Here is a 72,089-nt window from a genome sequence, read left to right as displayed (position 1 = left end):
AATACACTGAGAGAGTGGGGTCTCATCTCTACCAGTCCAATACACTGAGAGAGTGGGGTCTCTACACTGAGAGAGTGGGGTCTCTCTCTACCAGTCCAATACACTGAGAGAGTGGGGTCTCATCTCTACCAGTCCAATACACTGAGAGAGTGGGGTCTCATCCCTAGTCCAGACCAATACACTGAGAGAGTGGGGTCTCATCTCTACCAGTCCAATACACTGAGAGAGTGGGGTCTCATCCCTACCAGTCCAATACACTGAGAGAGTGGGGTCTCATCTCTACCAGTCCAATACACTGAGAGAGTGGGGACTCATCTCTACCAGTCCAATACACTGAGTGGGGTCTCAATACACTGAGAGAGTGGGGTCTCATCTCTACCAGTCCAATACACTGAGAGAGTGGGGTCTCATCTCCAATACACAGTCCAATACACTGAGAGAGTGGGGTCTCATCTCTACCAGTCCAATACACTGAGAGAGTGGGGTCTCATCTCTACCAGTCCAATACACTGAGAGAGTGGGGTCTCATCTCTACCAGTCCAATACACTGAGAGAGTGGGGTCTCATCTCTACCAGTCCAATACACTGAGAGAGTGGGGTCTCATCTCTACCAGTCCAATACACTGAGAGAGTGGGGTCTCATCTCTACCAGTCCAATACACTGAGAGAGTGGGGTCTCATCTCTACCAGTCCAATACACTGAGAGAGTGGGGACTCATCTCTCTCTACCAGTCCAATACACTGAGAGAGTGGGGTCATCCAATCTACCAGTCCAATACACTGAGAGAGTGGGGTCTCATCTCTACCAGTCCAATACACTGAGAGAGTGGGGTCTCTACCAGTCCAATACACTGAGAGAGTGGGGTCTCATCTCTACCAGTCCAATACACTGAGAGAGTGGGGTCTCATCTCTACCAGTCCAATACACTGAGAGAGTGGGGTCTCATCTCTACCAGTCCAATACACTGAGAGAGTGGGGTCTCATCTCTACCAGTCCAATACACTGAGAGAGTGGGGTCTCATCTCTACCAGTCCAATACACTGAGAGAGTGGGGTCTCATCTCTACCAGTCCAATACACTGAGAGAGTGGGGTCTCATCTCTACCAGTCCAATACACTGAGAGAGTGGGGTCTCATCTCTACCAGTCCAATACACTGAGAGAGTGGGGTCTCATCTCTACCAGTCCAATACACTGAGAGAGTGGGGTCTCATCCAATCTACCAGTCCAATACACTGAGAGAGTGGTCTCATCTCTACCAGTCTCATCTCTACCAGTCCAATACACTGAGAGAGTGGGGTCTCATCCAGTCTACCAGTCCAATACACTGAGAGAGTGGGGTCTCATCTCTACCAGTCCAATACACTGAGAGAGTGGGGTCTCATCTCTACCAGTCCAATACACTGAGAGAGTGGGGTCTCTACCAGTCCAATACACTGAGAGAGTGGGGTCTCATCTCTACCAGTCCAATACACTGAGAGAGTGGGGTCTCATCTCTATCCACACTGAGAGAGTGGGGTCTCATCTCTACCAGTCCAATACACTGAGAGAGTGGGGTCTCATCTCTGACCAGTCCAATACACTGAGAGAGTGGGGTCTCATCTCTACCAGTCCAATACACTGAGAGAGTGGGGTCTCATCTCTACCAGTCCAATACACTGAGAGAGTGGGGTCTCATCTCTACCAGTCCAATACACTGAGAGAGTGGGGTCTCATCTCTACCAGTCCAATACACTGAGAGAGTGGGGTCTCATCTCTACCAGTCCAATACACTGAGAGAGTGGGGTCTCATCTCTACCAGTCCAATACACTGAGAGAGTGGGGTCTCTACCAGTCCAATACACTGAGAGAGTGGGGTCTCATCTACCAGTCCAATACACTGAGAGAGTGGGGTCTCATCTCTACCAGTCCAATACACTGAGAGAGTGGGGTCTCATCTCTACCAGTCCAATACACTGAGAGAGTGGGGTCTCATCTCTACCAGTCCAATACACTGAGAGAGTGGGGTCTCATCTCTACCAGTCCAATACACTGAGAGAGGGGGGGAGAGTGGGGTCTCATCTCTACCAGTCCAATACACTGAGAGAGTGGGGTCTCATCTACCAGTCTACACTCTCTACCAGTCCAATACACTGAGAGAGTGGGGTCTCATCTCTACCAGTCCAATACACTGAGAGAGTGGGGTCTCCAGTCCAATACACTGAGAGAGTGGGGACTCTCATCCAGTCCAATACACTGAGAGAGTGGGGTCTCACTGAGAGAGTGGGGTCTCTACCAGTCCAATACACTGAGAGAGTGGGGAGAGAGTCTCATCCCTACCAGTCCAATACACTGAGAGAGTGGGGTCTCATCTCTACCAGTCCAATACACTGAGAGAGTGGGGTCTCATCTCTACCAGTCCAATACACTGAGAGAGTGGGGTCTCATCTCTACCAGTCCAATACACTGAGAGAGTGGGGTCTCATCTCTACCAGTCCAATACACTGAGAGAGTGGGGTCTCATCTCTACCAGTCCAATACACTGAGAGAGTGGGGTCTCATCTCTACCAGTCCAATACACTGAGAGAGTGGGGTCTCATCTCTACCAGTCCAATACACTGAGAGAGTGGGGTCTCATCTCACTACCAGTCCAATACACTGAGAGAGTGGGGTCTCATCTCTACCAGTCCAATACACTGAGAGAGTGGGGTCTCATCTCTACCAGTCCAATACACTGAGAGAGTGGGGTCTCATCTCTACCAGTCCAATACACTGAGAGAGTGGGGACTCATCTCTACCAGTCCAATACACTGAGAGAGTGGGGTCTCATCTCTACCAGTCCAATACACTGAGAGAGTGGGGTCTCATCTCTACCAGTCCAATACACTGAGAGAGTGGGGTCTCATCTCTACCAGTCCAATACACTGAGAGAGTGGGGTCTCATCTCTACCAGTCCAATACACTGATCTCTACCAGTCCAATACACTGAGAGAGAGTGGGGTCTCATCTACCAGTCCAATACACTGAGAGAGTGGGGTCCAATCACTCTCTACCAGTCCAATACACTGAGAGAGTGGGGACTCATCTCTACCAGTCCAATACACTGAGAGAGTGGGGTCTCTACCAGTCCAATACACTGAGAGAGTGGGGTCTCATCTCTACCAGTCCAATACACTGAGAGAGTGGGGTCTCTACCAGTCCAATACACTGAGAGAGTGGGGTCTCTACCAGTCCAATACACTGAGAGAGTGGGGTCTCATCTCTACCAGTCCAATACACTGAGAGAGTGGGGTCTCATCTCTACCAGTCCAATACACTGAGAGAGTGGGGTCTCATCTCTTCCAGTCCAATACACTGAGAGAGTGGGGTCTCATCCCTGACCATCTCTACCAGTCCAATACACTGAGAGAGTGGGGTCTCATCTCTACCAGTCCAATACACTGAGAGAGTGGGGTCTCATCTCTACCAGTCCAATACACTGAGAGAGTGGGGTCTCATCTCTACCAGTCCAATACACTGAGAGAGTGGGGTCTCATCTCTACCAGTCCAATACACTGAGAGAGTGGGGTCTCATCTCTACCAGTCCAATACACTGAGAGAGTGGGGTCTCATCTCTACCAGTCCAATACACTGAGAGAGTGGGGTCTCATCTCTACCAGTCCAATACACTGAGAGAGTGGGGTCTCATCTCTACCAGTCCAATACACTGAGAGAGTGGGGTCTCATCTCTACCAGTCCAATACACTGAGAGAGTGGGGTCTCATCTCTACCAGTCCAATACACTGAGAGAGTGGGGTCTCATCCCTACCAGTCCAATACACTGAGAGAGTGGGGTCTCATCTCTACCAGTCCAATACACTGAGAGAGTGGGGTCTCATCCCTACCAGTCCAATACACTGAGAGAGTGGGGTCTCATCTCTACCAGTCCAATACACTGAGAGAGTGGGGTCTCATCTCTACCAGTCCAATACACTGAGAGAGTGGGGTCTCATCTCTACCAGTCCAATACACTGAGAGAGTGGGGTCTCATCTCTACCAGTCCAATACACTGAGAGTGTGGGGTCTCATCTCTACCAGTCCAATACACTGAGAGAGTGGGGTCTCATCTCTACCAGTCCAATACACTGAGAGAGTGGGGTCTCTACCAGTCCAATACACTGAGAGAGTGGGGTCTCATCTCTACCAGTCCAATACACTGAGTCTCATCTCTACCAGTCCAATACACTGAGAGAGTGGGGTCTCATCTCTACCAGTCCAATACACTGAGAGAGTGGGGTCTCTACCAGTCCAATACACTGAGAGAGTGGGGTCTCATCCCTACCAGTCCAATACACTGAGAGAGTGGGGTCTCATCTCTACCAGTCCAATACACTGAGAGAGTGGGGACTCATCTCTATCAGTCCAATACACTGAGAGAGTGGGGTGTCTACCAGTCCAATACACTGAGAGAGTGGGGTCTCATCTCTACCAGTCCAATACACTGAGAGAGTGGGGTCTCTACCAGTCCAATACACTGAGAGAGTGGGGACTCATCTCTACCAGTCCAATACACTGAGAGAGTGGGGTCTCTACCAGTCCAATACACTGAGAGAGTGGGGTGTCTACCAGTCCAATACACTGAGAGAGTGGGGTCTCATCTCTACCAGTCCAATACACTGAGAGAGTGGGGTCTCTACCAGTCCAATACACTGAGAGAGTGGGGTCTCATCTCTACCAGTCCAATACACCGAGAGAGTGGGGTCTCATCTCTACCAGTCCAATACACTGAGAGAGTGGGGTCCCATCTCTACCAGTCCAATACACTGAGAGAGTGGGGTCTCATCTCTACCAGTCCAATACACTGAGAGAGTGGGGTCTCATCCCTACCAGACCAATACACTGAGAGAGTGGGGTCTCATCTCTACCAGTCCAATACACTGAGAGAGTGGGGTCTCATCCCTACCTGTCCATTACACTGAGAGAGTGGGGTCTCATATCTACCAGTCCAATACACTGAGAGAGTGGGGTCTCATCTCTACCAGTCCAATACACTGAGAGAGTGGGGTCTCATCTCTACCAGTCCAATACACTGAGAGAGTGGGGTCTCATCTCTACCAGTCCAATACACTGAGAGTGTGGGGTCTCATCTCTACCAGTCCAATACACTGAGAGTGTGGGGTCTCATCTCTACCAGTCCAATACACTGAGAGAGTGGGGTCTCATCTCTACCAGTCCAATACACTGAGAGTGTGGGGTCTCATCTCTACCAGTCCAATACACTGAGAGAGTGGGGTCTCATCTCTACCAGTCCAATACACTGAGAGAGTGGGGTCTCATCTCTACCAGTCCAATACACTGAGAGAGTGGGGTCTCATCTCTACCAGTCCAATACACTGAGAGAGTGGGGTCTCTACCAGTCCAATACACTGAGAGAGTGGGGACTCATCTCTACCAGTCCAATACACTGAGAGAGTGGGGTCTCTACCAGTCCAATACACTGAGAGAGTGTGGTCTCTAGCAGTCCAATACACTGAGAGAGTGGGGACTCATCTCTACCAGTCCAATACACTGAGAGAGTGGGGTCTCTACCAGTCCAATACACTGAGAGAGTGGGGTCTCATCCCTACCAGTCCAATACACTGAGAGAGTGGGGTCTCATCTCTACCAGTCCAATACACTGAGAGAGTGGGGTCTCATCTCTACCAGTCCAATACACTGAGAGAGTGGGGTCTCATCTCTACCAGTCCAATACACTGAGAGAGTGGGGTCTCATCTCTACCAGTCCAATACACTGAGAGAGTGGGGTCTCATCCCTACGGCTGCTGCTCCATGCTGTATAAAGCAGTATGCGTTTGCATTACAATATAAATTAAGAGATCATTTCTCATCGTTTAAAAGACAACCAATAATACCAGGCTGTCATTGGAAATAAGAATGTTTTGTTAACTGGTTGGCCATGATTTAAATTGTTAAATTAATGAGTCTGATCTGATTTGAAATAACTGTTCCATTAATGAATGTATCTGAGTTACATCTTTGACATCATTATATTGAAGACTGTGATTTTATCAAATCAATTCTCTGTAATTAGTATTACGTGATTAAACTGATTAATCATGTAACTGTAATTAACTAGGAAGTCAGGGCACCAAGGAAAATATTCAGATTACAAGTTATAATATTCCTAATATAACTCTTCACATATTTTAATACCTGATCAATTAGTCTTCAAATGAATGAATTATTCTTTACCTCATGTTAGTCTCATTCATTCCAAACGTTGTAAATTGTTTATCTGCACGAACCCAGTTTTTACTATGAATCGTCCCATACATTAATTCTAAGTAAATAACAGATTTAACTAAATAATCACAGAAATGCATAAACAAACAGTAGATATGGTTACAAGGAAATGATAGGTTGTTTCCTAGTGGGCCGATATGGCGACTTGGTGGACACAGGGAAGTGGGACTGTGAAGGGAAAGTGGGTGTGGACTGAGAAGGGCGGGAAAGACAGAAGTCACGACACAGTTGATAATTATATAATTTAAATGCTAATCCTTTGCACATGAACACTCACTCATTCGGGAATAATTGCAATCAATATATATATTTACGCTCAGTGTGTCGTCGTGATCTCTGTTGGAATCGTCTGTCTCTCTGTTGGAAAGTTCATCTGATCGTTTCACGTGGTTAGAATGGATACCTCAGAGTAACATTCAGAAATGTTCTTCTGGAATAGATGTTTCGGCGGTTGGCGGTCTTCGCGTTCAATGCTGCTGACTAGTAATTAGTATCGAAGATTTGCTCTTATTCTGTCGGAATCGATAGTCTCAGAGTTTCAACAACCGTTACAACCTTAGCTTCTACTGAGATTCTTGTGATCTCTACTCAACCTGAGCTCCCTCAGCTGACCGAGGTAGGCATGGTCTGAAGGGATTTCCTTTTATTCCTGTTATAGTAACAGTAGAAAAGCGCTGTCCCATGACGCCAGATCGATGTCGGCGGCCAATGACTTAGTTCAACTTTAAACAGAAATTCTAAGATAACAGAATTCTAAGATAACAGAACCTGGGTGTAAGAGGGAGAGAGGGGAAAGGCACTCACTATACCCAAAGAGGGCCACGTCTTTGTGTAATGAATGCATCTGATTTAAATAAATGACACATTAATGAATGCATCTGATTTAAATAAATGACACATTAATGAATGTATCTGATTTAAATAAATGACACATTAATGAATGTATCTGATTTAAATAAATGACACATTAATGAATGCATCTGATTTAAATAAATGACACATTAATGAATGTATCTGATTTAAATAAATGACACACTAATGAATGTATCTGATTTAAATAAATGACACATTAATGAATGCATCTGATTTAAATAAATGACACATTAATGAATGCATCTGATTTAAATAAATGACACATTAATGAATGCATCTGATTTAAATAAATGACACATTAATGAATGTATCTGTGTCCGTAGGAGCAGAATTTCACTCTCCTCTCTCGCTCGCCTCTCTCCTTCCCTCCCTCACTCCCTCCTTCCCTCCCTCTCTCCTTCCCTCCCTCCCTCTCTCCTTCCCTCCCTCACTCCCTCCCTCGCTCTCCTTCCCTCCCTCCCTCACTCTCCTTCCCTCCCTCTCTCTCTCCTTCCCTCCCTCCCTCTCCCCTTCCCTCCCTCCCTCTCTCCTTCCCTCCCTCTCTCTCTCCTTCCCTCCCTCCTTCCCTCCCTCCCTCTCCCCTTCTCTCCCTCCCTCCCTCTCTCCTTCCCTCTCTCCCTCTCTCCTTCCCTCTCTTCTCAGGCTGCTCATCATGGATGTGGGTGCAACACTTGTACCCTCCACCCTTACTCTACAGCAGTAGGGGATGATCATTAGTCTCCTACGGAATATTTCCCGTTTCTACATCAGTCACCTCTGTCGTGTCTTTGGCTATGCCGGATTAAGTGATATGACATGCTATTCTTATTTTTTTTTTTATGCTATTCTATAAAATCATTTCTCCGTAATTAATATTACCTGATTGAGCTAAACATGTCAATGTAATTAACTAGAGAGTCGGGGCACCACAAAATAATATTTATAGAGCTGTTATCTTCCGAATAAACTCTTAAAGACCTAGTAATATTTTACATCAATAGCAGTCAACATTAATCGTCATCTTACTTCAGTCTCATCTGAAAGTTGTAAATTCTTGATTATCTGCACGAACCCTGGCTAACAAGTTGAATCAGCAATACAAAAATTGGATTTATTTATTTATTTACTAAATACCTAACTAATCACACAGAATTACATATACACATAATTAATCATAACTTGATTACAAATTACGTCATAAAGGAAAACGTCCCTAGCGGGCGGAACAGATATGACAGCTGGTTACACAAAGAAAAGGGGCTGGGTTTGAGTGAAAGAGCGGGATGACTGAGGAACACAGGGAGAAGCTGTGCTATCATAAATACAGTATCTTATGCATTCTAAATTACCGCCCATTTGGAAAAGGGAAAATACAATAATGTGAGCGTACCAAGTAATTAGGCGTCACTCTAAAGCGGGAAGGTGGAATAAACGAGTCAGGAAAAAGGTTTTTCTGATTGAACACGGTTCTCTATTGAGAGTATTTTGTCAACAAAAACATTCAAACATAATCAATGAAAAATCTTCCAAGGAAAAACACACATCTTCTTCTCCAGATGAAACAAGAACACAATAGGATAATCTTTAAACTACAACAAACATAAATCACGGTTTTGTCACCGTCTTAGTGGTTCCTTCAGCACAGCTTCTCTCTCTCGGTGGCCATCTTCCAGAGATAGTTTCCCCCTTCTTCTGGTTCCATTCTCTCTTTTATAGGGAAGGAGAGTATCTCATTAGTACCGTCAGCTGTGCTTAATTGACTCTGGTTACCTTGTCTCCCAGGCTCTGTTGGGCAACTATCCATGAGCCCAGCCTGCCCTCTAGTGGTCCGTCCACATACCTTCCCCCCAGGACCGAACCGGAGGGTCGGGCGCCAGACGCACCGTCTTGGTCGCGTCGGGACAGCGCGTCTGCATTCCCGTTCCTCGATCCGGCCCTGTGGATGACATGGAAAGAGAATGGTTGTAAAGACAAAAACCATCTGGCTATTCTGTTGTTATTGTTTCTCTTACCAGCCATCCACGTGAGGGGCGCATGGTCAGTAACTAATGCAAACCTCCGACCCAGTAGGTAGTACCGGAGATAATCGAGGGCCCACTTGATGGCTAAGGCCTCTTTCTCTACGGTCGCATACCTCTGTTCCCGATCGCTGAGTTTCCTACTAATGAAGAGAATCGGCTTCTCTGCTTCACCTTTACCCTGAGCTAGTACGGCCCCGAGCCCTGTATCCGAGGCGTCGACCTGCACAATGAACTCTTGTGAGAAGTCCGGAGCCTGTAGAACGGGATCAGAACACAGGCCATCTTTTAACAATTGAAAGGCCTCTTCCGTCTCGTCTTTCCACTCTACCTGGTTTGGCAGGTTTTTCCTGATGAGGTTTGTGAGGGGTTGGCAATGGTTGCATATCCCGGGATAAAACGGCGATAATATCCTGTTATCCCTAAGAAGGCCCGAACGTCTCGCTTGGTCCGGGGTCGAGGCCAGTCACGAATTGCCCTGGTCTTCTCTGCCTGTGGGCGTATTTTCCCATTCCCCACGGTGTACCCCAGGTATTCCGCTCTCGGACAAACCCAGGCAGCATTTATTTGGATTGGCTGTCAACCCTGTGGCTTCCAAACTCACGAGCACCGCCCGTAATCGCAGGAGGTGACTATCCCAGTCCTCGCTGTGGATGACCACATCGTCTATGTACGCCGCTGCATACTCTTGATGGGGCCGTAGAATGGCATCCATGAGGCGTTGGAAGGTTGCAGCGGCACCGTGCAGTCCGAAGGGCATCCTCACATACTGGAAAAGCCCCTCTGGAGTGGCGAAGGCAGTCTTTGGGCGATCCTCCGGAGCCACCGGCACTTGCCAATATCCCTTCGTCAAATCCAGGGTAGTGATGAACTTGGCCTTTCCTAAGCGCTCCAAGAGTTCATCCACGCGGGGCATGGGATACGCATCGAATGTAGAGATGGCATTCACGCCCCTAAAGTCGTTGCAGAGTCTCATACTACCATCGGATTTGGGGACCAGGACTATGGGACTGGACCACTCACTCGTCGAGGGCTCGATCACGCCCATCCTCAACATCTCCCTCACCTCTTTCTTAGCGATGACTCTGCGAGCCTCAGGAATCCTGTAAGGGCGGATATGCACCTTCTTGCCGGGTTCAGTGTGGATATGGTGGAACAGGACATCTGTTTGTCCTGGGAATGGAGAGAATATTCGACCGAAGTTCATAATCAGCTTGTCTAGCTGTCTTGACTGCTCCGGTAGGAGAGTTTGGCCACGGCGCACCTGTGGTAGAGCCTCCTCTTTTCCTTTGCCCTCCAGGGCCATCAAAGCCACCTCCTCCTCTCGTCCATGGTATGTCTTCAGCAGGTTTATGTGATAGATTTGGACCTTCTTCCTCCTGTCAGGTTGCTTGATGAGGTAATTGACCGGTGAGACCCTTTTCATTACCTCGTAGGGCCCCCTCCACTGCGCCAGCAAGCGATGTTCGGCCGTGGGCACAAGCACCATCACTTTCTCTCCCACGGTGAACTCACGGGGGGTCGCAGACTTATCATAGGCCCGGCCTTGGGTCCTTTGGGCCTTCTCCATATGCTCCTTGACTATGGGCCACACTGCTGACAGGCGGTCTCTCATCAGGGTAACGTGTTCTATTGTGGATCGAAAGGGGCATGGTTGGGTCTCCCAGGTCTCCTTGGCTAAGTCGAGGATTCCTCGACAGGGTCTGCCATAGAGCAATTCAAACGGAGAGAATCCAGTGGATGCCTGGGGTACTTCTCGCAGGGCAAACATTAAGTGTGGGAGAAGCATGTCCCAGTTTTTCCCATCTCGGGACACCACCCTTCTCAACATGCTTTTTATCGTTTTGTTCAAGCGTTCACACAACCCGTCTGTTTGAGGGTGGAATATGCTTGTACGTATCTGTTGAACCTGATATAACCGACACAAGTCCTTCATCAACCGGGACATGAACGGGGTTCCTTGATCAGTCAAGATAGTCTTGGGGAGGCCCACACGAGAGAACATCAGGAATAACTCCTTGGCAATTCCCTTTGACGACATGTTACGCAGGGGTATGGCCTCCGGGAACTTGGTAGCGTAATCTATAACCACTAGGATGTACTCGTGTCCTCTGGCGGATTTTGGGAGGGGTCCTACGAGGTCCATAGCTATGCGTTCAAAGGAGTCTCTATGATGGGGAGAGGAATCAAAGGGTTACGTAGGTGTGGCCGTGGGGCTGTACGTTGACATTGATCACACGTCCTACAATACCTGGCCACATCCCGGGTGACCCGGGGCCAATAGAATCTCTGCATGATTCTGTCAATAGTCTTGTCTCGTGCCAGGTGTCCTCCTAGGACGTGGGAATGGGCTAACTGTAGAACTGTATCTCTGTATGGCCTAGGCACCATTAGTAATTCCTGGTTTTCCCCCTTCGTCGTACGACCCAGTATAAGAGACCCCGCCTGATTGCATAGTAAGGAAGAGGGGGCTCACCTGATCCGTCGACGTTCCTCCCGTCGATCACCTTCACCTTCCTCATGGCCTCCCTTAGGTCTGGGTCTCTATGCTGCGAGGTGCCGAACTGTCCCTTTAATTCCTGGGGCAGGTCGACCTCGGTAGAGGGATGTGGAGGTTGTTCCACATCCCCATCAGGGGTGACCGAGGAGAATCCCTTCCAGGTTCCCTCCTCGGATGGAGCTTCAAATATATCCCTTAACGCCTGGTTGCTCCTTCCTTCCTGCGTTGTGTATAGCCCTTCACATGTGTCTTCATCGGTGGTTTCTTGGAATATCTGTCGTAAACGTTGGTCGCTATTTCTTCCTCTGCTGCAGAGGACGAGGACGCGGCTACGTCTCCTTGTAGGACTACTACCTCGGGCTTGGATTTTCTCTCTTTCCTGTCCCCCTTCTTCCCGTGCATAACGCATCTGCCGAAGCTCCTTATATAAGGGACAGTCTCTCCCGATCAATAATGGCACCTTCAGCTGTGGCACTTTCCCGGCCCTGACTGTACACCTTCCTTTTGGAGTGAGAATAGGCAGATTCACAGTGGGGTAATAGTGGGTGTCTCCATGGATACAGGATACGGCTACTTTGTCTGGTAGCAGTGTTGCGGAGGTCACCATCCGCTCCTCTACTAACGTAACCATACTTCCCGAGTCGAGAATAGTTACCACATCTTGTCCTTCGACTTGCACCGGAATCTCTGAGGCTGGGGCTATCTCTGCTAACCAACAGTGTTGATCCTGCCCCCTCAAAACGGGATGTGTGGGGGTAGGCAGTGATGACTCCGTGACCATGGGCTCATCCTTGCTAGGACATTGTGGGGCATAATGGTTGGGAGACTGACATTTATAACACCGACCCTGCTGTGTGGTGGCTGACTTCTCCCACCTCCGGGAGGGGCTTGACGTTTAAATGGCGAGCGCGCTGAGTCGTGGTACGGGATTGCAAGACTCCTTCCGTTCCTCCTTGTCACTTTTTAACAACTCCCTGTAGACCGATATGTTTCCACCGCCTGGGCTATGTCGTCGGCTGACAACGGGTTGGCTTGCCCCACAACCCTTTGTAAGTCACTGGGTAATTCTCTCAATATCTTGTCCACTACGAGAGTCTCTATCACATGTCCTACTCCCTTTCCAGGTTCTAGCCACTGTTTCGTCAGTCGTATTAAGGCGAAGATCTGGGCACGGACGGGTTGATCAGCTGTATAGGTCCATTGATGGAACTTTACAGCCCTATCTCTGGCAGTCAGCTGGTACCGGGACAGGATCTCGGTTTTTAGTCGCCCATAGTCCGCAGCTTCGTGGGAATCCAAGTCAAAATAGGCTTCCTGAGCCACCCCGGTCAAAAGAGGGGCTAATGCGCTCGCCCATTCTGTGGGCGGCCACTCTTCCAAGGTGGCCGTCCTTTCGAAGGTCATGAGGAAGGCCTCAATATCATCCTCCTTGGAGAGACGAGGTAAGATGGCGTGAGCAGCCGCTCTTGGCTTAACTCTAGGTTCTTCTAGTCGGTTCAGCTGTTGTTGCAGGAGTTCTATGGTTGTCCGCTGTGCCGTGATCAATTGTTGTAGTAGGGCGTTATCCATTGTTCTTGAATGGTTCCTCCGGGTCTACTGGAAGAATCTTGATTTACTCACTTATCCTTGTGTCACTCGTCCACCTAATGCCCGCATCCTCCACCAATGTGAGCGTACCAAGTAATTAGGCGTCACTCTAAAGCGGGAAGGTGGAATAAACGAGTCAGGAAAAAGGTTTTTCTGATTGAACACGGTTCTCTATTGAGAGTATTTTGTCAACAAAAACATTCAAACATAATCAATGAAAAATCTTCCAAGGAAAAACACACATCTTCTTCTCCAGATGAAACAAGAACACAATAGGATAATCTTTAAACTACAACAAACATAAATCACGGTTTTGTCACCGTCTTAGTGGTTCCTTCAGCACAGCTTCTCTCTCTCGGTGGCCATCTTCCAGAGATAGTTTTCCCCTTCCTTCTGGTTCCATTCTCTCTTTTATAGGGGAAGGAGAGTATCTCATTAGTACCGTCAGCTGTGCTTAATTGACTCTGGTTACCTTGTCTCCCAGGCTCTGTTGGGCAACTATCCATGAGCCCAGCCTGCCCTCTAGTGCTCCGTCCACAATAACTATTTACTCTGAGCTGTGCTTCAGTAGGTTGATGGTACATGGAAGGCCATGTTGCCCAACCGGGTCCTTTGTCCTTTGAAGAATGTCTTTGCTGGTAAATTGGATACGTTGTAGTAACGTCGTTGTGTGGTAGACGGTATACTCTGTCTATTCCTTCCTAACCTGCGTTTGCAACTGCTGTTGCAAACTCAACGGCTAGGAGGTATCACCTCTGCATTGAATAAGAGTTCAAAGTTCATACCATTCGCAACCAAAGCTCACGCTGATGTTGGCTTCGTTCTGTAGTTAATATCTGAACCATTCTGACATAGGACCGTCGTCCTACATCCTTGGAACAGGAGGTTATATTGTCTTCAATGGCTTATATAGGAAGGGAAAGGAGGGCGTGTTTGAAAAGTTTTATAACCCATGACTCTTCACTGGGGCTGGCCACTGATTGAGCAGAGCCCTACCTTATGAAATCCCAAATATCACATTTTAGAAGCTAAAATCACATTTCATCCCATCACGAATAATTTCATATTCAAACATTTAAATTGAACAACAATTCCATGTGAATCCGATAACTCTGATGTGTAGACTTTCCACTGTAGAGTTTGTCATCTTATCATTGATGAGAATGTCTCAGATGACAACCGAACTGACATCATATTCATTAAGTACCACCGCATATGTTCAATTGGCCGGATTACCCTCCCTCCCTCCCTCATCCCCCCCACCTTCTGATGCTCCCAGAATCTCTATGTTAACCAAGACAGAGAAGTGGGGGGGATGAGGGAGGGAGGGAGCGATGGAGGTGGGGAGGGAGTGAGATGGGGGAGGAGGGATGGATGGAGGGGGAGGGAAGGAGGGGGGTGGGGAGGGAGGTAGAGGTGGGGAGGCAAGGATGAGGGAGGGATGGATAGAAGTAGAGGTTGGGAGGGAGGGAGGGAGGGAGGTAGAGAGATGGAGGTAGAGGGATGGAGGGAGGTAAAGAGAGATGGAGGGAGGTAGAGAGATGGGGAGGGTGGATGTGTCCCTTTTATAGTGCACTCCTTTTGACCAAGACCTGTGAATAGAGAATAGTGTGCCATAGGGCTGTAGTCTAAAGTAGTGCACTACATTGTGAATAGGGAGCCATTTGGGATGCTGCCTGGGCAGTACTCCTCCTCCCTTTTCAAGGCTTGGTTTCTTCTAATCCTCTAAACCTGCAGATCTGGCGTCCATTAGTCTGGTCTGACATTTCACTATATAGTCCCGTTGTCCTTGTTCTCATTGTGTCTCCTCACATTGCCTGTTAACCACTAAAAACAATTACTCTTTTCTTTTTTCAATGGAGCGGTTCTGTTTTGTGTTGAGGTTTTCTTTTATGTCGCTCTCATAAACTGAGATGGGTTAGCTGAGCAGAGCTGGCAGAGGGAAAGGAGCGAGGGACAAAGAGGGGTGTGAGAGATGGGAAAGTGAGGGAGGAACAGAAAGGGAGAGAGAAAGAAATCAAGAGAGTAAGATAGAAAGAGAAATCAAAGTTTATTTGTCACATGCGCCAAATACAACAGGTGTAGACCTTACAGTGAAATGCTTATTTACAAGCCCTTAACCAACAGTGCAGTTTTAAGAAAATACCTAAAAAAAAGGTAAGAGATAAGAATAACAAATAATTAAAGAGCACCGGGGGCACCGGTGTCGAGGTAATTGAGGTAATATGTACATGTAGGTAGAGTTTTTAAAGTGACTATGCATAGGTAATAACAGACAGTAGCAGCAGCATAGAAGGGGGGGGGCAATGTGAATAGTCTGGGTAGCCATTTGATAAGCTGTTCAGGAGTCTTGTGCCTTGGGGGTAGAAGCTGTTTAGAAGCTCTTTGACCTAGACTTGGCGCTCCGGTACCACTCGCTGTGTGGTAGCAGAGAGAACAGTCTATGGGTGGCTGGCCTTCCTCTGACACCGCCTGGTATAGAGGTCCTGGATGGCAGAAAGCTTGGCCCCGGTGATGTACTGGGCCTTCCTCTGACACCGCCTGGTATAGAGGTCCTGGATGGCAGAAAGCTTGGCCCCGGTGATGTACTGGGCCTTCCTCTGACACCGCCTGGTATAGAGGTCCTGGATGGCAGAAAGCTTGGCCCCGGTGATGTACTGGGCCTTCCTCTGACACCGCCTGGTATAGAGGTCCCTCTGTAGTGCCTTCCGTTCAGATGCCGAGCATATGAGAAAGTGTAGCTTTGGTAAGTACATGCCAGCTACAGTAGTACAATACCACAGTATAGCAGTATCTCACTGTAGTGTCTGGGGTCTACGGTCTGGGTCTACGGTCTGGGTCTACGGTCTGGGATCTACAGTCTGGGTCTATCTGGGTCTACGGTCTGGGATCTACAGTCTGGGTCTACGGTCTGGGTCTACGGTCTGGGATCTACAGTCTGGGTCTACGGTCTGGGATCTACGGTCTGGGTCTACGGTCTGGGATCTACAGTCTGGGTCTACGGTCTGGGTCTACGGACTGGGTCTACGGTCTGGGTCTACGGTCTGGGTCTACGGTCTGGATCTACGGTATGGGATCTACAGTCTGGGTCTACGTTCTGGGGTCTACGGTCTGGGTCTACGGTCTGGGTCTACGGTCTGGGTCTACGGTCTGGATCTACGGTCTGGGATCTACAGTCTGGGTCTACGTTCTGGGGTCTACGGTCTGGGTCTATGTTCTGGGGTCTACGGTCTGGGTCTACGGTCTGGGTCTACGGTCTGGGTCTACGGTCTGGGTCTACAGTCTGGGTCTACGGTCTGGATCTACGGTCTGGGATCTACAGTCTGGGTCTACTTTCTGGGGTCTACGGTCTGGGTCTACGGTCTGGGTCTACGGTCTGGGGTCTACGGTCTGGGATCTACGGTCTGGATCTACGGTCTGGGTCTACGGTCTGGGTCTACGGTCTGGGATCTACGGTCTGGGATCTACAGTCTGGGGTCTAGATTCTGGGGTCTAGAGTCAAATCAAATCAAAGTTTATTTGTCACGTGCACCGAATACAACAGGTGTAGACCTTACAGTGAAATGCTTACTTACAGGCTCTAACCAATAGTGCAAACAAGGTATTAGGTGAACAATAGGTAAGTAAAGAAATAAAACAACAGTAAAAAGATAGGCTATATACAGTAGAGAGGCTATAAAAGTAGCGAGGCTATAAACAGTAGCGAGGCTGCATACAGACAATGGTTAGTCAGGCTGATTGGTGATGGGTGGCGGGACACAATGCAGATAGCCCGGTTAGCCGATGTGCGGTAGCACTGGTTGGTCGGCCCAATTGTGGTAGTATGTACATGAATGTATAGTTAAAGTGACTATGCATATATGATAAACAGAGAGTAGCAGCAGCGTAAAAGAGGGGCTGGGGGGGGGAACACAATGCAAATAGTCCGGGTAATCATTTGATTACCTGTTCAGGATTCTTATGGCTTGGGGATAAAAACAGTTGAGAAGCCTTTTTGTCCTAGACTTGGCACTCCGGTACCGCTTGCCATGCGGTAGTAGAGAGAACAGTCTATGACTGGGGTGGCTGGGGTCTTTGACAATTTGTAGGGCCTTCCTCTGACACCGCCTGATGTAGAGGTCCTGGATGGCAGGCAGCTTAGCCCCAGTGATGTACTGGGCCGTACGCACTGCCCTCTGTAGTGCCTTGAGGTCAGAGGCCGAGCAATTGCCGTACCAGGCAGTGACGCAACCATGGTGCAGCTGTAGAACCTTTTGAGGATCTCAGGACCCATGCCAAATCTTTTTAGTTTCCTGAGGAGGAATAGGTTTTGTCATGCCCTCTTCACGACTGTCTTGGTGTGTTTGGACCATGTTAGTTTGTTGTTGATGTGGACACCGAGGAACTTGAAGCTCTCAACCTGCTCCACTACAGCCCCGTCGATGAGAATGGGGGCGTGCCCGGTCCTCCTTTTCCTGTAGTCCACAATCATCTCCTTAGTCTTGGTTACGTTGAGGGATAGGTTGATATTCTGGCACCACACGGCCAGGTCTCTGACCTCCTCCCTATAGGTTGTCTCATCGTTGTCTGTGATCAGGCCTACCACTGTTGTGTCGTCTGTAAACTTAATGATGGTGTTGGAGTCGTGCCAGGCAATCGTTTTATGGTCTGGGTCTAGAGTCTGGGTCAGGGTCAAAGGTCTGGGTCTAGATAGTGTTTCAGACTGAAGGACAATCCATGATCTTCCTTCCTTCTTATTTTCATCCCTTATTAGCTAAATACCCTTATTTTGGGATAATCTGTTAATCATGAGTTAAATGCCCTCTAGATGTTGTCACCCCCTGCGCCATCATCCTCTAGTTGGCTATTCCTTTCACCTGAGTCGACATCAAACTCTTTCCTTATGAGGATAGATGTAGAAGAAAAGCCTGCGTTCCTAATGACACCCTATATCCCTTTAAAGTGTACTATGTGTCTTCCAGAACACATGTCTTCCAGAACACATGTTTTGAATTTCCCCCAAAACTTGAAAGGCATTCTCATCAAACGAAGCTGAAAAACAATAATTTGGGTTCTGAGTTCTGCTACAGGGAGAGGAGTTCTCTGCTTGGTCCTCTTTACCCTCCCCTCTCTCTCCTCCTCACATCTCTCTCTTCCTCCCTTCTCCTCCCCTCTCTCCTTCTCCTCCCCTCTCTCCTTCTCCTCCCTTCTCTCTCCTCCTCCCTTCTCTCCCTCTCTCCTCCCTCCGGTCCAGTTAATATGCTAGTCTGTCTTCATACGTTGGTCTCTGTTGACTTTTTAGTTTCCTCGTTCTGTCGCCGCGGTCGCCGCCAGCACGCTTCACAAGTCGGCAGTGTTTCCTCCATCCCCTCTGTGGCTGGATGTCACACACACACACACACACACACACACACACACACACACACACACACACACACACACACACACACACACACACACACACACACACACACACATTCTCAGTTTTATACTATTTACATCAAACTTTATTTGTCACACACGCCAAATTCAACAGGGGAAATGTACCGTGAAATGCCCGTAACCAACAATGTAGTTCAAGAAATAGAGGTAAGAAACTATTTACTAAATAAACTAAAGTAAAGAAAAAATGCTTTCAAGAAGACAATAAAATAACATTAAATGAGGTTACAGTTGAAGTCGGAAGTTTACATAAAGTTGAGTTGGAGTCATTAAAACTCGTTTTTCAGTCACTCCAATCATTTCTTGTTAAATCAAATCAAATCAAATCAAATTTATTTATATAGGCCTTCGTACATCAGCTGATATCTCAAAGTGCTGTACAGAAACCCAGCCTAAAACCCCAAACAGCAAACAATGCAGGTGTAAAAGCACCAAAAGTTAACAAACTATAGGTTTGGCAAGTCGGTTAGGACATCTACTTCATGCAGGACACTTTTCCAACAATTGTTTACAGACTTATAATTCACTATATCACAATTCCAGTGGGTCAGAGGTTTACATACACTAAGTTGACTGAGCCTTTAAAAAAAATCATGTCATGGCTTTAGAAGCTTCCGATAGGCTAATTGACATCATTTGAGTCAATTGGAGGGGTACCTGTGGATGTATTTCAAGTCCTACCTTCAAACTCATTGCCTCTTTACTTGACATCATGGGAAAATCAAAATAAATCAGCCATGACCTCAGAGAAAGAATCGTAGGCCTCCACAAGTCTGGTTCATCCTTGGGAGCAATTTCCAAATGCCTGAAGGCACCATGTTCATCTGTACAAACAATAGTACACAAGTATAAACACCATGGGACCACGCAGCCATCATAACGCTCAGGAAGGAGAAGCATTCTGTCTCCTAGCGATGAACATTCTCTGGTGCAAAAAGTGCAAATCAATCCCTGAACAACAGCAAAGGACCTTGTGAAGATGCTGGCGGAAACACGTGAAAAAGTATCTGTATCCACAGTAAAACGAGTCCTATATTGAAATAACCTGAAAGGCCGCTCAGCAAGGAAGAAGCCACTGCTCCAAAACCACCATAAAAAGCTAGACTACGGTTTGCAACTGCACATGGGGACAAAGATCATACTTTTTGGAGAAATATCCTCTGGTCTGATGAAACAAAATAGAACTGTTTGGCCATAATGACCATCATTATGTTTGGAGGAAAAAGGAAGAGGCTTGCAAGTTGAAGAACACCATCTCAACCTTGAAGCACGGGGTGGCAGTATCATGTTGTGGGGGTGCTTTGCTGCAGGAGGGCCTGGTGCACTTCACAAAATAGATGGCATCATGAGGGAGAAAAATTGTGATATATTGAAGCAACATCCCAAGACATCAGTCAGGAAATTAAAGCTTGGTCGCAAATGGGTCTTCCAAATGTACAATGACCCCAAGCATACTTCCAAAGTTGTGGCAAAATGGCTTATTAAGGACAACAAAGTCTTGGAGTGGCCATCACAAACCCCTGACCTCAATCCTAAAGAAAATTAGTGGGCAGATTTGAAAAAGCGTGTTACTAGTCCAATGCTCTAACCACTAGGTCTTGGTCACAGGGATTATGGTGGTCTGCTTACAACATGTTGGTATTACAGACTCGTTCAGGGAGAGGTTGAAAATGTCAGTGACACTTGCCGGTTGGTCAGCACGTGCTGCGAGTACCGGTCCTGGTAATGCATCGGGCCCTGCCACCTTGTGAATGTTGACCTGTTTAAAAGTCTTACTCACATCGGCTGCGAGTACCGGTCCTGGTAATCCGTCTGGCCCTGCGACCTTGTGAATGTTGACCTGTTTAAAGGTCTTACTCACATCGGCTGCGAGTACCGGTCCTGGTAATCCGTCTGGCCCTGCGACCTTGTGAATGTTGACCTGTTTAAAGGTCTTACTCACATCGGCTGCGAGTACCGGTCCTGGTAATCCGTCTGGCCCTGCGACCTTGTGAATGTTGACCTGTTTAAAGGTCTTACTGACATCATCGGCTCGTGGTAATCCGTCTGGCCCTGCGACCTTGTGAATGTTGACCTGTTTAAAGGTCTTACTCTGGTAATCCGTCCTGGCCCTGCCCTGACCTTGTGAATGTTGACCTGTTTAAAGGTCTTACTCGACCTGGTCCGGCTGCGACCTTGTGAATGTTGACCTGTTTAAAGGACATCGGCTGCGTGGTAATCCGTCTGGCCCTGCGACCTTGTGAATGTTGACCTGTTTAAAGGTCTTACTCACATCGGCTGCGAGTACCGGTCCTGGTAATCCGTCTGGCCCTGCGACCTTGTGAATGTTGACCTGTTTAAAGGTCTTACTCACATCGGCTGCGGAGAGCGTGATCACACAGTCCTCCGGAACCGCTGATACTCTCATGCATGTTTCAGTATTACTTGCCTCGAAGCGAGAAGTTATTTAGCTCGACTGGTAGGCTTGTGTCACTGGGCAGCTCTCGGCTGTGATTCCCTTTGTAGTCTGTAACAGTTTGTTAGCCCTGCCACATCCGACCAGCGTCGGAGCCATTTTATTACAATTCCATCTTCGTCCTGTATTGATGCTTTGCCTGTTTGATGGTTCATCGGAGGGCATAGAGGGATTTCTTATAAGCTTCCAGGTTAGTGTCTCGCTCCTTGAAATCAGCAGCTCTACCCTTAAGCTCAGTGCGAATGTTGCCTGTAATCCATGGCTTCTGGTTGGGGTATGTACGTACAGTCACTGTGGGGACGACGTCCTCGATGCACTTATTGATAAAACCAGTGACTGATGTGGTGTACTCCTCAATGCCATTGGAAGAATCCCGGAACATATTCCAGTCTGTGATATCAAAACAGTCCTATAGTTTAGCATCTGCTTCATCCGACCACTTTTTTATAAACCGAGTCACTGGCGATGCATGCTTAAATTTTTGCTTGTAAGCAGGAATCAGGAAGATAGAATTATCAGATTTGCCAAATAGAGGGTGCGGGAGAGCTTTGTACACATCTCTGTGTGTGGAGTAAAGGTGGTCCAGAATTTTTTTTTTCTTTTTACTTCTGGGTTCACATTTAACATGCTGATAGAAATGAGGTAAAACTGATATATGTTTCCCTGCATTAAAGTCCCCGGCCACTAGGAGCGCCGCCTGTTTTCCTGTTTGCTTATGGCGGTATACAGCTCATTGAGTGAGGTATCAGCATCGCTCTGTGGTGGTATGTAGACAGCTACGAAAAATAAAGATACAACTCTCTAGGTAGATAGTGTGGTCTACAGCTATGATGAGATACTCTACCTCAGGCAAGCAAAACCTCAAGACTTCCATAGATATTGTGCACCAGTTATTTACATAAATGCATAGGCCCCTGGAGGCTGCTGTTCTGTCTTGCTGATGTATTATGTAGTGTTGTGGTGTATCTCTCTTTATGTAGTGTTGTGGTGTCTCTCTCTTTATGTAGTGTTGTGGTGTCTCTCTCCTTATGTAGTGTTGACTCTTTATGTAGGGTTGTGGTGTCTCTCTATGTAGTGTTGTCTCTCTCTCTTTACGTAGTGTTGTAGTGTCTCTCTCTTTACGTAGTGTTGTAGTGTCTCTCTCTTTATGTAGTGTTGTGGTGTCTCTTTACGTAGTGTTGTAGTGTCTCTCTTTATGTAGTGTTGTGGTGTCTCTCTATGTAGTGTTGTAGTGTCTCTCTATGTAGTGTTGTCTCTCTCTTTACGTAGTGTTGTAGTGTCTCTCTCTTTACGTAGTGTTGTAGTGTCTCTCTTTATGTAGTGTTGTGGTGTCTCTCTATGTAGTGTTGTCTCTCTCTCTTTACGTAGTGTTGTAGTGTCTCTCTCTTTACGTAGTGTTGTAGTGTCACTCTCTTTATGTAGTGTTGTAGTGTCTCTCTCTTTATGTAGTGTTGTGGTGTCTCTCTCTTTATGTAGTGTTGTGGTGTCTCTCTCTTTATGTAGTGTTGTAGTGTCTCTCTCTTTATGTAGTGTTGTGGTGTCTCTCTCTTTATGTAGTGTTGTCTCTATGTAGTGTTGTGGTGTCTCGCTTATGTAGTGTTGTAGTGTCTCTCTTTATGTAGTGTTGTGGTGTCTCTCTTTATGTAGTGTTGTGGTGTCTCTCTTTATGTAGTGTTGTAGTGTCTCTCTTTATGTAGTGTTGTAGTTTCTCTCTCTTTATGTAGTGTTGTCTCTCTTCATGTAGTGTCTCTCTCTTTGTGTAGTGTTGTCTCTCTCTTTGTGTAGTGTTGTCTCTCTCTTTATGTAATGTTGTAGTGTCTCTCTCTTTATGTAGTGTTGTCTCTATGTAGTGTTGTCTCTCTCTTTATGTAGTGTTGTCTCTCTCTTTGTGTAGTGTTGTCTCTCTCTTTATGTAGTGTTGTAGTGTCTCTCTCTTTATGTAGTGTTGTCTCTCTCTATGTAGTGTTGTCTCTCTATGTAGTGGTGTATCTCTCTTTATGTAGTGTTGTCTCTATGTAGTGGTGTCTCTCTCTTTATGTAGTGTTGTGGTGTCTCTCTTTATGTAGTGGTGTCTCTCTCTTTATGTAGTGTTGTGGTGTCTCTCTTTATGTAGTGGTGTCTCTCTCTTTATGTAGTGTTGTGTCTCTCTCTTTATGTAGTGTTGTGTCTCTCTTTTATGTAGTGTTGTGGTGTCTCTCTTTATGTAGTGTTGTGTTGTCTCTCTCTTTATGTATGTAGTGGTGTCTCTCTTTTCTGTAGTGTTGTGTCTCTCTCTTTATGTAGTGTTGTGGTGTCTCTCTTTATGTAGTGTGTTGTGGTGTCTCTCTCTTTATGTAGTGTTGTGTGTCTCTCTCTTTTATGTAGTGTCTCTCTCTATGTAGTGGTGTGTCTCTCTTTGTAGTGTTGTGTTGTCTCTCTTTATGTAGTGTTGTGTGTCTCTCTTTGTAGTGTAGTGTTGTGTCTCTCTCTTTATGTAGTGTTGTGGTGTCTCTTTATGTAGTGTGTGTAGTGTCTCTCTTTATGCAGTGTTGTGGTGTCTCTCTTTATGTAGTGTTGTCTCTCTCTTTATGTGTAGTGTTGTCTCTCTTTTATGTAGTGTTGTGTTGTCTCTCTTTATGTAGTGTTGTCTCTATGTAGTGTTGTCTCTCTCTTTATGTAGTGTTGTCTCTCTCTTTGTGTAGTGTTGTCTCTCTCTTTATGTAGTGTTGTCTCTCTCTTTGTGTAGTGTTGTCTCTCTCTTTATGTAGTGTTGTCTCTCTTTATGTAGTGTGTCTCTCTCTTTATGTAGTGTTGTCTCTATGTAGTGTTGTGTCTCTCTCTTTATGTAGTGTTGTGTTGTCTCTCTCTTTATGTAGTGTTGTGTCTCTCTCTTTATGTAGTGGTGTCTGTCTCTCTTTGTGTAGTGTTGTCTCTCTTTTATGTAGTGTTGTGTTGTCTCTCTTTATGTAGTGTTGTGTTGTCTCTCTTTTGTCTGTATGTAGTGTCTCTCTGTTGTCTCTCTTTATGTAGTGTCTCTTTAGTGTTGTCTCTCTTTTGTAGTGTTGTGTGTCTCTCTCTTTAGTGTTGTGTTGTCTCTCTTTTATGTAGTGTTGTCTCTCTTTATGTAGTGTTGTGTTGTCTCTCTTTATGTAGTGTTGTCTCTCTTTATGTGTTGTGGTGTCTCTCTTTATGTAGTGTTGTCTCTCTTTATGTGTGTGTTGTCTCTCTTTATGTAGTGTTGTCTCTCTTTATGTAGTGTTGTCTCTCTCTTTATGTAGTGTTGTCTCTCTCTTTATGTAGTGTTGTCTCTCTCTTTATGTAGTGTTGTCTCTCTCTTTGTGTAGTGTTGTCTCTCTCTTTGTGTAGTGTTGTCTCTCTCTTTATGTAGTGTTGTGTCTCTCTCTTTATGTAGTGTTGTCTCTATGTAGTGTTGTCTCTCTCTTTATGTAGTGTTGTCTCTCTCTTTGTGTAGTGTTGTCTCTCTCTTTATGTAGTGTTGTCTCTCTCTTTATGTAGTGGTGTCTCTCTCTTTATGTAGTGTTGTCTCTCTTTGTAGTGGTGTCTCTCTCTTTATGTAGTGGTGTCTCTCTCTATGTAGTGGTGTCTCTCTCTATGTAGTGTTGTCTCTCTTTATGTAGTGTTGTCTCTCTCTTAGTGTAGTGTTGTCTCTCTTTATGTAGTGTTGTGTGTCTCTCTCTTTATGTAGTGTTGTCTCTCTCTTTATGTAGTGTTGTCTCTCTATGTAGTGGTGTATCTCTCTTTATGTAGTGTTGTGGTGTCTCTCTCTTTATGTAGTGTTGTCTCTCTTTATGTAGTGTTGTGGTGTCTCTCTTTTATGTAGTGTTGTCTCTATGTAGTGTTGTCTCTCTCTTTATGTAGTGTTGTCTCTCTCTTTGTGTAGTGTTGTCTCTCTTTATGTAGTGTTGTCTCTATGTAGTGTTGTCTCTCTCTTTATGTAGTGTTGTCTCTCTCTTTATGTAGTGTTGTCTCTCTCTATGTAGTGTTGTCTCTCTCTTTATGTAGTGTTGTCTCTCTCTTTGTGTAGTGTTGTGTGTCTCTTTTTGTAGTGTTGTCTGTCTCTTTTATGTAGTGTTGTGTGTCTCTCTCTTTATGTAGTGTTGTGTGTTGTCTCTCTTTATGTAGTGTTGTCTCTCTCTTTATGTAGTGTTGTCTCTCTCTTTATGTAGTGTTGTCTCTCTCTTTATGTAGTGTTGTGTCTCTCTCTTTTTAGTGTTGTCTCTAGTGTTGTGGTGTCTCTCTCTTTGTAGTGTTGTGTGTGTCTCTCTTTTATGTAGTGTTGTCTCTCTTTATGTAGTGTTGTCTCTCTCTTTGTGTAGTGTTGTCTCTCTTTTGTGTAGTGTTGTCTCTCTCTTTATGTGTCTCTCTCTTTATGTAGTGTTGTGTAGTGTTGTCTCTCTTTTATGTAGTGTTGTCTCTCTTTTTGTGTAGTGTTGTCTCTCTCTTTATGTAGTGTTGTCTCTCTCTTTATGTAGTGTTGTCTCTCTTTTATGTAGTGTTGTGTTGTCTCTCTTTATGTAGTGTTGTGTGTCTCTCTTTATGTAGTGTTGTGTGTCTCTCTCTTTATGTAGTGTTGTGTTGTGTCTCTCTTTATGTAGTGTTGTGTGTCTCTCTTTATGTAGTGTTGTTGTCTCTCTTTATGTAGTGTTGTCTCTCTCTTTATGTAGTGTTGTGTTCTCTCTTTTATGTAGTGTTGTGTAGTGTTGTCTCTCTTTATGTAGTGTTGTGTGTCTCTCTTTATGTGTGTTGTGGTGTCTCTCTTTATGTAGTGTTGTGGTGTCTCTCTTTATGTAGTGTGTGTCTCTCTTTATGTAGTGTTGTCTCTCTTTATGTAGTGTTGTCTCTCTCTTTGTGTAGTGTTGTCTCTCTCTTTATGTAGTGTTGTAGTGTCTCTCTCTTTATGTAGTGTTGTCTCTATGTAGTGTCTCTCTCTTTATGTAGTGTTGTCTCTCTCTTTATGTAGTGTTGTCTGTCTCTCTTTGTGTAGTGTTGTCTCTCTCTTTATGTAGTGTTGTGTCTCTCTTTATGTAGTGTTGTCTTGTCTCTCTTTATGTAGTGTTGTGTCTCTCTTTATGTAGTGTTGTGTGTCTCTCTTTATGTAGTGTTGTCTCTCTTTATGTAGTGTTGTGTGTCTCTCTCTTTATGTTGTGTTGTCTCTCTTTTATGTAGTGTTGTGTGTCTCTCTTTATGTAGTGTTGTCTCTCTCTTTTATGTAGTGTTGTTGTCTCTCTTTATTTATGTTGTGTTGTCTCTCTCTTGTAGTGTTGTCTCTCTCTTTATGTAGTGTTGTCTCTCTTTTATGTAGTGTGTCTCTCTTTATGTAGTGTTGTCTCTCTCTTTATGTAGTGTTGTGTGTCTCTCTTTTATGTAGTGTTGTCTCTCTCTTTATGTAGTGTTGTGTTGTCTCTCTCTCTGTGTCTCTCTTTATGTAGTGTTGTTGTCTCTCTTTTTATGTAGTGTTGTCTCTCTTTATGTAGTGTTGTGTCTCTCTTTGTGTAGTGTTGTCTCTCTTTATGTAGTGTTGTCTCTGTAGTGTCTCTCTTTGTAGTAGTGTTGTCTCTCTTTTGTAGTGTGTGTTGTCTCTCTCTTTATGTAGTGTTGTCTCTCTCTTTATGTAGTGTTGTCTCTATGTAGTGTTGTCTCTCTCTTTATGTAGTGTTGTCTCTCTCTTTATGTAGTGTTGTCTCTCTTTATGTAGTGTTGTCTCTCTCTTTATGTAGTGTTGTCTCTCTCTTTGTGTAGTGTTGTCTCTCTCTTTATGTAGTGTTGTCTCTCTCTATGTAGTGGTGTCTCTCTCTTTATGTAGTGTTGTCTCTATGTAGTGGTGTCTCTCTCTATGTATGTTGTGGTGTCTCTCTCTATGTAGTGGTGTCTCTCTCTCTATGTAGTGTTGTCTCTCTTTATGTAGTGTTGTCTCTCTCTTTGTGTAGTGTTGTCTCTCTCTTTATGTAGTGTTGTAGTGTCTCTCTTTATGTATGTCTCTATGTGTTGTCTCTCTTTATGTAGTGTTGTCTCTCTTTTGTAGTGTTGTGTTGTCTCTCTTTTTAGTGTAGTTTGTCTCTCTCTTTATGTAGTGTTGTGTGTCTCTCTTTATGTAGTGTTGTGGTGTCTCTCTTTATGTAGTGTTGTGTTGTCTCTCTTTATGTAGTTGTCTGTCTTTATGTAGTGTTGTCTCTCTCTTTATGTAGTGGTGTCTCTCTTTCTATGTAGTGTTGTCTCTCTCTTTATGTAGTGGTGTCTCTCTCTTTATGTAGTGTTGTCTCTCTCTTTATGTAGTGTTGTCTCTCTCTTTATGTAGTGTTGTCTCTCTCTTTATGCAGTGTTGTGGTGTCTCTCTCTATGTAGTGTTGTGTTGTCTCTCTTTTGTAGTGTTGTCTCCCTTTAGTGTCTCTCTCTTTATGTAGTGTTGTCTCTCTTTATGTAGTGTTGTCTCTCTCTTTGTGTAGTGTTGTCTCTCTCTTTATGTAGTGTTGTCTCTCTTTATGTAGTGTTGTGTTGTCTCTCTTTATGTAGTGTTGTCTCTCTGTGTTGTGGTGTCTCTCTTTTATGTAGTGTGTGTCTCTCTCTATGTAGTGTTGTGTCTCTCTTTATGTAGTGTTGTCTCTCTTTATGTAGTGTTGTCTCTCTCTTTGTGTAGTGTTGTCTCTCTCTTTATGTAGTGTTGTAGTGTCTCTCTCTTTAGTGTTGTGTTGTCTCTCTTTATAGTGTTGTCTCTATGTAGTGTGTCTCTCTTTTTTGTAGTGTTGTGTTGTCTCTCTCTTTTTATGTAGTGTTGTCTCTCTCTTTATGTAGTGTTGTCTCTCTTTTTATGTAGTGTTGTGTTGTCTCTCTTTATGTAGTGTTGTCTCTCTTTATGTAGTGTCTCTCTCTTTATGTAGTGTTGTGGTGTCTCTCTTTGTAGTGTTGTCTCTCTCTTTAGTGTAGTGTTGTCTCTCTTTAGTGTCTCTCTCTATGTAGTGTTGTCTCTCTCTTTATGTAGTGGTGTCTCTCTCTTTATGTAGTGTTGTCTCTCTCTTTATGTAGTGTTGTCTCTCTCTCTATGTAGTGTTGTGGTGTCTCTCTCTTTATGCAGTGTTGTGGTGTCTCTCTCTATGTAGTGGTGTCTCTTCTTTATGTAGTGTTGTCTCACTTTATGTAGTGTTGTCTCTCTCTTTGTGTAGTGTTGTCTCTCTCTTTATGTAGTGTTGTGTCTCTCTCTTTATGTAGTGTTGTGTGTCTCTCTTTATGTAGTGTTGTGTTGTCTCTCTTTATGTATGTAGTGTTGTCTCTCTTTATGTAGTGTTGTCTCTCTTTGTATGTAGTGTTGTCTCTCTTTTGTGTAGTGTTGTCTTGTCTCTCTTTATGTAGTGTTGTCTCTATGTAGTGTTGTCTCTCTCTTTATGTAGTGTGTTGTCTCTCTCTTTATGTAGTGTTGTCTCTCTTTATGTAGTGTTGTCTCTCTCTTTATGTAGTGTTGTCTCTCTCTTTGTGTAGTGTTGTCTCTCTCTTTATGTAGTGTTGTAGTGTCTCTCTCTTTATGTAGTGTTGTCTCTCTTTATGTAGTGTTGTCTCTCTCTTTATGTAGTGTTGTCTCTCTCTTTGTGTAGTGTTGTCTCTCTTTTATGTAGTGTTGTCTCTCTCTTTGTAGTGTTGTGTTGTCTCTCTTTATGTAGTGTTGTCTCTCTCTTTATGTAGTGTTGTGTCTCTCTTTATGTAGTGTTGTGGTGTCTCTCTCTATGTAGTGGTGTCTCTCTCTTTATGTAGTGTTGTCTCTCTTTATGTAGTGTTGTCTCTCTCTTTGTGTAGTGTTGTCTCTCTCTTTATGTAGTGTTGTAGTGTCTCTCTCTTTATGTAGTGTTGTGTGTTGTCTCTCTCTTTATGTAGTGTTGTGTCTCTCTCTTTTGTGTAGTGTTGTCTCTCTCTTTATGTAGTGTTGTGTCTCTCTTTATGTAGTGTTGTGTTGTCTCTCTTTATGTAGTGTTGTCTCTCTTTTGTAGTGTTGTGTTGTCTCTCTTTATGTAGTGTTGTCTCTCTCTTTGTGTAGTGTGTCTCTCTCTTTATGTAGTGTTGTCTCTCTTTATGTAGTGTCTCTTGTGGTGTCTCTCTCTTATGTAGTGTTGTCTCTCTTTTATGTGTGGTGTCTCTCTTTTATGTAGTGTTGTCTCTCTTTATGTAGTGTTGTCTCTCTTTATGTAGTGTTGTTGTCTCTCTTTATGTAGTGTTGTGTTGTCTCTCTTTTATGTAGTGTTGTGGTGTCTCTCTTTATGTAGTGTTGTGTGTCTCTCTTTATGTAGTGTTGTCTCTCTTTTGTATGTAGTGTTGTCTCTCTTTATGTAGTGTTGTGTCTCTCTTTTGTAGTGTTGTGTGTCTCTCTCTTTATGTAGTGTTGTGTGTCTCTCTTTTATGTAGTGTTGTCTCTCTTTATGTAGTGTTGTGTAGTGTTGTCTCTCTTTTGTAGTGTTGTGTTGTCTCTCTTTATGTAGTGTGTGTGTCTCTCTTTATGTAGTGTTGTCTCTATGTAGTGTTGTCTCTCTTTTATGTAGTGGTGTCTCTCTCTATGTAGTGTTGTGTCTCTCTCTTTATGTAGTGTTGTAGTGTCTCTCTCTTTATGTAGTGTTGTCTCTATGTAGTGTTGTCTCTCTCTTTATGTAGTGTTGTCTCTCTCTTTGTGTAGTGTTGTCTCTCTCTTTATGTAGTGTTGTCTCTCTCTCTCTTTATGTAGTGTTGTCTCTCTCTTTATGTAGTGTTGTGGTGTCTCTCTCTTTATGTAGTGTTGTCTCTCTCTTTATGTAGTGTTGTGGTGTCTCTCTCTTTATGTAGTGTTGTCTCTCTCTTTATGTAGTGTTGTCTCTCTCTTTATGTAGTGTTGTCTCTCTCTTTATGCAGTGTTGTGGTGTCTCTCTCTATGTAGTGGTTTCTCTCTCTTTATGTAGTGTTGTCTCACTTTATGTAGTGTTGTCTCTCTTTATGTAGTGTTGTCTCTATGTCTCTCTCTTTATGTAGTGTTGTCTCTCTCTTTGTGTAGTGTTGTGTCTCTCTTTATGTAGTGTTGTGTTGTCTCTCTTTTAGTGTAGTGTTGTCTCTCTTTATGTAGTGTTGTCTCTCTCTTTATGTAGTGTTGTCTCTCTCTTTGTGTAGTGTTGTCTCTCTCTTTATGTAGTGTTGTAGTGTCTCTCTCTTTATGTAGTGTTGTCTCTATGTAGTGTTGTCTCTCTCTTTATGTAGTGTTGTCTCTCTCTTTGTGTAGTGTTGTCTCTCTCTTTATGTAGTGTTGTCTCTCTCTATGTAGTGGTGTCTCTCTCTTTATGTAGTGTTGTCTCTATGTAGTGGTGTCTCTCTCTCTATGTAGTGTTGTCTCTCTCTTTATGTAGTGGTGTCTCTCTCTTTATGTAGTGTTGTATCTCTCTTTGTGTAGTGTTGTATCTCTCTTTATGTAGTGTTGTAGTGTCTCTCTCTTTATGTAGTGTTGTCTCTATGTAGTGGTGTCTCTCTCTCTATGTAGTGTTGTCTCTCTCTTTATGTAGTGTTGTGTCTCTCTTTATGTAGTGTTGTGGTGTCTCTCTTTATGTAGTGGTGTCTCTCTCTTTATGTAGTGTAGTGTTGTCTCTCTCTATGTAGTGGTGTCTCTCTCTTTATGTAGTGTTGTCTCTATGTAGTGGTGTCTCTCTCTTTATGTAGTGTTGTCTCTCTCTTTATGTAGTGTTGTCTCTTTATGTAGTGTTGTCTCTCTCTTTATGTAGTGGTGTCTCTCTCTTTATGTAGTGTTGTCTCACTTTATGTAGTGTTGTCTCTCTTTATGTAGTGTTGTCTCTATGTAGTGTTGTCTCTCTCTTTATGTAGTGTTGTCTCTCTCTTTGTGTAGTGTTGTCTCTCTTTATGTAGTGTTGTGTTGTCTCTCTTTATGTAGTGTTGTGTTGTTGTCTCTCTTTTGTGTAGTGTTGTGTGTCTCTCTTTATTTATGTAGTGTTGTGTCTCTCTTTATGTAGTGTTGTGTCTCTCTCTTTATGTAGTGTTGTCTCTCTTTATGTAGTGTTGTGTGTCTCTCTTTATGTAGTGTTGTCTTGTCTCTCTTTGTGTAGTGTTGTCTCTCTCTTTATGTAGTGTTGTGTTGTCTCTCTTTTATGTAGTGTTGTCTCTATGTGTCTCTCTTTTGTAGTGTTGTTGTCTCTCTCTTTAGTGTAGTGTTGTCTCTCTATTTATGTAATGGTGTAGTGTCTCTCTCTTTATGTAGTGTTGTCTCTATGTAGTGTTGTCTCTCTCTTTATGTAGTGTTGTCTATGTAGTGTTGTCTCTCTCTTTGTGTAGTGTTGTCTCTCTCTTTATGTAGTGTTGTCTCTCTTTATGTAGTGTCTCTCTTTTGTAGTTGTGTTGTCTCTCTCTTTATGTAGTGTTGTGTCTCTCTTTATGTAGTGTTGTCTCTCTCTTTATGTAGTGTTGTCTGTCTCTCTTTATGTAGTGTTGTGTTGTCTCTCTTTTATGTAGTGTTGTGTTGTCTCTCTTTATGTAGTGTTGTGTGTCTCTCTTTATGTAGTGTTGTGTTGTCTCTCTTTATGTAGTGTTGTCTCTCTTTTATGTAGTGTTGTCTCTCTTTTATGTAGTGTTGTGTTGTCTCTCTTTATGTAGTGTTGTGTGTGTCTCTTTTATGTAGTGTTGTGTTGTCTCTTATGTAGTGTTGTCTCTCTTTATGTAGTGTCTCTCTCTTTATGTAGTGTTGTGTTGTCTCTCTTTTGTGTGTTGTGTGTTGTCTCTCTTTATGTAGTGTTGTCTCTGTGTTGTCTCTCTTTTATGTAGTGTTGTTGTCTCTCTTTATGTAGTGTTGTGTTGTCTCTCTTTATGTAGTGTTGTCTCTCTTTATGTAGTGTTGTCTCTCTCTTTGTGTTGTGTTGTCTCTCTTTATGTAGTGTTGTGTTGTCTCTCTTTTGTAGTGTTGTGTTGTCTCTCTTTATGTAGTGTTGTCTCTCTCTTTATGTAGTGTTGTCTCTCTCTTTATGTAGTGTTGTGTCTCTCTTTATGTAGTGTTGTGTGTCTCTCTTTATGTAGTGTTGTGTAGTGTCTCTCTCTTATGTAGTGTAGTGTTGTCTCTCTTTATGTAGTGTTGTGTTGTCTCTCTCTTTAGTGTAGTGTTGTCTCTCTTTATGTAGTGTTGTCTCTCTCTTTGTGTAGTGTTGTCTGTCTCTCTTTATGTAGTGTTGTCTGTCTCTCTTTTGTATGTAGTGTTGTCTCTCTTTTATGTAGTGTCTCTATGTGTCTCTCTTTATGTAGTGTTGTGTTGTCTCTCTTTCTGTAGTGTTGTGTTGTCTCTCTTTTATGTAGTGTTGTGGTGTCTCTCTTTATGTTGTTGTGTTGTCTCTCTTTTATGTAGTGTTGTCTCTCTTTGTGTAGTGTTGTGTCTCTCTCTTTATGTAGTGTTGTCTCTTTATGTAGTGTCTCTCTTTTATGTAGTGTTGTTGTCTCTCTTTATGTGTGTGTTGTCTCTCTTTATGTTGTGTTGTGTCTCTCTTTATGTAGTGTGTTGTCTCTCTTTATGTAGTGTGTGTGTCTCTCTTTATGTAGTGTTGTCTCTCTCTTTATGTAGTGTTGTCTCTCTCTTTATGTAGTGTTGTGTTGTCTCTCTTTATGTAGTGTTGTGTTGTCTCTCTTTATGTAGTGTTGTCTCTCTTTATGTAGTGTTGTGTTGTCTCTCTTTGTATGTAGTGTTGTGTCTCTCTCTTATGTAGTGTTGTCTCTCTCTTTATGTTGTTGTTGTCTCTCTTTATGTAGTGTTGTGTTGTCTCTCTTTATGTAGTGTTGTGTTGTCTCTCTCTCTTTATGTAGTGTAGTGTTGTCTCTCTTTTGTAGTGTTGTTGTCTCTCTTTATGTAGTGTTGTGTGTCTCTCTTTTATGTTGTGTTGTCTCTCTTTATGTAGTGTTGTCTCTCTTTTATGTAGTGTTGTGTTGTCTCTCTTTATTTGTGTTGTGTTGTCTCTTCTTATGTAGTGTTGTGTTGTCTCTCTTGTAGTGTAGTGTCTCTCTTTATGTAGTGTTGTGTTGTCTCTCTTTATGTAGTGTTGTCTGTCTCTCTTTATGTAGTGTTGTGTGTCTCTTTTTATGTAGTGTTGTGTTGTCTCTCTTTATGTAGTGTTGTCTCTCTCTTTATGTAGTGTTGTCTCTCTATGTAGTGTTGTGTTCTCTTTATGTGTCTGTTGTCTCTCTTTTTTATGTGTGTTGTCTCTCTTTATGTAGTCTCTCTTTATGTGTCTCTCTTTATGTAGTGTTGTCTCTCTCTTTATGTAGTGTTGTGTCTCTCTTTATGTAGTGTTGTTGTCTCTCTTTTAGTGTTGTTGTCTCTCTTTATGTAGTGTTGTGTTGTCTCTCTCTTTATGTAGTGTTGTGTTGTCTCTCTTTGTGTGTGTTCTCTCTTTGTAGTGTGTTGTCTCTCTTTATGTAGTGTTGTCTTGTCTCTCTTTATGTAGTGTTGTGTTGTCTCTCTTTTATGTAGTGTTGTCTCTCTCTTTATGTAGTGTTGTGTGTCTCTCTTTATGTAGTGTTGTGGTGTCTCTCTTTTATGTAGTGTTGTGTCTCTCTTTATGTAGTGTTGTCTCTCTTTATGTAGTGTTGTCTCTCTTTATGTAGTGTTGTGTTGTCTCTCTTTATGTAGTGTGTTGTAGTGTCTCTCTCTTTATGTAGTTGTGTTGTCTCTCTCTTGTATGTAGTGTTGTCTCTCTCTTTGTAGTGTTGTCTCTCTCTTTATGTAGTGTTGTCTCTCTCTTTGTAGTGTAGTGTTGTCTCTCTTTATGTAGTGTTGTAGTGTCTCTCTTTATGTATGTTGTGTTGTCTCTCTTTATGTAGTGTTGTCTCTCTTTTGTAGTGTAGTGTTGTCTCTCTCTTTGTGTAGTGTTGTCTCTCTTTATGTAGTGTTGTCTCTCTCTTTATGTAGTGTTGTGTCTCTCTCTTTATGTAGTGTTGTGGTGTCTCTCTTTATGTAGTGGTGTCTCTCTCTTTATGTAGTGTTGTGTTGTCTCTCTTTATGTATGTTGTGTTGTCTCTCTTTATGTAGTGTTGTCTCTCTCTTTGTGTAGTGTTGTCTGTCTCTCTTTATGTAGTGTTGTAGTGTCTCTCTCTTTATGTAGTGTTGTCTCTCTTTATGTAGTGTTGTCTCTCTCTTTATGTAGTGTTGTCTCTCTCTTTATGTAGTGTTGTCTCTCTCTTTATGTAGTGTTGTCTGTCTCTCTTTATGTAGTGTTGTGTCTCTCTCTTTATGTAGTAGTGTCTCTCTCTTTATGTAGTGTTGTCTCTCTTTATGTAGTGTTGTCTCTCTCTTTATGTAGTGTTGTGTCTCTCTCTTTATTGTCTCTCTGTTGTAGTGTTGTGGTGTCTCTCTTTATGTAGTGTTGTGTTGTCTCTCTTTATGTAGTGTTGTGTCTCTCTCTTTATGTAGTGTTGTCTCTCTTTATGTAGTGTTGTCTCTCTCTCTTTATGTAGTGTTGTGTTGTCTCTCTTTTATGTAGTGTTGTGGTGTCTCTCTTTATGTAGTGTTGTGTCTCTCTTTTGTGTGTTGTGTGTTGTGTTGTCTCTCTTTATGTAGTGTTGTCTCTGTCTTTATGTAGTGTTGTCTCTCTCTTTATGTAGTGTTGTGTTGTCTCTTTATGTAGTGTTGTCTCTCTGTAGTGTGTCTCTCTTTATGTAGTGTTGTGTCTCTCTTTATGTAGTGTTGTGTTGTCTCTCTTTTGTAGTGTTGTGTTGTCTCTCTTTATGTAGTGTGTCTCTCTTTATGTAGTGTTGTGTTGTCTCTCTTTTATGTAGTGTTGTTGTGTCTCTCTTTATGTAGTGTTGTCTCTCTTTTGTGTAGTGTTGTCTCTCTTTTATGTAGTGTTGTAGTGTCTCTCTTTATGTAGTGTTGTCTCTATGTAGTGTTGTCTCTCTTTTATGTAGTGTTGTCTCTCTCTTTATGTAGTGGTGTCTCTCTCTTTATGTAGTGTTGTGGTGTCTCTCTCTATGTAGTGGTGTCTCTCTCTTTATGTAGTGTTGTGTTGTCTCTCTTTATGTAGTGTTGTCTCTCTCTTTATGTAGTGTTGTGTTGTCTCTCTCTTTATGTAGTGGTGTCTCTCTCTTTATGTAGTGTTGTGTCTCTCTTTATGTTGTTGTCTCTCTCTTTATGTAGTGTTGTCTCTCTCTTTATGCAGTGTTGTGGTGTCTCTCTCTATGTAGTGGTGTCTCTCTCTTTATGTAGTGTTGTCTCACTTTATGTAGTGTTGTCTCTCTTTATGTAGTGTTGTCTCTATGTAGTGTTGTCTCTCTCTTTATGTAGTGTTGTCTCTCTCTTTGTGTAGTGTTGTCTCTCTCTTTATGTAGTGTTGTAGTGTCTCTCTCTTTATGTAGTGTTGTGTAGTGTGTTGTCTCTCTCTTTATGTAGTGTTGTCTCTCTCTTTATGTAGTGTTGTGTCTCTCTCTTTATGTAGTGTTGTGTTGTCTCTCTCTTATGTAGTGTTGTCTCTCTTTATGTAGTGTTGTCTCTCTCTTTATGTAGTGTTGTCTTGTCTCTCTTTATGTAGTGTTGTTGTCTCTCTTTTATGTAGTGTTGTCTCTCTTTATGTAGTGTTGTGTCTCTCTCTTTATGTAGTGTTGTCTCTCTCTTTTGTAGTGTTGTCTCTCTTTATGTAGTGTTGTGTTGTCTCTCTTTATGTAGTGTTGTGTTGTCTCTCTTTTTATGTAGTGTTGTCTCTCTTTATGTTGTCTCTCTTTTATGTAGTGTTGTCTCTCTTTATGTTGTCTCTCTCTCTTTATGTAGTGTTGTGTTGTCTCTCTTTATGTAGTGTTGTGTCTCTCTTTATGTAGTGTTGTGTTGTCTCTCTTTATGTAGTGTTGTGGTGTCTCTCTTTATGTAGTGTGTTGTGTTGTCTCTCTCTTTATGTAGTGTTGTCTCTCTTTTATGTAGTGTTGTCTCTCTCTTTTGTAGTGTTGTCTCTCTTTTATGTAGTGTTGTCTCTCTCTTTATGTAGTGTTGTCTGTCTCTCTTTGTGTAGTGTTGTCTCTCTCTTTGTATGTAGTGTTGTCTTGTCTCTCTTTATGTAGTGTTGTGTTGTCTCTCTCTTGTCTCTCTTATGTAGTGTTGTCTCTCTTTTGTGTAGTGTTGTCTCTCTTTTATGTAGTGTTGTGTTGTCTCTCTTTTTAGTGTAGTGTTGTGTTGTCTCTCTTTATGTAGTGTTGTCTCTCTCTTTATGTGTGTTGTCTCTCTCTTTGTGTAGTGTTGTGTAGTGTCTCTCTTTATGTAGTGTTGTTGTCTCTCTTTATGTAGTGTTGTGTGTCTCTCTTTATGTAGTGTTGTGTTGTCTCTCTTTATGTTGTGTGTTGTAGTGTCTCTCTTTATGTAGTGTTGTGTTGTCTCTCTTTATGTAGTGTTGTTGTCTCTCTTTATGTAGTGTTGTGTTGTCTCTCTTTATGTAGTGTTGTGTGTCTCTCTTTATGTAGTGTTGTCTCTCTTTATGTAGTGTCTCTCTCTCTCTTTATGTAGTGTTGTCTCTCTCTTTATGTAGTGTTGTGTTGTCTCTCTCTTTATGTAGTGTTGTGTGTCTCTCTTTGTAGTGTTGTGTCTCTCTCTTTATGTAGTGTTGTGTTGTCTCTCTTTATGTAGTGTTGTGTCTCTCTCTTTATGTAGTGTTGTCTCTCTTTGTGTAGTGTTGTGTCTCTCTCTTTATGTAGTGTTGTGTTGTCTCTCTTTATGTAGTGTTGTCTCTCTTTATGTAGTGTTGTGTCTCTCTTTATGTAGTGTTGTGTTGTCTCTCTTTATGTAGTGTTGTCTCTCTTTATGTAGTGTTGTCTCTCTTTATGTAGTGTTGTCTCTCTTTATGTAGTGTGTGTCTCTCTTTATGTAGTGTTGTCTCTCTTTATGTAGTGTTGTGTTGTCTCTCTTTATGTAGTGTTGTCTGTCTCTTTTATGTGTGTTGTCTCTCTTTTGTGTAGTGTTGTGTGTCTCTCTCTTTATGTAGTGTTGTTGTCTCTCTTTATGTGTTGTCTCTCTCTTTATGTAGTGTTGTCTCTCTTTATGTAGTGTTGTGTTGTCTCTCTTTTATGTAGTGTCTGTCTCTCTTTGTGTAGTGTTGTCTCTCTCTTTATGTAGTGTTGTGGTGTCTCTCTCTTTATGTAGTGTTGTGTTGTCTCTCTTTATGTAGTGTTGTCTCTCTCTTTATGTAGTGTTGTCTCTCTCTTTATGTAGTGTTGTCTCTCTCTTTATGTAGTGTTGTGTTGTCTCTCTTTATGTAGTGTTGTGTTGTCTCTCTTTATGTAGTGTTGTCTCTCTCTTTATGTAGTGTTGTGTCTCTCTTTATGTAGTGTTGTGTTGTCTCTCTTTATGTAGTGTAGTGTTGTCTCTCTTTATGTAGTGTTGTCTCTCTTTATGTAGTGTTGTCTCTCTTTATGTAGTGTTGTCTCTCTCTTTATGTAGTGTTGTCTCTCTCTTTATGTAGTGTTGTTGTCTCTCTTTATGTAGTGTTGTGTTGTCTCTCTTTTATGTAGTGTTGTGTTGTCTCTCTTTTGTAGTGTTGTGTTGTCTCTTTTTTAGTGTTGTTGTCTCTCTTTATGTAGTGTTGTTGTCTCTCTTTATGTAGTGTTGTCTCTCTCTTTTATGTAGTGTTGTAGTGTCTCTCTTTTATGTAGTGTTGTCTCTCTTTATGTAGTGTAGTGTCTCTCTTTGTGTAGTGTTGTCTCTCTTTTGTAGTGTTGTGTTGTCTCTCTTTATGTAGTGTTGTAGTGTCTCTCTCTTTATGTAGTGTTGTCTCTATGTAGTGTTGTCTCTCTCTTTATGTAGTGTTGTGTTGTCTCTCTTTATGTAGTGTTGTCTCTCTCTTTATGTAGTGTTGTGTCTCTCTTTTTAGTGTTGTCTCTATGTGTTGTTGTGTTGTCTCTCTCTTTATGTAGTGTTGTCTCTCTCTATGTAGTGTAGTGTTGTCTCTCTCTTTATGTAGTGTGTGTCTCTCTTTATGTAGTGTTGTGTCTCTCTCTTTATGTAGTGTTGTGTTAGTGTCTCTCTTTTGTAGTGTTGTGTTGTCTCTCTCTTTATGTAGTGTCTCTGTTGTCTCTCTTTATGTAGTGTTGTCTTGTCTCTCTTTATGTAGTGTTGTGTGTCTCTCTTTATGTAGTGTTGTCTCTCTCTTTATGTAGTGTTGTGTTGTCTCTCTTTATGTAGTGTCTCTCTTTATGTAGTGTTGTTTGTCTCTCTTTATGTAGTGTTGTCTCTCTCTTTATGTAGTGTTGTCTCTCTTTTATGTAGTGTTGTCTCTCTGTGTAGTGTTGTCTCTCTCTTTATGTAGTGTTGTCTCTCTCTTTATGTAGTGTTGTCTTGTCTCTCTTTATGTAGTGTTGTGTTCTCTCTCTTTATGTAGTGTTGTCTCTATGTAGTGTCTCTCTTTATGTAGTGTTGTCTCTCTCTTTGTGTAGTGTTGTCTCTCTCTTTGTATGTAGTGTTGTCTCTCTCTTTAGTGTGTCTCTCTTTTATGTAGTGTTGTCTCTATGTTGTTGTCTCTCTTTATGTAGTGTTGTCTTCTCTCTTTATGTAGTGTAGTGTCTCTCTTTATGTATGTAGTGTTGTCTCTCTTTATGTAGTGTTGTGTGTCTCTCTTTATGTAGTGTTGTTCTCTGTTGTGTGTCTCTTTGTTGTGGTGTCTCTCTTATGTAGTGTTGTGTTGTCTCTCTTTATGTAGTGTTGTGTGTCTCTCTTTATGTAGTGTTGTGTGTCTCTCTTTGTGTAGTGTTGTCTCTCTTTATGTAGTGTTGTGTGTCTCTCTTTATGTAGTTGTTGTTGTCTCTCTTTATGTAGTGTTGTGTCTCTCTCTTTATGTAGTGTTGTCTCTCTCTTTATGTAGTGTTGTGTCTCTCTCTTTATGTAGTGTTGTGTTGTCTCTCTTTATGTAGTGTTGTGTTGTCTCTCTTTATGTAGTGTTGTGTGTCTCTCTTTATGTAGTGTTGTGTTGTCTCTCTTTATGTAGTGTTGTGTTGTCTCTCTTTATGTAGTGTTGTCTCTCTCTTTATGTAGTGTTGTCTCTCTTTATGTAGTGTTGTGTTGTCTCTCTTTATGTAGTGTTGTGTTGTCTCTCTTTATGTAGTGTTGTCTCTCTCTTTATGTAGTGTTGTCTCTCTTTATGTAGTGTTGTCTCTCTTTATGTAGTGTTGTCTCTCTCTTTATGTAGTGTTGTTGTTGTCTCTTTATGTAGTGTTGTCTCTCTTTATGTAGTGTTGTGTTGTGTCTCTCTTTGTGTAGTGTTGTGTGTCTCTCTTTTAGTGTAGTGTTGTCTCTCTTTATGTAGTGTTGTCTCTCTTTATGTAGTGTTGTGTTGTCTCTCTTTTAGTGTTGTGTTGTCTCTCTTTATGTAGTGTTGTCTCTCTCTTTATGTGTTGTGTTGTCTCTCTCTTTGTGTAGTGTTGTGTGTCTCTCTCTTTGTGTAGTGTGTCTGTAGTGTTGTCTCTCTTTTATGTAGTGTTGTCTCTCTCTTTATGTAGTGTTGTCTCTCTCTTTATGTAGTGTTGTGTGTGTCTCTCTTTTTATGTAGTGTTGTCTCTCTTTGTGTAGTGTTGTCTCTCTTTATGTAGTGTTGTGTAGTGTTGTCTCTCTTTTATGTAGTGTTGTCTCTCTTTTATGTAGTGTTGTGTGTCTCTCTTTATGTAGTGTTGTCTCTCTCTTGTAGTGTTGTCTCTCTATGTAGTGTTGTGGTGCACTCTCTTTGTCTCTCTTTATGTAGTGTTGTGTTGTCTCTCTTTATGTAGTGTTGTCTCTCTTTATGTAGTGTTGTGTTGTCTCTCTTTATGTAGTGTTGTGTTGTCTCTCTTTATGTAGTGTTGTGTGTCTCTCTTTATGTAGTGTTGTGTCTCTCTTTATGTAGTGTTGTGTGTCTCTCTTTATGTAGTGTTGTGTTGTCTCTCTTTATGTAGTGTTGTCTCTCTTTATGTAGTGTAGTGTTGTCTCTCTTTATGTAGTGTTGTCTCTCTCTTTATGTAGTGTTGTTGTCTCTCTTTATGTAGTGTTGTGTTGTCTCTCTTTATGTAGTGTTGTGTTGTCTCTCTTTTGTAGTGTGTAGTGTTGTCTCTCTTTATGTATGTTGTGTTGTCTCTCTTTATGTGTTGTTGTCTCTCTTTATGTAGTGTTGTCTCTCTTTATGTAGTGTTGTGTCTCTCTCTTTATGTAGTGTTGTCTCTTTATGTAGTGTTGTCTCTCTTTTAGTGTTGTGTTGTCTCTCTTTATTTGTGTTGTTGTCTCTCTCTTTATGTAGTGTTGTGTGTCTCTCTCTTTATGTAGTGTTGTCTCTCTTTGTAGTGTGTCTCTCTTTATGTAGTGTTGTGTTGTCTCTCTTTTGTGTAGTGTTGTCTCTCTCTTTATGTAGTGTTGTCTCTCTTTATGTAGTGTTGTGTCTCTCTCTTTATGTAGTGTTGTGGTTGTCTCTCTTTATGTAGTGTTGTGTTGTCTCTCTCTTTTATGTAGTGTTGTGTAGTGTCTCTCTCTTGTATGTAGTGTTGTCTCTCTCTATTATGTAGTGTTGTCTCTCTTTTTATGTAGTGTTGTCTGTCTCTCTTTATGTGTAGTGTTGTGTTGTCTCTCTTTATGTAGTGTTGTTTCTCTCTCTTTATGTAGTGTTGTGTTGTCTCTCTTTATGTAGTGTTGTCTCTCTTTATGTGTCTCTCTCTTTATGTAGTGTTGTGGTGTCTCTCTTTATGTAGTGTTGTCTCTCTCTTTGTGTAGTGTTGTCTCTCTCTTTATGTAGTGTTGTAGTGTCTCTCTCTTTATGTAGTGGTCTCTCTCTTTGTCTCTCTTTATGTAGTGTTGTCTCTCTCTTTATGTAGTGTTGTGTTGTCTCTCTTTATGTAGTGTTGTCTCTCTCTTTATGTAGTGTTGTGTTGTCTCTCTTTTATGTAGTGTTGTGTTGTCTCTTTATGTATGTAGTGTTGTCTCTCTTTATGTAGTGTTGTCTTGTCTCTCTTTATGTAGTGTTGTGTTGTCTCTCTTTATGTAGTGTAGTGTTGTCTCTCTTTTATGTAGTGTTGTCTCTCTCTTTATGTAGTGTCTCTCTTTATGTAGTGTTGTGTTGTCTCTCTTTTATGTAGTGTTGTGTGTCTCTCTTTATGTAGTGTTGTCTCTCTTTTATGTAGTGTTGTGTTGTCTCTCTTTATGTAGTGTTGTGTTGTCTCTCTTTTATGTAGTGTTGTGTAGTGTTGTCTCTCTCTTTATGTAGTGTTGTGTTGTCTCTCTTTATGTAGTGTTGTGTCTCTCTTTATGTAGTGTTGTGTGTCTCTCTTTATGTAGTGTTGTCTCTCTTTATGTAGTGTTGTGTTGTCTCTCTTTATGTAGTGTTGTCTCTCTCTCTTTGTAGTGTTGTCTCTGTCTCTCTCTTTATGTAGTGTTGTCTCTCTCTTTATGTAGTGTTGTCTCTCTCTTTATGTAGTGTTGTCTCTCTTTATTATGTTGTGTTGTCTCTCTTTATGTAGTGTTGTCTCTCTCTTTTGTAGTGTTGTCTCTCTCTTTATGTAGTGTTGTCTCTTTTATGTAGTGTTGTGTTGTCTCTCTTTATGTAGTGTGTGTTGTCTCTCTTTTATGTAGTGTTGTCTCTCTGTAGTGTTGTCTCTCTTTTGTGTGTTGTCTCTCTTTATGTAGTGTTGTGTTGTCTCTCTTTATGTAGTGTTGTAGTGTCTCTTTATGTAGTGTTGTCTCTCTTTTTATGTAGTGTTGTCTCTCTCTTTATGTAGTTTGTTGTCTCTCTTATGTAGTGTTGTGTTGTCTCTCTTTGTGTAGTGTTGTGTTGTCTCTCTTTATGTAGTGTTGTGGTGTCTCTCTTTATGTAGTGTTGTGTTGTCTCTTTATGTAGTGTTGTCTCTCTCTTTATGTAGTGTTGTCTCTCTCTTTGTGTAGTGTTGTCTGTCTCTCTTTATGTAGTGTTGTGTTGTCTCTCTTTATGTGTTGTCTCTGTTGTCTCTCTCTTATGTAGTGTTGTCTCTCTCTTTATGTAGTTTGTCTCTTTATGTAGTGTTGTCTCTCTTTATGTAGTGTTGTGTCTCTCTCTTTATGTAGTGTTGTGTTGTCTCTCTTTATGTGTAGTGTTGTCTCTCTTTATGTAGTGTTGTCTCTCTTTATGTAGTGTTGTGTGTCTCTCTTTATGTAGTGTTGTGTTGTCTCTCTTTATGTAGTGTTGTCTCTCTCTTTATGTTGTGTTGTCTCTCTTTATGTAGTGTTGTGTTGTCTCTCTTTGTAGTGTTGTGTTGTCTCTCTTTATGTAGTGTTGTGTTGTCTCTCTTTATGTAGTGTTGTCTCTCTCTTTGTGTAGTGTTGTGTGTCTCTCTTTATGTAGTGTTGTCTCTCTTTATGTAGTGTTGTCTCTCTCTTTATGTAGTGTTGTGGTGTCTCTCTCTTTATGTAGTGTTGTGTTGTCTCTCTTTATGTAGTGTTGTGTCTCTCTCTTTATGTAGTGTTGTGTTGTCTCTCTTTATGTAGTGTTGTCTCTCTCTTTATGTAGTGTTGTCTCTCTTTATGTCTCTCTTTTATGTAGTGTTGTCTCTCTCTCTTTGTAGTGTTGTTGTCTCTCTTTATGTAGTGTTGTGTAGTGTTGTCTCTCTTTTATGTAGTGTTGTCTCTCTTTATGTGTTGTCTCTCTTTTGTAGTGTTGTGTTGTCTCTCTTTGTAGTGTTGTGTTGTCTCTCTTTATGTAGTGTTGTGTTGTCTCTCTTTATGTAGTGTTGTGTTGTCTCTCTCTTTATGTAGTGTTGTCTCTCTCTTTGTAGTGTTGTCTCTCTCTTTTATGTAGTGTTGTGTTGTCTCTCTTTATGTAGTGTTGTCTCTCTCTTTGTGTAGTGTTGTGTTGTCTCTCTTTATGTAGTGTTGTCTCTCTCTTTGTGTAGTGTTGTGGTGTCTCTCTCTTTATGTAGTGTTGTCTCTCTCTTTGTGTAGTGTTGTGGTGTCTCTCTCTTTATGTAGTGTTGTCTCTCTTTATGTAGTGTTGTCTCTCTTTTTAGTGTAGTGTTGTGTTGTCTCTCTTTTATGTAGTGTTGTGTGTGTCTCTTTTATGTAGTGTTGTGTTGTCTCTCTTTAGTGTTGTGTCTCTCTCTTTGTGTAGTGTTGTCTCTCTTTATGTGGTGTTGTGTGTGTCTCTCTTTATGTAGTGTTGTGTGTCTCTCTTTATGTAGTGTTGTGTTGTCTCTCTTTATGTAGTGTTGTGTCTCTCTTTATGTAGTGTTGTCTCTTTTTATGTAGTGTTGTCTCTCTTTTATGTAGTGTTGTGTTGTCTCTCTTTATTAGTGTAGTGTTGTCTCTTTATTAGTGTTGTGTGTCTCTCTTTTATGTAGTGTTGTGTTGTCTCTCTTTGTAGTGTTGTCTCTCTCTTTATGTAGTGTTGTGTTGTCTCTCTTTATGTAGTGTTGTGTCTCTCTTTATGTAGTGTTGTCTGTCTCTCTTTATGTGTAGTGGTGTCTCTCTCTTTATGTAGTGTTGTCTCTCTTTATGTAGTGTGTCTCTCTCTTTATGTAGTGTTGTCTCTCTCTCTTTGTGTAGTGTTGTGTCTCTCTCTTTATGTAGTGTTGTGTCTCTCTTTATGTAGTGTTGTGGTCTCTCTTTATGTAGTGTTGTGTCTCTCTCTTTATGTAGTGTTGTGTGTCTCTTTTATGTAGTGTTGTGTTGTCTCTCTCTTTATGTAGTGTTGTGGTGTCTCTCTTTATGTAGTGTTGTCTCTCTCTTTATGTAGTGTTGTGTCTCTCTCTTTATGTAGTGTTGTGTGTGTCTCTCTTTTATGTATGTAGTGTTGTCTGTCTCTCTTTGTGTGTGTTGTTGTCTCTCTTTATGTAGTGTTGTGTGTGTCTCTCTTTATGTAGTGTTGTCTCTCTTTATGTAGTGTTGTCTCTCTCTTTATGTAGTGTTGTCTCTCTCTTTATGTAGTGTTGTAGTCTCTCTTTATGTAGTGTTGTCTCTCTTTATGTAGTGTGTGTCTCTCTCTTTATGTAGTGTTGTCTCTGTCTGGTGTCTCTTCTTTATGTAGTGTTGTGTTGTCTCTCTTTATGTAGTGTTGTGTTGTCTCTCTTTGTTGTCTGTTTTGTGTTGTGTTGTCTCTCTTTTATGTTGTCTCTCTAGTGTTGTCTTGTCTCTCTTTATGTAGTGTTGTGTCTCTCTTTATGTAGTGTTGTGTTGTCTCTCTTTATGTAGTGTTGTCTCTCTTTTGTATGTAGTGTTGTCTCTCTCTTTATGTAGTGTTGTGTCTCTCTCTTTATGTAGTGTTGTCTCTCTCTTTATGTAGTGTGTCTCTCTTTATGTAGTGTTGTGTGTCTCTCTTTATGTAGTGTTGTGTGTGTCTCTCTTTATGTAGTGTTGTGTGTCTCTCTTTATGTAGTGTTGTCTCTCTTTATGTAGTGTTGTCTCTCTTTATGTAGTGTTGTCTCTCTCTTTATGTAGTGTTGTCTCTCTCTTTATGTAGTGTTGTGTGTCTCTCTTTATGTAGTGTTGTGTAGTGTCTCTCTCTTTATGTAGTGTAGTGTTGTCTCTCTTTATGTAGTGTTGTCTCTCTTTTGTAGTGTTGTCTCTCTATGTAGTGTTCTGTTGTTGTCTCTCTTTTATGTAGTGTTGTGTTGTCTCTCTTTATGTAGTGTTGTCTCTCTCTTTATGTAGTGTTGTCTCTCTTTTATGTAGTGTTGTCTCTCTCTTTTATGTAGTGTTGTCTTGTCTCTCTTTATGTAGTGTTGTGTCTCTCTTTTATGTAGTGTTGTCTCTCTTTATGTAGTGTTGTGTCTCTCTTTATGTAGTGTTGTCTCTCTTTTGTGTGTGTTGTCTCTCTTTTATGTAGTGTTGTGTGTCTCTCTCTTTATGTAGTGTTGTCTCTCTTTATGTAGTGTTGTCTCTCTTTTGTAGTGTTGTGTTGTCTCTCTTTATGTAGTGTTGTCTCTCTCTTTATGTAGTGTTGTGTTGTCTCTCTTTATGTAGTGTTGTGTGTCTCTCTCTTTATGTATGTAGTGTTGTCTCTTTATGTAGTGTTGTCTTTAGTGTTGTCTCTCTCTTTATGTTGTCTCTCTTTATGTAGTGTTGTGTTGTCTCTCTCTTTATGTAGTGTTGTCTCTCTTTATGTATGTTGTGTGTCTCTCTTTTGTATGTTGTGTTGTCTCTCTTTATGTAGTGTTGTGTTGTCTCTCTTTATGTAGTGTAGTGTGTCTCTCTCTATGTAGTGTTGTGTCTCTCTCTTTATGTAGTGTTGTGTTGTCTCTCTTTATGTAGTGTTGTGTTGTCTCTCTTTATGTAGTGTTGTGTTGTCTCTCTTTATGTTATGTAGTGTTGTCTCTCTTTGTTGTGTGTTCTCTTTATGTGTCTCTCTTTATGTAGTGTTGTCTCTCTCTTTATGTAGTGTTGTGTCTCTCTCTTTATGTAGTGTTGTGTTGTCTCTCTCTTTATGTAGTGTGTGTTGTGTCTCTCTTTTTATGTAGTGTTGTGTTGTCTCTCTTTATGTAGTGTTGTGTGTGTCTCTCTTTATGTAGTGTTGTGTTGTCTCTCTTTATGTAGTGTTGTCTCTCTCTTTATGTTGTTGTCTCTCTCTTTGTAGTGTGGTGTCTCTCTTTATGTAGTGTTGTGTCTCTCTTTTATGTAGTGTTGTCTCTCTTTATGTAGTGTTGTCTCTCTCTTTGATGTGTGTTGTCTCTCTTTATGTAGTTGTCTCTCTCTTTATGTAGTGTTGTGTGTTGTCTCTCTTTTATGTAGTGTTGTCTCTCTTTTGTAGTGTTGTGTTGTCTCTCTTTATGTAGTGTTGTGTTGTCTCTCTTTATGTAGTGTTGTCTTTTTATGTAGTGTTGTGTGTGTGTCTCTCTTTGAGTGTTGTCTCTCTCTTTGTAGTGTTGTCTCTCTTTATGTAGTGTTGTCTCTCTCTTTATGTAGTGTTGTCTCTCTCTTTATGTAGTTGTCTCTCTTTATGTAGTGTTGTGTTTGTCTCTCTTTATAGTGTTGTCTCTCTTTATGTGTGTTGTCTCTCTCTTTATGTAGTGTTGTCTCTCTATTTAGTGTTGTCTCTCTCTTTGTGTAGTGTGTTGTCTCTCTCTTATGTAGTGTTGTCTCTCTCTTTATGTAGTGTGTGTCTCTCTCTTTATGTAGTGTTGTCTCTCTTTTTATGTAGTGTTGTCTCTCTTTTGTGTAGTGTTGTCTCTCTCTTTATGTAGTGTTGTGGTGTTGTCTTATGTAGTGTTGTGGTGTCTCTGATCTTTATTTGAATGTGTTGATATATGTTGAAGTGTGTTGAAGTGTGTTGATATATATTGGTGTCTCTCTCTTTAGGTGTGTTGATATATATTGAGGTGTTGTTGAGATGTGTTGATATATATTGAGGTGTGTTGATGTGTTGATATATATGAGGTGTGTTGATGTGTTGATATATTTGAGGTGTGTTGTCTCTCTCTAGTAGTGTGTATCTCTCTTTGTGTAGTGTGTTGATATATATTGATGTAGTGTGTTGATGAGTGTGTTGATATATATTTGTCTCTCTTTAGGTGTGTTGAGGTGTGTTGAGTGTTGTATGTATTGATCTATGTGTTGAGTGTGTGTTGATATATTGAGTAGTGGTGTGTTGAAGATGTGTTGATATATATTGAGGTGTGTTGAGACAGTGTTGGATGTGTTGATATATATTGAGGTGTGTTGAGATGTGTTGATATATATTGAGGTGTGTTGATATATATTGAGGTGTGTTGAGATGTGTTGATATATATTGAGGTGTTGTGTGTTGATATATATTGAGATGTGTTGATATATATGAGGTGTGTTGAGATGTGTTGATATATATTGAGGTGTGTTGAGATGTGTTGATATATATTGAGGTGTGTTGAGATGTGTTGATATATATTGAGGTGTGTTGAGATGTGTTGATATATATTGAGGTGTGTTGAGTGTGTTGATATATATTGAGGTGTGTTGAGTGTGTTGATATATATTGAGGTGTGTTGAGATGTGTTGATATATATTGAGGTGTGTTGAGATGTGTTGATATATATTGATATAGTGTGTTGAGATGTGTTGATATATATTGAGGTGTGTTGAGATGTGTTGATATATATTGAGGTGTGTTGAGATGTGTTGATATATATTGAGGTGTGTTGAGATGTGTTGATATATATTGAGGTGTGTTGAGATGTGTTGATATATATTGAGGTGTGTTGAGATGTGTTGATATATATTGAGTGTGTGTTGAGATATATTGTGTTGATATATATTGAGGTGTGTGTTGAGATGTGTTGATATATATTGAGGTGTGTGATATATATTGAGGTGTGTTGAGATGTGTTGATATATATTGAGGTGTGTTGAGAGTGTGTTGATATATATTGAGGTGTGTTGAGATGTGTTGATATATATTGAGAAGTGTGTTGATATATATTGAGTGTGTTGATATATATTGAGGTGTGTTGAAGTGTGTTGATATATATTGAGGTGTGTTGAGATGTGTTGATATATATTGAGGTGTGTTGAGATGTGTTGATATATATTGAGGTGTGTTGATATATATTGAGGTGTGTTGATATATATTGAGGTGTGTTGAGATGTGTTGATATATATTGAGGTGTGTTGAGATGTGTTGATATATATTGAGTGTGTTGATATATATTGAGATGTGTTGATATATATTGAGGTGTGTTGAGGTGTGTTGATATATATTGAGAGTGTGTATATATATTGTTGTTGAGATGTGTTGATATATATTGAGGTGTGTTGAGATGTGTTGATATATATTGAGGTGTGTTGATATATATTGAGTGTGTTGATATATATTGAGGTGTGTTGAGATGTGTTGATATATATTGAGGTGTGTTGATATATATTGAGGTGTTTGAGATGTGTTGATATATATTGAGGTGTGTTGAGATGTGTTGATATATATTGAGGTGTGTTGAGATGTGTTGATATATATTGAGGTGTGTTGAGATGTGTTGATATATATTGAGGTGTGTTGATATATATTGAGGTGTGTTATATATTGAGGTGTGTTGATATATATTGAGGTGTGTTGAGATGTGTTGATATATATTGAGGTGTGTTGAGATGTGTTGATATATATTGAGGTGTGTTGAGATGTTGAGATGTGATTGATATATTGAGGTGTGTTGAGATGTGTTGATATATATTGAGGTGTGTTGAGGTGTGTTGATATATATTGAGGTGTGTTGAGATGTGTTGATATATATTGAGTGTGTTGAGGTGTGTTGAGATGTGTTGATATATATTGAGGTGTGTTGAGATGTGTTGATATATATTGAGGTGTGTTGAGATGTGTTGATATATATTGAGGTGTGTTGAGATGTGTTGATATATATTGAGGTGTGTTGAGGTGTGTTGATATATATTGAGGTGTGTTGAGATGTGTTGATATATATTGAGGTGTGTTGAAGTGTGTTGATATATATGTGAGATGTGTTGATATATATTGAGGTGTGTTGATGTTGATATATATTGAGGTGTGTTGAGATGTGTTGATATATATTGAGGTGTGTTGAGATGTGTTGATATATATTGAGGTGTGTTGAGGTGTGTTGAGATGTGTTGATATATATTGAGGTGTGTTGAGGTGTGTTGATATATATTGAAGTGTGTTGAGGTGTGTTGAGATGTGTTGATATATATTGAGGTGTGTTGAGGTGTGTTGATATATATTGAAGTGTGTTGAAGTGTGTTGATATATATTGAGGTGTGTTGAGGTGTGTTGATATATATTGAGGTGTGTTGAGATGTGTGTTGATATATATTGAGGTGTGTTGATGTGTTGATATATTGATGTGTTGATATATATTGAGGTGTGTTGAGTGTGTTGATATATATTGAGGTGTGTTGAGATGTGTTGATATATATTGAGGTGTGTTGAGATGTGTTGATATATATTGAAGTGTGTTGAAGTGTGTTGATATATATTGAGGTGTGTTGAGATGTGTTGATATATATTGAGGTGTGTTGAGGTGTGTTGAGATGTGTTGATATATATTGAGGTGTGTTGAGAGATGTGTTGATATATATTGAGGTGTGTTGAGATGTGTGTTGATATATATTGAGGTGTGTTGAGATGTGTTGATATATATTGAGGTGTGTTGAGAGTGTGTTGATATATATTGAAGTGTTTGAGATGTGTTGATATATATTGAGGTGTGTTGAGATGTGTTGATATATATTGAGGTGTGTTGAGGTGTGTTGATATATATTGAGGTGTGTTGAGGTGTGTTGATATATATTGAGGTGTGTGTTGATATATATTGAGGTGTGTTGATATATATTGAGGTGTGTTGAATGTGTTGATATATATTGAGGTGTGTTGAATGTATATATGAGATGTGTTGATATATATTGAGATGTGTTGAGATGTTGAAGTGTGTTGATATATTTGAGGTGTGTTGAGATGTGTTGATATATATTGAGGTGTGTTGAGATGTGTTGATATATATTGAGGTGTGTTGAGATGTGTTGATATATATTGAGGTGTGTTGAGGTGTGTTGATATATATTGAGGTGTGTTGAAGTGTGTTGATATATATTGAGGTGTGTTGAGATGTGTTGATATATATTGAGGTGTGTTGATATATATTGAGGTGTGTTGATATATATTGAGGTGTGTTGAGATGTGTTGATATATATTGAGGTGTGTTGATATATATTGAGGTGTGTTGAGATGTGTTGATATATATTGAGGTGTGTTGAGGTGTGTTGATATATATTGAGTGTTGATATATATTGAGGTGTGTTGAGATGTGTTGATATATATTGAGGTGTGTTGAGATGTGTTGATATATATTGAAGTGTGTTGAAGTGTGTTGATATATATTGAGTGTGTTGAGATGTGTTGATATATATTGAGGTGTGTTGAGATGTGTTGATATATATTGAGGTGTGTTGAGGTTGATATATATTGAGATGTGTTGATGTTGATATATTGAGGTGTGTTGAGATGTGTTGATATATATTGAGGTGTGTTGAATGTGTTGATATATATTGAGTGTGTTGAGATGTGTTGATATATTGAGGTGTGTTGAGTGTGTTGATGTTGATATATTGAGGTGTGTTGAGATGTGTTGATATATATTGAGGTGTGTTGAGATGTGTTGATATATATTGAGGTGTGTGTTGATATATTGAGGTTGAGATGTGTTGATATATATTGAGGTGTGTTGAGATGTGTTGATATATATTGAGGTGTGTTGAGATGTGTTGTTGATATATTGAGGTGTGTTGAGATGTGTTGATATATATTGAGGTGTGTTGAGATGTGTTGATATATATTGAGGTGTGTTGAGATGTGTTGATATATATTGAGGTGTGTTGAGATGTGTTGATATATATTGAGGTGTGTTGAGTGTGTTGATATATATTGAGGTGTGTTGAGATGTGTGATTGATATATTGAGGAGATGTGTTGATATATATTGAGGTGTGTTGAGATGTGTTGATATATATTGAGGTGTGTTGATGTGTTGATATATATTGAGGTGTGTTGAGATGTGTTGATATATATTGAGGTGTGTTGAGATGTGTTGATATATATTGAGGTGTGTTGAGATGTGTTGATATATATTGAGGTATTGAGGTGTGTTGAGGTGTGTTGATATATATTGAGGTGTGTTGAAGATGTGTTGATATATATGAGGTGTGTTGAGATGTGTTGATATATATTGAGGTGTGTTGAGATGTGTTGATATATATTGAGGTGTTGAGATGTGTTGATATATTGAGGTGTGTTGAGATGTGTTGATATATATTGAGGTGTGTTGAGATGTGTTGATATATATTGAGGTGTGTTGAGATGTGTTGATATATATTGAGGTGTGTTGAGATGTGTTGATATATATTGAGGTGTGTTGAGATGTGTTGATATATATTGAGGTGTGTTGATATATATTGAGGTGTGTTGAGATGTGTTGATATATATTGAGGTGTGTTGAGATGTGTTGATATATATTGAAGTGTGTTGTGTTGATATATATTGAGGTGTGTTGTTGATATATATTGAGGTGTGTTGAGATGTGTTGATATATATTGAGGTGTGTTGATATATATTGAGGTGTGTTGAGGTGTGTTGATATATATTGAAGTGTGTTGAAGTGTGTTGATATATATTGAAGTGTGTTGAGGTGTGTTGAGATGCGTTGATATATATTGAGGTGTGTTGATATTTATTGAGGTGTGTTGATATATATTGAGGTGTTTTGAGATGTGTTGATATATATTGAGGTGTGTTGAGGTGTGTTGATATATATTGAAGTGTGTTGAAGTGTGTTGATATATATTGAGGTGTGTTGAGATGTGTTGATATATATTGAGGTGTGTTGAGATGTGTTGATATATATTGAGGTGTGTTGAGATGTGTTGATATATTTGAGGTGTGTTGATGTGTTGATATATATTGAGGTGTGTTGAGATGTGTTGATATATTGATGTGAGAGTGTGTTGATATATATTGAGTGTGTTGAGATGTGTTGATATATTGATGTGAGGTGTGTTGAGATGTGTTGATATATATTGAGGTGTGTTGATATGTGTTGATATATTGAGGTGTGTTGATATATATTGAGGTGTGTTGAGATGTGTTGATATATATTGAGGTGTGTTGAGGTGTGTTGATATATATTGAGGTGTGTTGAGATGTGTTGATATATATTGAGGTGTGTTGAGATGTGTTGATATATATTGAGGTGTGTTGAGATGTGTTGATATATATTGAGGTGTGTTGAGATGTGTTGATATATATTGGATGTGTGTTGATATATATTGATTGAGATGTGTGTATATATTGAGTGTGTTGAGATGATGTTGATATATATTGAGGTGTGTTGAGATGTGTTGATATATATTGAGGTGTGTTGAGATGTGTTGATATATATTGAGGTGTGTTGAGATGTGTTGATATATATTGAGGTGTGTTGAGGTGTGATATATATTGAGGTGTGTTGAAGTGTGTTGATATATATTGAGGTGTGTTGAATGTGTTTGATATATATTGTGTGTTGTTGTTGATATATATTGAGGTGTGTTGAGATGTGTTGATATTATTGAGGTGTGTTGATATATATTGAGGTGTGTTGAGATGTGTTGATATATATTGAGGTGTGTTGAGATGTGTTGATATATATTGAGGTGTGTTGAGTGTGTTGATATATTGAAGTGTGTTGAATGTGTGTTGATGTGTTGATATATATGAAGTGTGTGTTGAAGATGTGTTGATATATATTGAGGTGTGTTGATATATATTGAGGTGTGTTGATATATATTGAGGTGTGTTGAGATGTGTTGATATATATTGAGGTGTGTTGAGATGTGTTGATATATATTGAAGTGTGTTGAAGTGTGTTGATATATATTGAAGTGTGTTGATATGAGATTGAGATGTGTTGATATATATTGAGGTGTGTTGAGATGTGTTGATATATATTGAGAGTGTGTTGATATATATTGAGGTGTGTTGAGATGTGTTGATATATATTGAGGTGTGTTGAGATGTGTTGATATATATTGAGGTGTGTTGAGAAGTGTGTTGATATATATTGAGGTGTGTTGAGATGTGTTGATATATATTGAGGTGTGTTGAGATGTGTTGATATATATATGAGGTGTGTTGAGATGTGTTGATATATATTGAGGTGTGTTGAGATGTGTTGATATATATTGAGGTGTGTTGAGATGTGTGTTGATATATATTGAGGTGTGTTGAGATGTGTTGATATATTGATTGGTGTGTTGATATATATTGGTGTGTTGAAGTGTGTTGATATATATTGAGGTGTGTTGAGATGTGTTGATATATATTGAGGTGTGTTGAGATGTGTTGATATATTGATTGAGGTGTGTATATATTGAGGTGTGTTGAGATGTGTTGATATATATGAGATGTGTTGATATATATTGAGTGTGTTGAGGTGTGTTGATATATATTGAAGTGTGTGTGTGTGATATATATGAGGTGTTTGAGATGTGTTGATATATATATATTGAGGTGTGTTGAGATGTGTTGATATATATTGAGGTGTGTTGAGATGTGTTGATATATATTGAGGTGTGTTGAGATGTGTTGATATATATTGAGGTGTGTTGAGATGTGTTGATATATATTGAAGATGTGTTGATATATGTTGAGGTGTGTTGATATATATTGATGTGTTGAGATGTGTTGATATATATTGAGGTGTGTTGAGATGTGTTGATATATATTGAGGTGTGTTGAGATGTGTTGATATATATTGAGGTGTGTTGAGGTGTGTTGAGATGTGTTGATATATATTGAGGTGTGTTGAGATGTGTTGATATATATTGAGGTGTGTTGATATGTGTTGATGTGTTGAGGTGTGTTGAGATGTGTTGATATATATTGAGGTGTGTTGAGATGTGTGTTGATATATATTGAGGTGTGTTGAGATGTGTTGATATATATTGAGGTGTGTTGAGATGTGTTGATATATATTGAGGTGTGTTGAGATGTGTTGATATATATTGAGGTGTGTTGAGATGTGTTGATATATATTGAGGTGTGTTGAAGTGTGTTGATATATATTGAGGTGTGTTGAGATGTGTTGATATATATTGAGGTGTGTTGAGATGTGTTGATATATATTGAGGTGTGTTGAGGTGTGTTGAGATGTGTTGATATATATTGAGGTGTGTTGAGATGTGTTGATATATATTGAGGTGTGTTGAGATGTGTTGATATATATTGAGGTGTGTTGAGATGTGTTGATATATATTGAGGTGTGTTGAGATGTGTTGATATATTTGAGGTGTGTTGAGATGTGTTGATATATATTGAGGTGTGTTGAGATGTGTTGATATATATTGAGGTGTGTTGAGATGTGTTGATATATATTGAAGTGTGTTGAGATGTGTTGATATATATTGAGGTGTGTTGAGATGTGTTGATATATATTGAGGTGTGTTGAGATGTGTTGATATATATTGAGGTGTGTTGAAGTGTGTTGATATATATTGATGTGTTGAGATGTGTTGATATATATTGAGGTGTGTTGAGAGATGTGTTGATATATATTGAGGTGTGTTGAGTGTGTTGATATATATTGAGGTGTGTTGAGATGTGTTGATATATTTGAGGTGTGTTGAGTGTGTTGTGATATATATTGAGGTGTGTTGAGATGTGTTGAAGTGTGTTGATATATATTGAGGTGTTGATTGAGATGTGTTGAGTGTGTTGATATATATTTGAGGTGTGTTGATATATATTGAGGTGTGTTGAGATGTGTGATATATATTGAGGTGTGTTGAGTGTGTTGATATATATTGAGGTGTGTTGAGATGTGTTGATATATATTGAGGTGTGTTGAGATGTGTTGATATATATTGAGGTGTGTTGATTGATATATTGAGGTGTGTTGAGATGTGTTGATATATATTGAGGTGTGTTGAGATGTGTTGATATATATTGAGGTGTGTTGAGATGTGTTGATATATATTGAGGTGTGTGTGATATATATTGAGGTGTGTTGAGATGTGTTGATATATATTGAGGTGTGAGGTGTGTTGAGATGTGTTGATATGTGTTGAGGTGTGTTGAGATGTGTTGATATATATTGAGGTGTGTTGAGATGTGTTGATATATATTGAGGTGTGTTGAAGTGTGTTGATATATATTGAGGTGTGTTGAGATGTGTTGATATATATGTGAGGTGTGTTGAGATGTGTTGATATATATTGAGGTGTGTTGAGATGTGTTGATATATATTGAGGTGTGTTGAGATGTGTTGATATATATTGAGGTGTGTTGAGATGTGTTGATATATATTGAGGTGTGTTGAGGTGTGTTGATATATATTGAGGTGTGTTGAAGTGTGTTGATATATATTGAGGTGTGTTGAGATGTGTTGATATATTTGAGGTGTGTTGAGATGTGTTGATATATATTGAGGTGTGTTGAGATGTGTTGATATATATTGAGGTGTGTTGAGATGTGTTGATATATATTGATGTGTTGAGGTGTGTTGATATATTTGAGGTGTGTTGAGATGTGTTGATATATATTGAGGTGTGTTGAGATGTGTTGATATATATTGAGGTGTGTTGAGATGTGTTGATATATATTGAGGTGTGTTGAGATGTGTTGATATATATTGAGGTGTGTTGAGATGTGTTGATATATATTGAGGTGTGTTGAGATGTGTTGATATATATTGAGGTGTGTTGAGGTGTGTGTGTTGATATATATTGAGGTGTGTTGAGTGTGTTGATATATATTGAGGTGTGTTGAGATATATATTGAGGTGTGTTGAGATGTGTTGATATATATTGAGGTGTGTTGAGATGTGTTGATATATATTGAGGTGTGTTGAGATGTGTTGATATATATTGATGTGTTGAGGTGTGTTGATATATATTGAGGTGTGTTGATATATATTGAGTGTGTTGATGTGTTGATTGATATTGTGTGTTGAAGATGTGTTGATATATATTGAGGTGTGTTGAGATGTGTTGATATATATTGAGGTGTGTTGAAGTGTGTTGATATATATTGAGGTGTGTTGAGATGTGTTGATATATATTGATATTGAGGTGTGTTGAGATGTGTTGATATATATTGAGGTGTGTGTGATATATATTGAGGTGTGTTGAGATGTGTTGATATATATTGAGGTGTGTTGAGATGTGTTGATATATTGAGGTGTGTTGAGATGTGTTGATATATATTGAGGTGTGTTGAGATGTGTTGATATATATTGAGGTGTGTTGAGATGTGTTGATATATATTGAGGTGTGTTGAGATGTGTTGATATATATTGAGGTGTGTTGAGGTGTGTTGATATATATTGAGGTGTGTTGAGGTGTGTTGATATATATTGAGGTGTGTTGAGATGTGTTGATATATATTGATGTGTTGAGATGTGTTGATATATATTGAGGTGTGTTGAGATGTGTTGAGGTGTGTTGAGATGTGTTGATATATATTGAGGTGTGTTGAGGTGTGTTGAGATGTGTTGATATATATTGAGGTGTGTTGAGGTGTGTTGATATATATTGAGGTGTGTTGAGATGTGTTGATATATATTGAGGTGTGTTGAGATGTGTTGATATATATTGAGGTGTGTTGAGATGTGTTGATATATATTGAGGTGTGTTGAGATGTGTTGATATATATTGAGGTGTGTTGAGATGTGTTGATATATATTGAGGTGTGTTGAGATGAGATGTTGATATATATTGAGGTGTGTTGAGATGTGTTGATATATATTGAGGTGTGAGAGATGTGTTGATATATATTGAGGTGTGTTGATTTGATATATATTGAGGTGTGTTGAGATGTGTTGATATATATTGAGGTGTGTTGAGATGTGTTGATATATATTGAGGTGTGTTGAGGTGTGTTGATATATATTGAGGTGTGTTGAATGTTGATATATATTGAGGACGTGTTGATATATATTGAGGTGTGTTGAGATGTGTTGAGATGTGTTGATATATTGAGGTGTGTTGAAGTGTGTTGATATATATTGAGGTGTGTTGAGATGTGTTGATATATATTGAGGTGTGTTGATATATATGTGTTGATATATATATTGAGGTGTGTTGAGATGTGTTGATATATATTGAGGTGTGTTGAGATGTGTTGATATATATTGAGGTGTGTTGAGGTGTGTTGAGATGTGTTGATATATATTGAGGTGTGTTGAGATGTGTTGATATATATTGAGGTGTGTTGAGATGTGTTGATATATATTGAGGTGTGTTGAGATGTGTTGATATATATTGAGGTGTGTTGAGATGTGTTGATATATATTGAGGTGTGTTGAGATGTGTTGATATTGATATATATTGAGGTGTGTTGAGGTGTGTTGATATATATTGAGGTGTGTGTTGATATATATTGAGGTGTGTTGAGATGTGTTGATATATTGAGGTGTGTTGAAGTGTGTTGATATATATTGAGGTGTGTTGAGATGTGTTGATATATATTGAGGTGTGTTGAGTGTGTTGATATATATTGAGGTGTGTTGAGATGTGTTGATATATATTGAGGTGTGTTGATATATATTGAGGTGTGTTGAGATGTGTTGATATATATTGAGGTGTGTTGAGATGTGTTGATATATATTGAGGTGTGTTGAGATGTGTTGATATATATTGAGGTGTGTTGAGATGTGTTATATTGATATGTGTTGATATATATTGAGGTGTGTTGAGATGTGTGTTGATATATATTGAGGTGTGTTGAGATGTGTTGATATATATTGAGGTGTGTTGAATGTGTTGATATATATTGAGGTGTTGTTGAGATGTTGTTGATATATATTGAGGTGTGTTGAGATGTGTTGATATATATTGAGGTGTGTTGAAGTGTGTTGATATATATTGAGGTGTGTTGAGATGTGTTGATATATATTGAGGTGTGTTGAAGTGTGTTGATATATATTGAGGTGTGTTGAGATGTGTTGATATATATTGAGGTGTGTTGAGATGTGTTGATATATATTGAGGTGTGTTGAGATGTGTTGATATATATTGAGGTGTGTTGATATATATTGAGGTGTGTTGAGATGTGTTGATATATATTGAGGTGTGTTGAAGTGTGTTGATATATATTGAGGTGTGTTGAGATGTGTTGATATATATTGAGGTGTGTTGATATATATTGAGGTGTGTTGAGATGTGTTGATATATATTGAGGTGTGTTGAGATGTGTTGATATATATTGAGGTGTGTTGAGGTGTGTTGATATATATTGAGGTGTGTTGAGATGTGTTGATATATATTGAGGTGTGTTGAGATGTGTTGATATATATTGAGGTGTGTTGAAGTGTGTTGATATATATTGAGGTGTGTTGAAGTGTGTTGATATATTGAGGTGTGTTGAGATGTGTTGATATATATTGAGGTGTGTTGAGATGTGTTGATATATATTGAGGTGTGTTGAGATGTGTGTGTGATATATATTGAAGTGTGTTGAGATGTGTTGATATATATTGAGGTGTGTTGAGATGTGTTGATATATATTGAGGTGTGTTGAGATGTGTTGATATATATTGAGGTGTGTTGAGATGTGTTGATATATATATTGAGGTGTGTTGATATATATTGATGTGTTGAGATGTGTTGATATATTGAGGTGTGTTGAGATGTGTTGATATATATTGAGGTGTGTTGAGATGTGTTGATATATATTGAGGTGTGTTGAGATGTGTTGATATATATTGAGATGTGTTGAGATGTGTTGATATATATTGAGGTTGAGACGTGTTGATATATATTGAGGTGTGTTGAGATGTGTTGATATATATTGAGTGTGTTGAGATGTGTATGATATATGTTGAGGTGTGTTGAGATGTGTTGATATATATTGAGGTGTGTTGAGATGTGTTGATATATATTGAGGTGTTGAGATGTGTTGATATATATTGAGTTGTGTTGAAGTGTGATTGAGATGTGTTGAGATGTGTTGATATATATTGAGGTGTGTTGAGATGTGTTGATATATATTGAGGTGTGTTGAGATGTGTTGATATATATTGAGGTGTGTTGAGAGTGTGTTGATATGTATTGAGGTGTGTTGATGAGATGTGTTGAGATGTGTTGATATATATTGAGGTGTGTTGAGGTGTGTTGATATATATTGAGGTGTGTTGAAGTGTGTTGATATATATTGAGGTGTGTTGAGATGTGTTGATATATATTGAGGTGTTGAGTGTGTTCATATATATTGAGGTGTGTTGAGATGTGTTGATATATATTGAGGTGTGTTGAGATGTGTTGATATATATTGAGGTGTGTTGAGATGTGTTGATATATATTGAGGTGTGTTGAAGTGTGTTGATATATATTGAGGTGTGTTGATATATATTGAGGTGTGTTGAAGTGTGTTGATATATATTGAGGTGTGTTGAGATGTGTTGATATATATTGAGGTGTGTTGAGATGTGTTGATATATATTGAGGTGTGTTGATATATATTGAGGTGTGTTGAGATGTGTTGATATATATTGAGGTGTGTTGAGATGTGTTGATATATATTGAGGTGTGTTGAGAGTGTGTTGATATATATTGAGGTGTGTTGATATATATATTGAGGTGTGTTGAGATGTGATTGTTGATATATATTGAGGTGTGTTGAGATGTGTTGAGATATATTGAGGTGTGTTGAGGTGTGTTGATATATATTGAGGTGTGTTGAGATGTGTTGATATATATTGAGGTGTGTTGAGATGTGTTGATATATATTGAGGTGTGTTGAGGTGTGTTGATATATATTGAAGTGTGTTGAAGTGTGTTGATATATATTGAAGTGTGTTGAAGTGTGTTGATATATATTGAGGTGTGTTGAGATGTGTTGATATATATTGAGGTGTGTTGAGATGTGTTGATATATATTGAGGTGTGTTGAGATGTGTTGATATATATTGAGGTGTGTTGAGATGTGTTGATATATATTGAGGTGTGTTGAGATGTGTTGAGATGTGTTGATATATATTGAGGTGTGTTGAGATGTGTTGATATATATTGAGGTGTGTTGAGGTGTGATATATAGATGTGTTGATATATATTGAGGTGTGTTGATATATATTGAGGTGTGTTGAGATGTGTTGATATATATTGAGGTGTGTTGAGATGTGTTGATATATATTGAGGTGTGTTGAGGTGTGTTGAGATGTGTTGATATATATTGAGGTGTGTTGAGGTGTGTTGATATATATTGAAGTGTGTTGAAGTGTGTTGATATATATTGAAGTGTGTTGAGGTGTGTTGAGATGTGTTGATATATATTGAGGTGTGTTGATATATATTGAGGTGTGTTGAGATGTGTTGATATATATTGAGGTGTGTTGAGATGTGTTGATATATATTGAAGTGTGTTGAGATGTGTTGATATATATTGAGGTGTGTTGAGATGTGTTGATATATATTGAGGTGTGTTGAGATGTGTTGATATATATTGAGGTGTGTTGAAGTGTGTTGAGATGTGTTGAAGTGTGTTGATATATATTGAAGTGTGTTGAAATATATTGAGGTGTGTTGAGATGTGTTGATATATATTGAGGTGTGTTGAAGTGTGTTGATATATATTGAGGTGTGTTGAGATGTGTTGATATATATTGAGGTGTGTTGAGGTGTGTTGAGATGTGTTGATATATATTGAGGTGTGTTGAGGTGTGTTGATATATATTGAGGTGTGTTGAGATGTGTTCATATATATTGAGGTGTGTTGAGATGTGTTGATATATATTGAGGTGTGTTGAGGTGTGTTGATATATATTGAGGTGTGTTGAAGTGTGTTGATATATATTGAGGTGTGTTGAAGTGTGTTGATATATATTGAGGTGTGTTGAGATGTGTTGATATATATTGAGGTGTGTTGAGATGTGTTGATATATATTGAGGTGTGTTGAGATGTGTTGATATAAATTGAGGTGTGTTGAGGTGTGTTGATATATATTGAGGTGTGTTGAGATGTGTTGATATATATTGAGGTGTGTTGATATATATTGAGGTGTGTTGAAGTGTGTTGATATATATTGAGGTGTGTTGAGATGTGTTGATATATATTGAGGTGTGTTGAGATGTGTTGATATATATTGAGGTGTGTTGAGGTGTGTTGATATATATTGAGGTGTGTTGAGATGTGTTCATATATATTGAGGTGTGTTGAGATGTGTTGATATATATTGAGGTGTGTTGAGATGTGTTGATATATATTGAGGTGTGTTGAGATGTGTTGATATATATTGAGGTGTGTTGAGATGTGTTGATATATATTGAGGTGTGTTGAGATGTGTTGATATATATTGAGGTGTGTTGAGAGTGTGTTGATATATATTGAGGTGTGTTGAGATGTGTTGATATATATTGAGGTGTGTTGAAGTGTGTTGAGATGTGTTGATATATATTGAGGTGTGTTGAAGTGTGTTGATATATATTGAGGTGTGTTGAGATGTGTTGATATATATTGAGGTGTGTTGAGATGTGTTGATATATATTGAGGTGTGTTGAGGTGTGTTGATATATATTGAGGTGTGTTGAAGTGTGTTGATATATATTGAGGTGTGTTGAAGTGTGTTGATATATATTGAGGTGTGTTGAGATGTGTTGATATATATTGAGGTGTGTTGAGATGTGTTGATATATATTGAGGTGTGTTGATATATATTGAGGTGTGTTGAAGTGTGTTGATATATATTGAGGTGTGTTGAAGTGTGTTGATATATATTGAGGTGTGTTGAGATGTGTTGATATATATTGAGGTGTGTTGATATATATTGAGGTGTGTTGAGATGTGTTGATATATATTGAGGTGTGTTGAGATGTGTTGATATATATTGAAGTGTGTTGAGGTGTGTTGATATATATTGAAGTGTGTTGAAGTGTGTTGATATATATTGAGGTGTGTTGAGATGTGTTGATATATATTGAGGTGTGTTGAGGTGTGTTGATATATATTGAAGTGTGTTGAAGTGTGTTGATATATATTGAGGTGTGTTGAGATGTGTTGATATATATTGAGGTGTGTTGAGATGTGTTGATATATATTGAGGTGTGTTGAGGTGTGTTGATATATATTGAAGTGTGTTGAAGTGTGTTGATATATATTGAAGTGTGTTGAAGTGTGTTGATATATATTGAGGTGTGTTGAGATGTGTTGATATATATTGAGGTGTGTTGAGATGTGTTGATATATATTGAGGTGTGTTGAGATGTGTTGATATATATTGAGGTGTGTTGAAGTGTGTTGATATATATTGAGGTGTGTTGAGATGTGGTGAGATGTGTTGATATATATTGAGGTGTGTTGAGATGTGTTGATATATATTGAGGTGTGTTGAGGTGTGTTGAGATGTGTTGATATATATTGAGGTGTGTTGATATATATTGAGGTGTGTTGAGATGTGTTGATATATATTGAGGTGTGTTGAGATGTGTGGATATATATTGAGGTGTGTTGAGGTGTGTTGAGATGTGTTGATATATATTGAGGTGTGTTGAGGTGTGTTGATATATATTGAAGTGTGTTGAAGTGTGTTGATATATATTGAAGTGTGTTGAGGTGTGTTGAGATGTGTTGATATATATTGAGGTGTGTTGAGATGTGTTGATATATATTGAAGTGTTGATGGTGTGTTGAGATGTGTTGAATGTGTTGATATATATTGAGTGTGTTGAGATGTGTTGATATATATTGAGGTGTGTTGAGATGTGTTGATATATATTGAGGTGTGTTGAGATGTGTTGATATATATTGAGGTGTGTTGAGATGTGTTGATATATTGATATTGAGGTGTGTTGAGATGTGTTGATATATATTGAGGTGTGTTGAGATGTGTTGATATATATTGAGGTGTGTTGAGATGTGTTGATATATTGATTGAGTGTGTTGAGGTGTGTTGAGATGTGTTGATATATTTGAGGTGTGTTGAGATGTGTTGATATATATTGAGGTGTGTTGAGATGTGTTGATATATATTGAGGTGTGTTGAGATGTGTTGATATATATTGAGGTGTGTTGAGATGTGTTGATATATATTGAGGTGTGTTGAGATGTGTTGATATATATTGAGGTGTGTTGAGTGTGTTGATATATATTGAGGTGTGTTGAGATGTGTTGATATATATTGAGGTGTGTTGAGATGTGTTGATATATATTGAGGTGTGTTGAGATGTGTTGATATATATTGAGGTGTGTTGAGATGTGTTGATATATTTGAGGTGTGTTGAGGTGTGTTGATATATATTGAGGTGTGTTGAGATGTGTTGATATATATTGAGGTGTGTTGAGATGTGTTGATATATATTGAGGTGTGAGAGTGTGTTGAGATGTGTTGATATATATTGAGGTGTGTTGAGATGTGTTGATATATATTGAGGTGTGTTGAGATGTGTTGATATATATTGAGGTGTGTTGAGATGTGTTGATATATATTGAGGTGTGTTGAGATGTGTTGATATATATTGAGGTGTGTTGAGATGTGTTGATATGTATTGATATGTGTTGAGATGTGTTGATATATATTGAGGTGTGTTGAGATGTGTTGATATATATTGAGGTGTGTTGAGATGTGTTGATATATATTGAGGTGTGTTGAGATGTGTTGATATATATTGAGGTGTGTTGAAGTGTGAGATGATGATATATTGAGGTGTGTTGAGATGTGTTGATATATATTGAGGTGTGTTGAGATGTGTTGATATATATTGAGGTGTGTTGAGATGTGTGTTGATATATATTGAGGTGTGTTGAGGTGTGTTGAGATGTGTTGATATATATTGAGGTGTGTTGAGATGTGTTGTTGATATATATTGAGGTGTGTTGAGATGTGTTGATATATATTGAGGTGTGTTGATGTGTTGATATATTGAGGTGTGTTGAAGTGTGTTGATATATATTGAGGTGTGTTGAAGTGTGTTGATATATATTGAGGTGTGTTGAGATGTTGATATTGATATATATTGAGGTGTGTTGAGATGTGTTGATATATATTGAGGTGTGTTGAGGTGTGTTGATATATATTGAAGTGTGTTGAAGTGTGTTGATATATATTGAGGTGTGTTGAGATGTGTTGATATATATTGAGGTGTGTTGAGGTGTGTTGATATATATTGAAGTGTGTTGAAGTGTGTTGATATATATTGAGGTGTGTTGAAGTGTGTTGATATATATTGAGGTGTGTTGAGATGTGTTGATATATATTGAGGTGAGGTGTTGATATATATTGAAGTGTGTTGAGGTGTGTTGATATATATTGAGGTGTGTTGAAGTGTGTTGATATATATTGAGGTGTGTTGAGATGTGTTGATATATATGTGAGGTGTGTTGAGATGTGTTGATATATATTGAGGTGTGTTGAGATGTGTTGATATATATTGAGGTGTGTTGAGATGTGTTGATATATATTGAGGTGTGTTGAGATGTGTTGATGATATATTGAGGTGTGTTGAGATGTGTTGATATATATTGAGGTGTGTTGAGATGTGTTGATATATATTGAGGTGTGTTGAGATGTGTTGATATATATTGAGGTGTGTTGAGATGTGTTGATATATATTGAGGTGTGTTGAGATGTGTTGATATATATTGAGGTGTGTTGAAGTGTGTTGATATATATTGAGGTGTGTTGAGGTGTGAGATGTGTTGATATATATTGAGGTGTGTTGAAGTGTGTTGATATATATTGAGGTGTGTTGAGGTGTGTTGAGATGTGTTGATATATATTGAGGTGTGTTGATATATATTGAGGTGTGTTGAGATGTGTTGATATATATTGAGGTGTGTTGAGATGTGTTGATATATATTGAGGTGTGTTGAGATGTGTGTGTTGATATATATTGAGGTGTGTTGAGATGTGTGTTGATATATATTGTTGAGGTGTGTTGAGATGTGTTGATATATATTGAGGTGTGTTTGAAGTGTGTTGAGATGTGTTGAAGTGTGTTGATATATATTGAAGTGTGTTGAGATGTGTTGATATATATTGAGGTGTGTTGAGATGTGTTGAGATGTGTTGATATATATTGAGGTGTGTTGAGGTGTGTTGAGATGTGTTGATATATATTGAGGTGTGTTGAGGTGTGTTGATATATATTGAGGTGTGTTGAGATGTGTTGATATATATTGAGGTGTGTTGAGATGTGTTATATTGAGGTGTGTTGAGATGTGTTGATATATATTGAGGTGTGTTGAGAGTGTGTTGATATATATTGAGGTGTGTTGAAGTGTGTTGAGATGTGTTGATATATATTGAGGTGTGTTGAGATGTGTTGATATATATTGAGGTGTGTTGAGGTGTGTTGATATATATTGAGGTGTGTTGAGATGTGTTGATATATATTGAGGTGTGTTGAGATGTGTTGATATATATTGAGGTGTGTTGAGATGTGTTGATATATATTGAGGTGTGTTGAGGTGTGTTGATATATATTGAGGTGTGTTGAGATGTGTTGATATATATTGAGGTGTGTTGAGATGTGTTGATATATATTGAGGTGTGTTGAGATGTGTTGATATATATTGAGGTGTGTTGAGATGTGTTGATATATATTGAGGTGTGTTGAGGTGTGTTGATATATATTGAGGTGTGTTGAGATATGTTGATATATATTGAGGTGTGTTGAGTGTGTTGATATATATTGAGGTGTGTTGAGGTGTGTTGATATATATTGAGGTGTGTTGAGATGTGTTGATATATATTGAGGTGTGTTGAGATGTGTTGATATATATTGAGGTGTGTTGAGATGTGTTGATATATATTGAGGTGTGTTGAGGTGTGTTGATATATATTGAGGTGTGTTGAGATGTGTTGATATATATTGAGGTGTGTTGAAGTGTGTTGATATATATTGAGGTGTGTTGAGATGTGTTGATATATATTGAGGTGTGTTGAGGTGTGTTGATATATATTGAGGTGTGTTGAAGTGTGTTGATATATATTGAGGTGTGTTGAGATGTGTTGATATATATTGAGGTGTGTTGAGGTGTGTTGATATATATTGAGGTGTGTTGAGATGTGTTGATATATATTGAGGTGTGTTGAAGTGTGTTGATATATATTGAGGTGTGTTGAGATGTGTTGATATATATTGAGGTGTGTTGAGATGTGTTGATATATATTGAGGTGTGTTGAGATGTGTTGATATATATTGAGGTGTGTTGAGATGTGTTGATATATATTGAGGTGTGTTGAGATGTGTTGATATATATTGAGGTGTGTTGAGATGTGTTGATATATATTGAGGTGTGTTGAGATGTGTGTTGATATATATTGAGGTGTGTTGAGATGTGTTGATATATATTGAGGTGTGTTGAGATGTGTTGATATATATTGAGGTGTGTTGAGATGTGTTGATATATATTGAGGTGTGTTGAGATGTGTTGATATATATTGAGGTGTGTTGAGATGTGTTGATATATATTGAGGTGTGTTGATGTGTTGATATATTTGAGGTGTGTTGAGATGTGTTGATATATATTGAGGTGTGTTGAGATGTGTTGATATATATTGAGGTGTGTTGAGATGTGTTGATATATATTGAGGTGTTGATATATATTGAGTGTGTTGATATATTGATTGAGATGTGTTGATATATATTGAGGTGTGTTGAGATGTGTTGATATATATTGAGTGTTGTGTGATATATATTGAGATGTGTTGATATATATTGAGGTGTGTTGAGATGTGTTGATATATATTGAGGTGTGTTGAGATGTGTTGATATATATTGAGGTGTTGATTGTTGATATATATTGATGTGTGTTTGATATATATTGAGGTGTGTTGAATGTGTTGATATATATTGAGGTGTGTTGAGATGTGTTGATATATATTGAGGTGTTGAAGTGTGTTGATATATATTGAGGTGTGTTGAGATGTGTTGATATATATTGAGGTGTGTTGAGATGTGTTGATATATATTGAGGTGTGTTGAGATGTGTTGATATATATTGAGGTTGTTGATATATATTGAGGTGTGTTGAGATGTGTTGATATATATTGATATATTGAGATGTGTTGATATGATTGAGGTGTGTTGATATATTGAGGTGTGTTGAATGTGTTGATATATATTGAGGTGTGTTGAAGTGTGTTGATATATATTGAGGTGTGTTGAGATGTGTTGATATATATTGAGGTGTGTTGAGATGTGATATATATTGAGATGTGTTGATATATATTGAGGTGTGTTGAAGTGTGTTGATATATATTGAGGTGTGTTGAGATGTGTTGATATATATTGAGGTGTGTTGAAGTGTGTTGATATATTGAGGTGTGTTGAGATGTGTTGATATATATTGAGGTGTGTTGAAGTGTGTTGATATATATTGAGGTGTGTTGAGATGTGTTGATATATATTGAGGTGTGTTGAGATGTGTTGATATATATTGAGATGTGTTGATATATATTGAGGTGTGTTGAGATGTGTTGATATATATTGAGGTGTGTTGAGATGTGTTGATATATATTGAGGTGTGTTGAGATGTGTTGATATATATTGAGGTGTGTTGAGATGTGTTGATATATATTGAGGTGTTGAGATGTGATATATATTGATGTGTGTTGATATATATATGTGTTGAGATGTGTTGATATATATTGAGGTGTGTTGATATATATTGAGGTGTGTTGATATATATTGAGGTGTGTTGAGATGTGTTGATATATATTGAGGTGTGTTGAGATGTGTTGATATATATTGAGGTGTGTTGAGATGTGTTGATATATATTGAGGTGTGTTGAGATGTGTTGATATATATTGAGGTGTGTTGAGATGTGTTGATATATATTGAGGTGTGTTGAGATGTGTTGATATATATTGAGGTGTGTTGAGATGTGTTGATATATATTGAGGTGTGTTGAGAGATGTGTTGATATATATTGAGGTGTGTTGAGATGTGTTGATATATATTGAGGTGTGTTGATATATATTGAGGTATATTGAGGTGTGTTTGAAGTGTGTTGATGTTGATATATATTGAGGTGTGATATATATTGTGTTGTTGATATATATTGAGGTGTGTTGAGATGTGTTGATATATTGATTGAGGTGTGTTGAGATGTGTTGATATATATTGAGGTGTGTTGAGGTGTGTTGATATATATTGAGGTGTGTTGAGATGTGTTGATATATATTGAGGTGTGAGATGTGTTGATATATATTGAGATGTGTTGATATATATTGAGATGTGTTGATATATATTGAGGTGTGTTGAGATGTGTTGATATATATTGAGGTGTGTTGATATATATTGAGTGTGTTGATATATATTGAGGTGTGATATATATTGAGTGTGTTGATATATATTGAGGTGTGTTGAGATGTGTTGATATATATTGAGGTGTGTTGAGATGTGTTGATATATATTGAGGTGTGTGTGTGTTGATATATATTGAGGTGTGTTGATATATATTGAGGTGTGTTGATATGTGTTGATATATATTGTGTTGATATATATTGAGGTGTGTTGAGATGTGTTGATATATATTGAGGTGTGTTGAGATGTGTTGATATATATTGAGGTGTGTTGAGATGTGTTGATATATATTGAGGTGTGTTGAGATGTATATTGAGGTATATTGAAGTGTGTTGATATATATTGAGGTGTGTTGTTGATATATATTGAGGTGTGTTATATTGAGATGTGTTGATATATATTGAGGTGTGTTGATTGATGTGTTGATATATATTGAGGTGTGTTGAATGTGTTGATATATATTGAGGTGTGTTGAGATGTGTTGATATATATTGAGGTGTGTTGAGATGTGTTGATATATATTGAGGTGTGTTGAGATGTGTTGATATATATTGAGGTGTGTTGATATATATTGAGGTGTGTTGATATATATTGAGGTGTGTTGAGATGTGTTGATATATATTGAGGTGTGTTGAGATGTGTTGATATATATTGAGGTGTGTTGAGATGTGTTGATATATATTGAGGTGTGTTGAGATGTGTTGATATATATTGAGGTGTGTTGAGATGTGTTGATATATATTGAGGTGTGTTGAGATGTGTTGATATATATTGAGGTGTGTTGAGATGTGTTGATATATATTGAGGTGTGTTGAAGTGTGTTGAGATGTGTTGAAGTGTGTTGATATATATTGAGGTGTGTTGAGATGTGTTGATATATATTGAGGTGTGTTGAAGTGTGTTGATATATATTGAGGTGTGTTGAGATGTGTTGATATATATTGAGGTGTGTTGATATATATTGAGGTGTGTTGAGATGTGTTGATATATATTGAGGTGTGTTGAGGTGTGTTGAAGTGTGTTGATATATATTGAGGTGTGTTGATATATATTGAGGTGTGTTGAAGTGTGTTGATATATATTGAGGTGTGTTGAGATGTGTTGATATATATTGAGGTGTGTTGAGATGTGTTGATATATATTGAGGTGTGTTGATATATATTGAGGTGTGTTGAAGTGTGTTGATATATATTGAGGTGTGTTGAAGTGTGTTGATATATATTGAGGTGTGTTGATATATATTGAGGTGTGTTGATATATATTGAGGTGTGTTGAGATGTGTTGATATATATTGAGGTGTGTTGAGATGTGTTGATATATATTGAGGTGTGTTGAAGTGTGTTGATATATATTGAGGTGTGTTGAGATGTGTTGATATATATTGAGGTGTGTTGAAGTGTGTTGATATATATTGAGGTATGTTGAGATGTGTTGATATATATTGAGGTGTGTTGATATATATTGAGGTGTGTTGAGATGTGTTGATATATATTGAGGTGTCTTGATATATATTGAGGTGTGTTGATATATTGAGGTGTGTTGAAGTGTGTTGATATATATTGAGGTGTGTTGAGATGTGTTGATATATATTGAGGTGTGTTGAGATGTGTTGATATATATTGAGGTGTGTTGAAGTGTGTTGATATATATTGAGATGTGTTGATATATATTGAGGTGTGTTGATATATATTGAGGTGTGTTGAGATGTGTTGATATATATTGAGGTGTGTTGAAGTGTGTTGATATATATTGAGGTGTGTTGAGATGTGTTGATATATATTGAGGTGTGTTGAAGTGTGTTGATATATATTGAGGTGTGTTGAAGTGTGTTGATATATATTGAGGTGTGTTGATATATATTGAGGTGTGTTGATATATATTGAGGTGTGTTGAAGTGTGTTGATATATATTGAGGTGTGTTGAAGTGTGTTGATATATATTGAGGTGTGTTGAGATGTGTTGATATATATTGAGGTGTGTTGAGATGTGTTGATATATATTGAGGTGTGTTGAGATGTGTTGATATATATTGAGGTGTGTTGAAGTGTGTTGATATATATTGAGGTGTGTTGAGATGTGTTTTGTTTGTATCTGTAGATGGTGTAGACAAAACAAACCGTAACAGGGAAGTTTCATCCGAAACATCAGCACCCTTTCTTGTCTTTTGGGGCTTCTTGAGATGCCAGTGACATTCTAGAGCCATAAACAGCAGCCCTATATCCACTTTATTTAAAGGATCAAACACAATACATTCATAAACACCCCTGTCTTCCCTTCCTGTCTCACCCCGGTCTTCCCTTCCTGTCTCACCCCGGTCTTCCCTCCTGTCTCACCCCTGTCTTCCCTTCCTTTCTCACCCCTGTCTTCCCTTCCTTTCTCACCCCTGTCTTCCCTTCCTGTCTCACCCCTGTCTTCCCTTCCTGTCTCACCCCGGTCTTCCCTTCCTGTCTCACCCCTGTCTTCCCTTCCTGTCTCACCCCTGTCTTCCCTTCCTGTCTCACCCCTGTCTTCCCTTCCTGTCTCACCCCTGTCTTCCCTTCCTGTCTCACCCCTGTCTTCCCTTCCTGTCTCACCCCTGTCTTCCCTTCCTGTCTCACCCTGTCTTCCCTTCCTGTCTCACCCCTGTCTTCCCTTCCTGTCTCACCCCTGTCTTCCCTTCCTGTCTCACCCCTGTCTTCCCTTCCTGTCTCACCCTGTCTTCCCTTCCTGTCTCACCCTGTCTTCCCTTCCTGTCTCACCCCTGTCTTCCCTTCCTGTCTCACCCCTGTCTTCCCTTCCTGTCTCACCCCTGTCTTCCCTTCCTGTCTCACCCCTGTCTTCCCTTCCTGTCTTGTGGGTGTGGGAGGTTGTGGGGAGCTTCTAATCCAGCCTAGCGCAGGAGTGTTCTTTTGCCAATGCAGTCTGAAGATGTTCACAAGGCACAACTGGAGGATGCAGTTAACCAGTAAGTAACACACACTCAGTTTCAGCCATGCATCTGTGTACAGAGAGACACGTCTCAGTTTGGCATGGAGGAGGAAATCACAATACAGAACATAACATTTTAAGAGAATATCAGAAATGATCTAACAACTGGAAACAGTGTAGCAACAAAGAGATCCAAGCAGAACGTGTTGTGGTTTATAGATGGCTTTACATCTGTGGAAAACAGGTCCTGCAAACGACCCACATATTCATAGTTGGCAGACAGCTGCAGTTATTTTCAGGCCACATACATATTTTGTTGACATTTAATTTGAAGACGATGTTGAGGTATTTTCGCGCTCTTGTTTTCCTCGCTCACATTCTCTCTGTCTCAAATAAATTCAAAGGGATTTATTGGCATGGGAAACATTTGTTTACATTGCTCAAAGTAAGTGAAATAACCAGAAGAATCTGAAATTAACATTAAACATTACGCACAACTGTTTCAAAAGAATAGAGACATTCCAAGAGTTATATTATGTCTATATACAGTGTTGTAACAATGTGCAAATAGTTAAAGTACAAAAGGGAAAATCAATCAAGATAAATATGGGTTGTATTTACAATGGTGTTTGTTCTTCACTGGTTGCCCCTTTCTTGATGTCTTGTTATTTAACTAGGCAATTCAATTAAGAACACATTCTTACTAACGAGGCAAAATGCCTCCTGCAGGGACGGAGACTGAGGAATAAAATGTAGTACAAAACACACATCACGACAAGAGACACTACATAGAGAGAGACACCACTACATAAAGAGAGAGACACACTACAACACTACATAAAGAGAGACACTACAACACTACATAGAGAGAGAGACACCACAACACTACATAAAGAGAGAGACACCACTACATAAAGAGAGAGACACTACATAGAGACACACCACTACATAAAGAGAGACACACCACACCACTACATAAAGAGAGAGACACCACAACACTACATAAAGAGAGAGACCACCCAACACTACATAAAGAGAGACACCACAACACTACATAGAGACAACACTACATAGAGACAACACTACATAAAGAGAGAGACACCACAACACTACATAGAGAGAGACACCACAACACTACATAGAGAGAGACACCACAACACTACATAAAGAGAGACACCACAACACTACATAAAGAGAGAGACACCACAACACTACATAGAGACAACACTACATAAAGAGAGAGACACCACAACACTACATAGAGAGAGAGACACTGCACCACAACACTACATAGAGAGAGACACCACAACACTACATAAAGAGAGAGACACCACAACACTACATAGAGACAACACTACATAAAGAGAGACAACACAACACTACATAGAGAGACACTACATAGAGACAACACTACATAGAGACAACACTACATAAAGAGAGAGACACCACA

This window comes from Oncorhynchus nerka, linkage group LG16 (genome assembly GCF_034236695.1).
Source record: "Oncorhynchus nerka isolate Pitt River linkage group LG16, Oner_Uvic_2.0, whole genome shotgun sequence".
In the NCBI taxonomy this organism is placed as follows: Eukaryota; Metazoa; Chordata; class Actinopteri; order Salmoniformes; family Salmonidae; genus Oncorhynchus; species Oncorhynchus nerka.
This window is presented reverse-complemented; position numbering follows the sequence as displayed.